The sequence below is a fragment of the Polypterus senegalus genome, chromosome 11 (genome assembly GCF_016835505.1).
Source record: "Polypterus senegalus isolate Bchr_013 chromosome 11, ASM1683550v1, whole genome shotgun sequence".
Lineage (NCBI taxonomy): Eukaryota > Metazoa > Chordata > Cladistia > Polypteriformes > Polypteridae > Polypterus > Polypterus senegalus.
The window spans coordinates 22,544,276-22,616,364 of record NC_053164.1 but is presented as its reverse complement, the minus strand read 5'-3'; the positions used below and the strand labels follow the sequence as shown (position 1 = coordinate 22,616,364).

Below are 72,089 nucleotides of genomic sequence, written 5' to 3'. Positions count from 1 at the left end.
GCTTCCCACCATTACCTAATGTCCATCACCTGAGCGAAACTGACCATCATTACTTCATACCCTGTGCAGGTGTCTGAAACTTATTTTCTGATCAGTTCTCAACATTAGGGTCAAGATCAGGAGGACCCACACATAAGATGAAGTTTTCTTAAGTGTTCTACTATTACACGCTGTCCTTGACTTCTCATCACCTTATGCTAGTGCCCGAAGCAGCAGGTGAACAAGCCTTTAATAATTAAACCTTATATAACCTAAAATTAGCTAATACAACACATGTTCCTAAAAACTTGATTGAGATTGCATTGATACACAAGTTGAAATTCTCTGTTCAAGAAGCTTATCCAATATGAATATATTCTAGTGAATATAATCGATTAGGCTAATTCTACAGGAGGTCATTTGTGTCCAGTGAACTCATTATCATGTTCAAGAAACCAGTCTGAGATTATTTGAGCTTTGTGACGTGGCGTGTTATCCTGCTGGAAGTAGCCATCAGAAGATGGGTGCACTGTGGTCATAAAGGGATGGACATGGTCAACAACAATACTCAGGCTGTGACATTTAAACAATGCTCATTTGGTACTAAGGGGCCTAAAGTGTGCCAAGAAAATATCCCACACACCATTACACCACCAGCAGCCTGAACCATTGATACAAGGCAGGATGGATCCATTCTTTGATGTTGTTGACGGCAAATTCTTACCTTACCATCCGAATGTCGCAGGAGAAACCGATACTCATCAGACCAGACGTTTTTCCAGTCTTCCAGTCTTCATTGGTCCAATTTTGGTGAGCCCGCGTGAATTGTAGCTTCAGTTGCTTTTTCTTAGCTGACAGGAGTGGCACCCGGTGTGGTCTTCTGCTGCTGTTGCCCATTTACTTCAAGGTTCGACGGGTTGTGTGTTCAGAGATGCTCTACTGAATACCTCGGTTGTGACTAGTGGTTATTTGAGTTACTGTTCCTTTTCTATCATCTCAGACCAGTCTGGCTATTCTCCTCCAACATCAGCAAGGCATTTTCCCCCAGAGAACTGCCACTCACTGGATACTTTCCCTTTTTCAGACCATAATCTGTAGACCCTAGAGAGGGTTGTGTGTGGAAATCCCAGTGGATCAGCAATCTGAAATACTCAGACCAACCCGTCTGGCACCAACAACCATAACATATTCAAAGTCACTTCAGTCACATTTCTTCTCCATTCTGATACTTGGTTTGAACTTCAGCAGGTCATCTTGACAATGTCTACAGGCCGAAATGCATTGAGGCGCTGCCCTGTGATTAGCTAGTTAGATATTTGTTTTAAGAAGCAGATGAACAGGTGTACCTAATAAAGTGGCCAATGAGTGCATATATAAATCAGTTACCTAACACTCATATAAACAACATAGTTAAGAGTAACTACTGTATATCATAGGTAACCCAAAATATTGAACATAGGAATCTGTATGATGACATATTCATGGTAAAGTGATAAGAGCACCTGGTGTGGGTGATTGCCATATTCTCACAGGAGTTAGCAGCTTAGGGGGGACACCTCCAAATATAAACGCAGTGTGGTGAGCAGACACCTGCTTTGGTGATCGGCACAGGCAGGGCCGGATTAAGGTGGGTGCTATTGATGCTGCAGCATTAGGCCCATTCCTGAAGTAGGCCCAGATGAAAGCAGATGAGAAATTTCCAGAAGCTGAACAGTTTTCCTTTGCTATATTAACCTCAAAGTAATTCTTAGAATGAAATTTGGAGTCCGACTTTCGGACGCCTAGACACAGCGTTACTTATTATACAGTTACTAGTGTTCTTTGCGCTGTGACGTAACTATAACGTCGTTGTGTTTATTGTTAACCGAAGATTTCATGTTAATGCTATCAATTTTACATTAAACAGTTTACTTAGTAGTTTAGCTGCGTTTTTTGCGATATCTTGGGGATTCTTGCCTCTTTATTATTGTTCGGTAAGTGCCACATAGTAAATTTTTCACCTTGAAAGTTAGTTGTACAGTAAAAATTGATGGCTATTTAAATGGTTATCTGTAAAGGTAAAAATAAAATGGATGTTTAGAATTTTAAAAATCCTCGCCAGGATTCTGGTCTATTATGAAATTTAAATCGTGGACAAATTTTTACCCTCAAGAGCCTGAACCGAGTCACTTTCACCCAATGTCTCTGCAAATTCATTTTTTCTTACTCTTGTTTCGTAAGAGAATTGCAAAATTTTGCGTATTTCATTGATAGGTTTTCTGAATTAAGTGCACTTTTCAGACAATTGCTATTGAATGTCGATGTTACATAGTTTGACGTTAATCTCGAGTTGTTACGATACTACGTTGTTATTATTATTCATGTTCAATAAAGGCTGGCTGGTTGTGTCGCAAGCAGTTAAGGCTCCTTGGTCGGTCTGAGTGCGCATGTACGGTGAGTGTCGAATGCACATGCACCAATGCCGAGAAATAATAGGTCTTTTTTGCGCTGCAGCATCAGGCCCAATTTCATCTTAATCTGGCCCTGGGCACAGGTGTGGTTTAACCATTTGATTTGCTTATGCTGAGCTAGTAAGTCTCTTTGCAAAATCAAGTAGCTGGCCATAGACTTGATGAAGCAAACCATACTGCTGTTGACACCAGTGGAATATTATGAAGAGGGTCAGCAGCTTAAAATTTCACCATTTGCACCAGTCACCATGAATTCACCATCACAGCTTTTCTAAAGTGGACAAAACCCATCTTGGCTATTGTCAAAAAGTCTCACCAGTGCTGGCATTTCCAGAGGAAAGCCTGGATGTGTCTATTTGTGTTCATGAACTTCTATAGGTGCACATAAGAGTCTGTCCTCGTTGGCTGTATAAGGTACTGGCAGCAGCACCTACTCAATTCAGGACCAGAAAGCACTACAGAGAGTGAAAAAGTCATCTGTGACTCTTAACTGGCGCGCAGGCACCCTCAATCTAGGACGTATATACTGTAATGCATGCTGCCTTAGAAAGGAAAACAGTATTACTAAAGATGCCAGCCATCCTGTATAGTCGCCTTTCTCCTTCCAATGTTGCGGCAAACTGCATAGAACCATTGAAACTTGCATCCCTAGATTCAATATCATTTCATACATCAGTGCTTCTTGCATGTAGCATATTGCTGAATTCCGCATTGAATGAATGTTGTTTGTATTCTCTGTTTGCATTAACTGCTGTCATTAGTCTGTGGGAGTCATGCAAGTGTTGTATACACATGACAATAAATATGAACTTCAATTTGCAATCCAGGGAATGAATGATTTTTTTTTTTAGCACACTCAAGACAAAATTCCATAAGAAGGGGGTTACAGAATATGTGAAGATGAACAGTTATATTGCGTGTAATTCAAGTGTGCTGTACATAGAGCAGAGCAGAGGTAGCAGAAGCAGCATGGTGCAAGATTGTAACATCAGCAGCTTTGAGGTACATTCACTATGTGTTGTGGAGTGGACAGTCATCATTTCTGGACTGCAGACACTATATTAAAAGCAAACTGCTTTGTTCATAATATTGTGCTCAAGCGGGTTGCAATAACCTGGAAATTAATTCTCTGGACAAAAAGCAGTGCTAAAAAATTCTGAAGAGCAATGCTGTGAGTGGCACTGTAAGGTTACAGGTAGGCCCTTTAAGATTAACACACACACACACGTAGATAGATGTAAACGCATACACACAGACCCTAACCACAACAGTGTCCTATGAGTCGCGAGTACACAGCTGGTTCATCTCTAGCACTTCAAACCACACAAGTGCCTTATGAATAACACATGCACAAACTGTCACTCACTTAGCACTTCAAGAGACTTACTTATTATCGGCATGAACAACATCCATCCATCCATTTTCCAACCCGCTGAATCCGAATACAGGGTCACGGGGGTCTGCTGGAGCCAATCCCAGCCAACACAGGGCACAAGGCAGGAACCAATCCTGAGCAGGGTGCCAACCCACCGCAGGACACACAAAAACACACCAAGCACACACTAGGGCCAATTTAGAATCGCCAATCCACCTAACCTGCATGTCTTTGGATTGTGGGAGGAAACCCACGTAGACACGGGGAGAACATGCAAACTCCACGCAGAGAGGACCCGGGAAGCGAACCCGGGTCTCCTAACTGCGAGGCAGCAGCGCTACCACTGCGCCACCGTGCCGCCATGAACAACATACAACGTTTAAAATATATCTCAGACCTAAATATTACTTTGGTCTCTGGGAATATATCTACTCTCTATATAAAAAATCCTAAGCCTAAAAGTGCAACAATTTTGTGCATTGATTTTATGTGACCTTTTATGTCACGTTTTTTGTCACACTTTAAATCGGGCTTATTTTAAAACCTACATATATATGTTCGGTATCATTTTTTTCAGAATTTATCGAACTTTAATCTGATGTTGTTAGATTTTCAGATTCTTATTCCGTTTTTAAAGTATAAACTAAAAAATATCAAGAACTCATGTCCTGTGAGATGAGACTTAACCAAGAGTGCCAAGAGATTTAACCAAGCCCGGGGCCAAAAATAAAAGACAAAGAGCAGGATAGCTGCTGTATAGGCTTTTAAATGTTTGAAGTGCCATGCAAGATGCAGATCATGCTGCACGGCACCAGCAGCAATCCAGCAGCTGATTGAGCAAAGAGAAGGTAATAAAAAATGGGCATTTGTTTCCCATTGTATCACCATTTAATAGGGGGCTTCGGAGGAGCAACACATCTCTTTGGGTTGTGTTTAGCCCCCCTCTTCACAATGCAAGTGGCAGATTGGCCGCAACTGGAGGTTGGGTGCCAAAGGAGCCAGGGGGGCTAGACCCCCTAGTTCAAACAAAAAAAGGCTCAACATCCTCAGCTATAGTCCATTTATCACCCAAGAGTGCCTTACTTTACATACTGTTCCTTACTATTAGGTGGAGCGCTCACCTTCAGCCTTAATTAACCTGGCAGATCAGAGCGTACGGCAAATTTCCAACTGCTCCAGGTGCTTTTCATAAAAATTACCTTATTACCTCAATCACTCTAAACATGAAGACAAAGTATAGGAAGTTAAAAAGCAGTGTGGTATTTATTGTATTGCATGAATGATAACAGAACAAGGAATAATAGAAAATAAGATTGATAGTAAAGTCTTGATATAGTCTTTAGGAAAAGCTTACAAAACAGTAAAGATGTCGAAGATGAATGCCCCAGGTGGCTTGTGATCTAGCATTTGAAGTTGTTCATCAGATGCTTTGCTGACGATCAGATGAAAATGGCCACATGTTGCTGGCACCCTCTGCTGATGTCGCTCTTTGGTCGTCGTTGTTTCCTCTTCTTCTTCTTCTGATGTTGCTTTTTAAATGAGGCATGTCTTATATACTGTATAAATGTGTATGCTTGGAAGTGTGTGTATTTGTCTGTCCGGCCCAGAAGTGCGAGGCTACAGCAAGAAGCTCAAAGAAATCGACTCTGTCGCCAAAGTGAAACCGCAGAGAAAAGAGAAACTCACTTAGCCGCTGATAAACAAGAGAGGTGAGCACGTCGGCAAAAAGAAACCTCCAAGGAGAGAGAGAAACTCGTTTAGCTGCTGATAGAAAACGGAGGCAAGCATGTCGGCAAAAAGAAACTTCTAAGGAGAGAGGAACTCACTTTGGTACTGATAGACAATGGAGGTGAGCACGTTGGACAAATGAATCTGCTGAGGAAAGAGAACCTCGCTTAGCCGCTAATGCACAACCAATGCGATTGATTGATTGAGGTGCCAGAATCCATGGTTTCTAGTAGCCTGGGCTTTTTACAGCACAGGCTTACACAGCTAATTTATTATAAAATTTTACGTGGGGGTTTTGCAGCACGTGATTCTTAGATATTTGGATTGGCTGGCTATCAATAGGAGGAATTCATTCATTCAGACTCTTTTATCTATTTGAATACATCCATTTTTCCCAAGGAATACAGTTTTTTATGTTTTAACTAGGGGGCTTTGCCCCGTGCTCGCTTTGCTCACCAAACAAACCCACCTCCCCAAAGGCAAGTGCTACACGTCGTTGTGAAGTAGGGGGCTGAAAGCACCCCAAGGAGATGCGGTCGTTCCTCTGAAACCCACTCTTAAACAGTGATACAATGGGAAAAAAATACAGTTTTTTTTTTTTACTTCCTCTTTGCTCGATCAGCTGCTGGCTTGCTGCTGCTGCCATGCTGAGTGATCTGCATCTCGCACGGCACTTAAAATATTTAAAAGCCTGAACAGCAGCTGTCCTTTTGTCTCACTGCCTTGTCTCTCTTCTCCCCCAGACATCCTCTGCTCCTGAGGCCCGTCCCTATGAAGAGGAAGATTTTCTATTCTTTTAATTGAGAGACGGAGCTGTCCCCTCCAACTACACACGGAGCTCGATTCACTCCTGAAAGAGACTTATGTTTGTTTGAAGCTTTTGAATAATGTTTCTGTCTCTAAAATCTCCTGTGTATCTGTGGAACTCTGTGACTTAAGTGTGACAGCGTATGTGGATTTCACTTTTACCAAACAACAAATCTTTTAATTCTCACGGATATGCCTCTTCATTGGGAAGAAAGACTATTCAATCTCTTTTCGCTGTTCAGTTAGTTCACCGAGGAATAATTTCTGTTTGTTTACTGCTAACGCGATCTTTACTATCATTTTTTTGAGACTTTCAAATTTTCCTACTTCCATTATCTCTGGATACACTAGCTCTGCATGTGTATCGCGCCAACGTTTTTGAATTCTTTACAACATTCTACATTGTCATCTATTCTTTGTCTTTTTCCGGCCCCGGGTGTGGTTAAATCTCTTAGCACAAAGTCTCCTCTCGCAGGACGTGAAAATATCTCTCTGATAAAGTCACATCTCATCTCTCTGAACAGGTCTCGTCTCATCCCAAGATTTTTTTTATATAATAGTGAGACGATTTCCTGTCTCAAGCTGTAAACCAACTTAGTCCTGGTGCCCTTCCCTTCACAAGTGATAAAATCATCAATTCACCTTGAGGCATCTCTTGAATTCCTGCTCAGTTCAAACAGAGCCAACTCCTGCTGAAGCTTAACCATCACTTCACTGAGTGAAGAACAAGCATGTTTTAACCAAACATGCACAGACACAGACTGTCAAGGTAAAGTGAGACTTCTTGTACGTGCACAAGCTGTCTTGTTCTAATGTTATTGGGGAGGCAAGTGAATATGAAGTATTAGAGTGTCAGTGTATAACTTGTCACTGTAAGCAGTTTGCACTGTTCAAACATACATGTACATGTTACCTACTTTAGGTATTGGCTTCAAAAGCTTGGTTGTGAAAAACTGAGATTTGGAACTTTGTGTTATTTGTGCATCTTTATTTTGTAAACATGATATTTATTTTTACTCATTTTTTAATTTTATTATTTGGAAATAGCAGAATTTGCACATTATTTTATATTTTTGTCTGTCTTATTACATTTCTAAAAAATATATCATTTATTATGTTCAAACAGCTACTCAATACTTGAGTAGTCTTTTCACCAAATATTTTTTTACTTTTACTTGAATAATTTTTTGTATGACTACTTTTTACTTCTGCTTGAGTAATATTATTATATATATATATACTAGCAAAATACCCGCGCTTCGCAGCGGCAAAGTGCTGCCTTAAAAGTTTTATTAAGAAGAAATTTACATTTTTTAAAACTGAGGGAAAATATACCAATAATTATTTGTTAAGGATCTCTTTGTATACCACATTGTGAGTTCGGCCCTCTGGTTGTAATATGACCAAGCTGTGCGCTGAGCTTACTCTTGAGCATGCAACGTACAGTTGGCCATGTGAACAGTAATCTTGTTTCAAATCTCACAGCTTGGATTGCTGCTGTCATAATCGGTTTGTGTTTCATGGTTTGTTTCAATTACAACAGTATTTGTAGGACTTGTGTTGAAGAGACATTCGGCATCTGTCAAGCGTTGTAAGCACACAACCGGTTTCATCGATAAAATCACATCCAGCTTTTGAGAGTTTAAACATTCATAAACATCAAAGTGTCCACTACTGAAATTGTCACCTGTGAATCTAAGATGTTTAAGAGCCATTGGCGGTTGTCCAAAGGTGTAAAATATTTGGCCATTTCGGTACACTTGAAAGTGACAACCGAACAATTCACCGGCAGCCATCAACTCACATGCAGATCCATAGGTGAAGGGCTTAAGCATTTCACTGTTCTAGTGCTCCTGTGTAGTATAATTATCTCCTGTACCGTCATCAGTCCACACCTTGAACCTGTCCCAGTCATTCAATACATAAGACACAATGTTCCTCCAGATATCAAGAGTGAGCCTGATATGGCCGTGCAATATGTAACAAAGAGAATGGAAAAGGTAGGTGCCATCTCTGGGCATGGAAACCACTCGGTAAGTGACAGTTCTTTGATCAATGGTGATTACCTCGATAGACATGTTAATGCGGGTACAGTTGGAATCATAAAGGAAATGGGTACCTGAACAATGTAAAGTAAGTCTAAAATACCTAGACAATAACTATAATCGTAATAAATGAACAATAAAACAGCAGAGAAGCCGTGGATTAAATAAAAAGGCTGTAGTTATCAGCAGGGAGACATGAATCCCGTGGCGAAGCAAGAAAGGGAATGTAGAGACTGGAGCGACGGACGGCCTTATATAGGCAGGCAGCCAACAATGTGGGAGGCGTTTGGATGAGGGACCCAACGTCGCCTCACACGGTGACAGAGCTGCAGGCTATGGACGTATATATGTATGTAAGTAGGATTCAGTTAGCGTTGGGAACCCGCATATCAAATTTCTTGAAGATGGGCCCATAAGTAACAAAGACTGTTGAAAAGTTCAATATGACGGCCGACAGTGGCATCATACCACCGAAATAAGTACCAAATTTCAGCCTTCTACCTACAAGGGAAGTTAGAGAATTAGTGACATTGGAAACTTCAATATGGCGGCCGACAGTGGCATCATACCACTGAAATAAGTATGTACATCGGTTCTGGTTAGCGCAGGGAAGCCACCTACCAAATTTCGTGAAGATGGGGCCATGAATAAGAGAGTTCAACATGGCGGACGTTGTTGACTTTTATGACCGTTACACGTAGAATTTCGAAATGAAACCTCCTTAACTTTTGTAAGTAAGCTGTAAGGAATGAGCCTGCCATATTTGAGCCTTCTACCTACACGGGAAGTTGGAGAATTAGTGACTTTGGAAAATTTAATATGGCGGCCGACAGTGGCGTCATACCACCTAAATAAATACGTACATCGGTTTTGGTTAGTGCAGGGAAGCCACCTACCAAATTTCGTGAAGATCGGGTCAGCCTTCTACCTACACGGGAATTTGGAGAATTAGTGACGTTGGAAAGTTCAATATGGCGGCCGACAGTGGTGTCATACCATCGAAATAAGTACGTACATCGGCTTCAGTTAGCGCGAGGAAGCCGCCTACCAAATTTCATGAAGATGGGGCCATAAATAAGAAAGTTCAACATGGCGGACGTTGTGCCAAATTTCAGCCTTTCAACCACACGGGAAGTTGGAGAATTAGTGATGAGTCAGTCAGTGAGTCAGTTAGTCAGTGAGTCAGTGAGGGCTTTGCCTTTTATTAGTATAGATAAGCAGAATTTTAAAGTCAATCCTGAATGACACAGGTAACCAGTGTAGTGACATCAAAACTGGAGAAATGTGTTCGGATTTTCTTTTCCTAGTTGGGATTCTAGCAGCTGCATTCTGCACTCGTTGCAAACGATTTGTCTTTTTTGGGTAGTCCTGAGAGGAGTGCGTTACAGTAATCTAGTCGACTGAAAACAAACGCGTGAACTAATTTCTCAGCATCTTTCAGTGATGTAAGAGGTCTAACTTTTGCTATGTTTCTTAGGTGAAAAAATATTGTCCTAGTGTTCTGATTAATATGCGATTTAAAATTCAGATTACAGTCAACAATTACCCCTAAGCTTTTTACCTCCGTCTTGACTTTTAATCCTAATGTATCCAGTTTATTTCTAATAGTCTCATTGTATCCATTATTGCCAAATGATGAGCCCCTGTGTGCTAAATCCTTGTGTTAGCTGTACACGTGAGAAGAAGCAGATTTATAAAATATTTTTTGTATAGAGCACAGTGACATATTAAACATATAAACTTATTACAACATCTTCATGGCCGAAATCGGAAGTGATGACATCGGTCTCAGGCAGAATTTCCCATGTTTGATCTGCAGGAATATCAGGAGAAAGATTAGCACACCCTGCCGCCCCCTGGCCAGGCATGGAATTACTTTTGATTGGTCCCTCTAGCTATCTCCCATGCGCACGTGTGCGATAAGGTACACTGCCTTCAGAAAGTATTCAGACCTTTCATTTATTTACATTTTACTTTGTTTCAGTCTTATGCTAAAATCATTTAAATTAATTTTCTTACTCATCAAACTACAGTCAATAACCCAGAATGACAGTGTGAAGACGGGATTTTAGAAAGTTTTGCAGATTTATTAAAAATAAAAAAACTGAAATCTCATATTGACATAAGTATTCAGACCCTTTGCTATGACACCTGAAATGACCCAGGAGTATCCCATTCTATTGATCATCATTGAGATGTTTCTGCATCTTGTTTGGAGACCACCTGAGGTCAGTTTAATCAATTGTACATCACTTGTCAAGGTACGCATCTACTGTATCTATAGAAGGTCCTACTATCGAGCAAAAACTTAGAGACAGGATTGTGTCAGGGTATATTTCTGGGGAAGGCTACAAAAATTCTGCAGCACTTAAGGTGTCCAAGAGCACAATGGCCTTCATAATTCTTAAATGGAATAAATCAGGTATAAACATGATTCTTCCAAGAGATGACCGCTCAGCCTAACTGAGCAATTAGGAGACAAAGTCCTTGGTAAAAGGGGTGACTAAGAATCTGATGGTCACTCTGGCTGAGTTCAAAAGAATCTGTATGGAGATGGAAGAAACTTCCAAAAAGACAATCTCTACTGCAACACTCCACTAATCTGGGCTTAAGAGTGGCCAGACAACACTTGAATCCCATTAAAAGTTTGCAAAAAGGCACCTAAGAAGCTCTCAGACTATGAAAAACAAGATTTTCTGCCCCCATGAAACCGAGATCGAATTGTTTGGTCTGAAGTCTAAGTGTTATGTCTTGAGGAAACCAGACAGCGGTCATCACCTGTGCAGTACCTCTCCAATGGTGAAACATTGTGGTGGAAGCATCATGTTGTGGGGTTGAGGTCTAGGTGACTAGTCATGATTGAGCAAAAGCTGAGCAGAGCAAAGTACAGAGATGTCATCAAAGATAACCAAGCTCTAGAGTGTTCTGGACATCAGACTGGGCTGAAAGTTTACATTCCAACTGGATAATCACCTTAGGCACAAAGCAAAGACAACACAAGAGTGGCTTAGTGACAGCACTGGGAATGTCCTTGAATGGCCCAACCACTGTCCAGACCTGAAGCTAACTGAACAACTCTGAAAAGATCTGAAAATAGCTGACCACCCACAGTCTTCATCCAACCTAACAGAGCTTCAGAGGGTCTACAGAGACGAATGTCAGTAAAATCCCCAAACCCAAGTGTGTGAAGCTTGTTGCATCACACTCAAGGAAATTCCAGCATGTAATCACTGCCAAAGGTGCTTCAAGAAACTAATTATTATAGGGTTTGAATACCTGTATTAGTGTGATAGTTCAGCTTTTTTTAAATTGATTTGCAAAAATTTGTAAGAACCTGTTTTCACTTTGTTGTTCTGTGGAATAAGTGTTGATTAATGAGGGAAAAAAAAATAATTTCAATGATTTTAGCATAAAGCTGTAACATAAAAAAAATGTGTAAAACCTGAAGGGGTCTGAATACTTTCTTTAGGCACAATACACAGTGAAAGGTATTAGCATAACAAAAAAAAAACTCAGTTATCCTCTCTTTGTAGAAAATGGTATTTGTTGTTGGCCCATTGCAAAGATCAATTATGTGATTGTTCGACATCCTTAGCATTGTAATAAAATTGGTAGGACATCTGAGTTCTGAATCTAAAGAGATTCTTTCAGAAGGCTTCTTGCCCGCTCACCTATCACCTGCTCTAAATGTCTGAGACATTGGGATGGTGTCTCTGGCCACTGGGCTGCCACAAAATCTTCAGTGGGACAAAATCATCACATGCATTATCAAGACAGCCTGTGTCATAAACGTGCGCATGGGTGACAGCTAGCGGGACCAATCAAAGGTAATTCTATGCCAGGCCAGGGGCCGGCAGGGTACACTAATCTTGCCTCTGATATTCCTGCAGATCAAATATGGGAATTTCTCAGTCACTTTCGGCTCTGGCTCAACAGCCTCACTTCTGGTTCAGGCTATAAGAACATCACTTCTGGTTCCGGCCACAAGAACTAATTTCTGGTTCTGGCCCCCAGATGACGTCACTTTCTCCGACCTACTATAAAAGCAAGACGACCTCCACATTTATTCAGTTCTGTTTTGGAGTCAAACCTGTTCACAACTTTGCTTGTATTTGTCCTTTTGCAGCCAGGGATTAAGTATATGGGTGGCAGCCCCAAACCTTTTTCTGTGTGTCAAGGCTGATTATTTTCACACCTGCCACAGAATGTTTGTTTTGAAACAGTTGAGGAAATTCAACCTCTCTCAATAAAGATTGGTCCAGTTCTTCACAGCCACCATCAAATCTATTCTGGCCTCATCTGTAACTGTCTGGTTTGGTGCTGCCTCACCTCAGGCTCAGTCCAATCTGCAGTGCATCATCAGACCCTGGCTGTAACGTACCACCCATTCAACATTAACGAGTCCAGAGTAAGGAATTGTGCTGCAAAAATCATTGCAAAGATCAGGGCAGATAGGCCTAATGAATTAGCAAGCTGATTAAAAAGGAAGACTCAGTTATGGACCCATAGGAGGTAGTAAAGAAGGAGACAATTAAAATAAAACTGAGAGCCATTATGAACAATGTTGCACATCTTCTCTCTGACAGGACTTTCAGTCAATGAATTATTCAGCAGACGTGTGTCAAGAAACACGACTGGGGCTCCTTTATACCAACGGCAACATGCCCACAAAATGCCACATTGCGCCTGTAACTTCCAAAATGTGCCACAAAGATCAATGCCAACCCGGCTCACCAAGTGCACCACACATGCTAAAAAATTACCTCCAGAAAATTTCTTTGTCTGCGGTGGGCTGGCACCCTGCCCAGGGTTTGTTTCCTGCCTTAAACCCTGTGTTGGCTGGGACTGGCTCCAGCAGACCCCCCGTGACCCTGTAGGATATAGCGGGTTGGATAATGGATGGATGGATGAAATTTCTTTGTATGGGGAAAGCTAAAACAACACGTCACTTGAATGTTTTTTTCCACATGCAGTTATTCTGATTATTGAGGTCTGAGTTTCTACTCCGTTTCTTTGTATACCTGAACATCTTAAAAATTTTTTCCTTTATTTTTTTTCCCTTTGATATTATATATCAAACAAATCGCCAGGCCCAGATTATATTTATCCTCGTGTTCTTAAGGAGGCTAGTGAGTACATATATAAACCCTTGACACATATTTTTAGGAAGTCACTGACCACTGGAGAGATTCCAAAGGACTGAAAATGGCAAATATCATCCCATTATATAAAAAGGGTGACAGGGCAGATCCAAGCAACTATAGGCCAGTAAGCTTAACATGCATCACAGGAAAATTAATGGAAGGAATTATTAAGGATAAGATTGAGCAACACATGGCAAGGACAGGAGTTATTAGGAACAGTCAGCATGGGGTCAGAAGAGGGAGGTCGTGTTTTACTAACATGTTGGAATTCTATGAGGTTGCAAAAAAAGCATACGATCAAAGTGCAGCTTATGATATTATTTATCTGGACTTTCAGAAAACATTTGATAAGGTGCCACATGAGAGGTTGGGCATCAATTTAAAAGAAGTGGGAGTTCAGGGTGATGTTTTTAGATGGGTGCAGAATTGGCTCAGACACCGGAAGCAGAGGGTGATGGTGTGAGGAAACTCATCAGAACTGGCCGATGTTAAGAGTGGTGTCCACAGGGGTGAGTGCTGGGGCCGCTGCTATTTTTAATATATATAAATGATTTGGATAGGAATATAAGTAACAAGCTGGTTAAGTTTGCAGATGATACCAAGATAGGTGGGTTAGCAGATAATTTGGAATCTGTTATATCATTACAGAAGGACTTGGATAGCGTACAGGCTTGGGCAGATTTGTGGCAAATGAAATTTAATGTCAGTAAATGTAAAGCATTACACATAGGAAATAAAAATATTAGGTTTGAATACACAATGGGCGGTTGTAAAATCGACAGTACACCTTATGAGAAGGATTTAGGAGTCATAGTGGACTCTAAGCTATCAATTTCCCAACAGTGTTCAGTAGCCATTAAGAAGGCTAACAGAATGTCAGGTTATATAGCACCTTGATGTGTGGAGTACAAGTCACAGGAGGTTCTGCTCTACTTTATAACACACTGGTGAGGCCTCATCTGGAGTCCTGTGTGCAGTTTTGGTCTCCAGGCTACAAAAAGGACATAGCAGCACTAGAAAAGGTCCAGAGAAGAGCGACTAGGCTGATTCCAGGACTACAGGGGTTGAATTATGAGGAAAGATTAAAAGAGATGAGCCTTTACAGTTTAAGCAAAACAAGATTAAGAGGTGACATGATTGAAGTGTTTAAAATTATGAAGGGAATTAGTCCAGTGGATCGAGACTTGTATTTTAAAATGAGTTCCTCAAGCACATGGGGACACAGTTGGAAACTTGTTAAGGTTAAATTTCGCACAAACTTTAGGAAGTTTTTCTTTACACAAAAAACGATGGACACTTGGAATAAGCTACCAAGTAGTGTGGTAGACAGTAAGACGTTAGGGACTTTCAAAACTCGACTTGATGTTTTCTTGGAGGAAACAAGTGGATAGGACTGGCGAGCTTTGTTGGGCTGAATGGCCTGTTCTCGTCTAGAGTGTTCTAATGATGATTTCTAATGATGATTTGATCCTATCTTATCATTTAATATTTTGTGTTTGCCTTGCATATTGCATCTATTGTGCCAAGTCAAATTCCTAGTGCACTTTAGAGTACCTGGCCAATAAATAAAGCCAATTCCTAAAGAACTGTCTGCTACTCAACATCAGCAAAACCATGGTACTGGTGACTGACTCTCACCCCAACAAACAACCTCTACCCCTGGTCACTATACAGGGAGTGCATGTAGAGGTGGTACATTGCCACAAGTACTTGGTGGTCCACATCAGTGACAGGCTGGACTGATCTCACAACACAGAGGAAATATAGAAGATAGGACAGAGCAGACTCTTCTTTTTTTTGGAAACACTCTTTTAATCCTTTTAGGGCGGATGTTGACTTTTGTTGACACAAGGGGTTAAGGATGGATATCAGGGGCAGAGGGCGAAAGAAAGCTGTAAATGTTGATAAAACTCACCGTTACATTATAGGTAGTCCCTCTTTGCTCAGAGGGCTGTTAGACTCGTTGACTTGACAATGAAACCCTGAGTAGTGTAGGGTAAGCAACATCTAGAATGGAATCGACATCAGGCGAGAGAGCGAAGAAAATGCATAAAGCAAAATACTCTGTGCATATAATTTCTTTCTTTCTTTATTTTTTGCATATTATTGCTGAATCGGACTCTAACTTATCAAATTCCAATTTTCATACAAGTGATCTGGATATCGAAAATGAAAATCAGGTGCCTGCATCAGGTGATTGTAGTGCTGGACACGCTCATACAGCTGACACGCCAATTAAAGTGTTCGCTCTATGAGGACTACACAGACATCAAGACAAGCTAGCAACTGGAGTACACCAAATGACGCTGCCTGCTGGTGGACAACATAAATAAGCAGCAACTCTTTTTCTAGGTTTCCTGCAAACCTTTCCTGGGAAATCCTGCCAGTAGACGGTGCCTCACCTCAGAACACGTCACTTCTGGCCCCAGCCCCGAGGACAACATCACTTCCGGCCCCAGCCCTGAGGACAAAATCACTTCCCCCAGGCTCCCTATAAAGCCTCTCTCCCCTCCTCTGGATTTCAGTTCTGTTTTGGACTCAGTCTTGTAAACTACTCTGGTCTTATAATTCTTTACTTTTGCATCCAGGACCATATCATATGGGTGGCTGCCCCAAACATTTATCATGTCTGGAGTCTCGTTTTGTCACAATGCATGCTGTAGTGACAACATAAGTATTTTATGTTGCTTTATCAGTGAAACCATTACTTTGTGTGTTTTTTAGAAAACTGAGTTTTTTGTAAAAATATTCAGTCCTAAGACAAAAGGAAGAAAAAATAATTAGCCCTAAAAGAGGTAATGTGGGTAGTGACATCTTCTTCAACTCTATGATGGCCAGTGTGATTTTCTACTCTGCGGCATGCAGGACTGGTAACGTAAATTCAAGCGAGGCCCACCGAATCAACAAGCTAATTAAGAAGACAGGCTCAGTAATGGGACACACTCTTGACCCCCTGGAGGTAGTGGTGGAGGAGCGAATGAGGACAAAAAATGACAGCCATTATGAACAATGCTGCACATCCTTTCTATGATACACTAACACTAAGGACTTTCAGCCAACGAGTTATTCAGCATAAATGTTGTGTGAAGAGATGCTAATGGGGCTCCTGGGACTCCAATATTCCTGAACTGTGCTTCACTGTGACTGTAACTGCCAAGCCACAAGTTTTCTTTCATTTCAGTTTTCTTTCTTTTAAGTCATTCTGGTGTATCACTGAGGCAAGTTTATTGTTTGTCATAATATAATAAGAACGTCCTAAATGTGACAAATGAGAGGAGACCATTCAGTACATCAAGCTTGTTTCTTTATCTAATAGCTAAGCTGTCCCAATATCTCATCCAGATACATCTTAAAGGCTGTCAAAGCTTCTGCTTCAACTCCATGACTCAGTACTTTGTTCCAGACTTCCACAACTCTTTGCATGAAGAAATGTTTTCTGGCTTCAGTCCTAAATGCACTTCCCCTTAATTTCTGCTGTTGTCCTCAAGTACGTAATTCTCCCTTGAAAGAATTCTGCTGGACCTACTTTATCAATGCTTTTGAGAATTTTGAAAACCTCCTCTGCTTGAGACTAAACAGGTTTAATTCTCTTGAGTGTGTCTGGGTACAACATGTCCTTAAATCCTGGGATACTGTACATCTGGTAGCTCTCCTCTGCACAGCGTTAAGTGCTCAATATAATTATTTATTTATGTATTTAATTATTAAGCTTCTGTTAAAAGACACATTTCCCCCCAGGGGACAAATAAACTATCTATCTATCTATCTATCTATCTATCTATCTATCTATCTATCTATCTATCTATCTATCTATCATATAGTGTCTTTCATATTTATCTATTGTAAGTGCCACAAGGGATGAATGGACATCCCAACCAGGGGCCTCATGCATAATGCCGTGCGAAGAATTCGCACTATAACATGACATAACACAAAAGCAGAAATGTGCTTATGCAGAGAAAAATCCAGATGCAGGAATCTGTGCGTACTCCAACTTTCACGTTCTACCACTACATAAATCCCAGTCAGCGTGAAAAGTAACACACGTGCACGCGCCTGCTGTCTCACCCCAATTCCTCCCAGAATTACGCCTCTTTGAATATGCAAGTCAATATAAATCGCCCTTAAGCTCAGCGTTCTGTGAAAAGACAATGGGAAAAGCACGGAGGAAAATATAAGAATTTCAGTGAATACCAAGTGGAGGCAAAGGAAAAACATACTATTTGTTGATTTAAACAGTAGTATAATCAACAAAAGGAAGTTGATCGAGTGACATAGCGTGTTGGAGAAACTTGAAAGCTCACGTTCACAAAGTCACACAGTGCCGGAAATAAAAAAGAAGTCACATATCAAAGTCACCATGAAAAGGCGAGTTGTATCCCACCGACTGAGTGTCATATGAAAGTTTATTAAGGTACAGACAAAAAAAAATAGGCACACAGTGGGGAAAAAAGCGCGAAATGTCAACTTTAATCTCGAAATTTCCACTTTAATTATTTTGTCATTAAAGTAGAACATCATAAACTTAATCTTAAAATCGTTTAATTAACCAGTTTCTCAAATCCCATCGTAACTAAAGTAGCATGTTAAATGCTTTGTTTTGTATTTGATCTTCTATGTGCTCTATGTGTGTGAATAACTACGTACTTCCGTTCTTTCTCTTTCTCCGACAGGACACAGAATCCATTACATTCGTGATATTACAGCTCTCTGAATAATTAAAATACTGAGATGTATAGGTGATATCATTTTCGTGATGATTGGAATGAAAGCATGTTATTAAACATGGGAACACGGTGGCGCAGTGATTGTTCATGCCTCACATAAGATGTTGCTGTGCCATGCACGACCTTCGATGAAATAATTTATTGTAGCAGTACTGTCTCTTTCAAATGTATTAACCTCCAATTCCTGTCCTTACTTTTCTTTCTCCAAATACCCAATCGCCACACAATCAGCTCTGTAATAGACATTTAGCCATCTGTAAGCTTACAACGATGATTCTTCAAAACTTTTAAGGAACATTGAAATATCTTCATAGTATGTGTTTAATTATTCTATCCATCTATCCTTCCAGTGTTGCGCCAGCCTCAGCAAATATACAGAGCGTGGCAGGAACAATACGTGAACTTCCTAGCGCTGCGGCACCGTGTCCTCACATGTTTAATTATTAACAATACAGATTATTTAAATGAAGTTAAAGTTTTATTTGTATAATATAATCAACATATTTTGCTGCATTTCATCTTAAAAATTATATCGTCATCATATGTAAATATGCGCTTTATAAAGTGGCTCAGGTTGTGCAATTTTAGAACTGTAGTGCAAGTTTACAGTGAGGTGATTGTACTTATACGTACAAACCGTTCTACAAGGAGCAATTGATTGAGTGCGTTTATAGTTATTGGGATGAAACTGTTTCTGAACTGCGAGATCCATACAGGAAAGGCTTTGAAACGTTTTACCGTGGTTGAGGCAGCGTGTGCTTGATGCTGTATACCGATAATTCTCTTTCCGATCAGCTGCTGCTGTGATTCCCCACTCAGATACAGTGATATAAATACTACAAGTGGTGCAGTGAGAGTAATATGTAAAAAGATGATCCGCTGTGGCAGCCCTAAAGGGAGCAGCTGAAAGAAGAAAAAGAAGGTGCAGTGAGAGTGACAACGCTAAAGCAGTTATGGTATTTAGAATACTATGGCTATTCCCTGGACCATTATATTGTTACAGGTTAATTACAATCAGATGCATTACACTAATAAACAATATGCGGTTAGTTTCAGTGTATTTATAAAGCCGCGTCAGGAATGTGGATCTAAGAAAGAAAGGGTAACCTCACAGGAACAGTAACACTGCTTTGACGCTGGGTGCCGCCAGTCTGAAAAACCGAGCAGAGAACTTGCGTACGACAGGGTATGAGATACCGTGGAAACGTGCGTGGCTTTACGCCAAGTTTAGGTTTTAAACATCGCGATTTGAAAGTGGAAACGTTTGTATGCAACATTTCTGTGTGTATGCAACATGAGGCCCCAGGAGAGGTGATGGTATCTTACCCAGATGAGAGGCTCCTAGAGCAGGGGTCGCCAAGTCCGGTCCTGGAGGACCACCATGACTGCAGGTTTTCATTCTAATGAAATGAGTGCCTTGTTTGTGCTGCTAATTAACTTATTGTGAATTCATTTCAATTGAATTGCTTTTTTAAGATTTGTTCCCCTGAATTTCTTCATCGTTCCTCTGATTTGCTTCATTTCTTTCCTTAAATGGCACCCAAACAGAAATGAAATGTGAAGTGAGGGAGCCAATAGAAGACCAACTAAGTCAGGGGCTCAAACTCCAACCAGCTGCTTAATGAGGTGTCGATTCTTGTTGTTAATTAAACCCGTTCTTTAATTCCATGGCTTGTTGCTGCTCTCGTGGTGCATTAGCAGACATTTCCGAAATTGGTGATTTTCTCTTTCTAATTGCACTGTTAAAATGTTTTGGGGTGCTGAGTAGATTGACATTCCTGAGACCTTCATCTTTCTTTATTTTCAGATATTGTATGATGGACACCAGTTGTTTTTGCTCATATTGTATCTCAGTATTGTTTGGCTGCTAATTAAGGAAAAAAAACAATTAAGTGGTCTGAGTCTTCAAGAGCAAATCAATTAAAATTAGTTCAAAAGAAGTTAATTAGCAGCAAAAACAGGTCATTCATTAAGAAAGGGTTAGAATGAAAACCTGCAGCCATGGTGGTCCTCTAGGACCGGAGCTGGCGACCCGTGTCCTAGAGGACAGACCGACATCCCGGCCAAGAAAGAGAAAGGTGTCAGACCCAAAAAGATCTTCTTGGGAGGATGGGCGAACATCCCTACCATGAAAAAAAAAAATTCCTTACCCAGGAGGGATGCCCCAGGCAGATGCATAGGCATATGAACGGATAGATTTCTAGGACCTGACCTGGCCAGGACAAAAGGGGAGAACAGAGAAGAACTGTCTCTGGGGGGGTGTTTATTCCACCCAGTTGCTAGATGACAACGGCTCTCGATACCGGCACCTATTTGGGAACCATCGGGGAATGCTGGGAATTGTCCAGGCGAGACAGAGCTGGGAGGTAGGAAGGTAGGAATGAAGAAAGGCAGGCAGGCAATAAGGCAACACACAACTGGAGGAGAACAGTATGGTTGAGAGAGCAGAGGTGAATTGAAGGAAAGACAACTGTGTTTTAATGCTTTATATTGAGGTATTGTGTAATAAAACACATCTTTATTTGAACCCGGGACTGTCTTTGTGTGTTCGTGTTTGGGGCTCACTGGCGCCACCTAGCCTTCACAATCTATCTATCTATTTAGATACAATATAATATAAATATAACCGTTCAAAAATGTACATTAAAAATGTAGTCAAAGGAAATAATCTGGACCTTGAACGCTATATCCGCAACTTTTATTGCTGCTACTTTGAACGTTTCTTTTTGATCATCTAGGAAACAAATATAATGCCTAAAGTGCCTTGGGATGTTCTAAAATCACACTGGGATTCAGTAGGGGTTTTTGACAAAAGGGAACAAGCGACTTAGCAGCTTTCGGGGGTGAGAGCTGATGCCACTCGCAAATGGTAACTCGTGCTTCCACCATCGCAAGATCTGTAGCTGCAGGTCGTTCAAATAACCTTGACAGGCGTCATTCTCGTTGTCGGTAATATCATTTGATGGATTATAAATACAACAGCCTGATTTTGAACCACTGCTAGTCTGTTAATATTCTTTTATTATATAAGTCAATAGCTAAAAAACAAAAATCTACATAAACATCTTTTTCAAGTTAAAAAGTTTGACGTTGCAGCTGCTTAGCTTCCTGTCTACATACTTTTTATATACTCCTAATTTTAAAAGCACCCACGCACCACCGTCACAATAACCCCACCTTCAATGGGCTTTCGACTCTGTTCATGGCCTTGTTTGGACTTCTGGGTGGAGAGAGAAGTGGGCGGTGGATCCTCGTCTATTTAGTGAACATGACCGGGGTTATTTGTTCTCCCTACAGTCATTTGCGTCCCTTGTACTGTATGCGAATGTCCAATGAGAACGGAAAACCACAGACACCAGCTATTCTATTGGTTGAACTTTCAATGTCATAAAAAATATTCGTCCGTCAGTCGCTATATGATCGTTAACTGACATCTATTTTGACCAATAGTAATAGCGAATTACAAAAACTCGCGATATCGCGACCAATAGAAGTTGACTCTGATGCAACCGCCCCATTTGGAGGCAGGGCGTAGCTTGTTTGCTGAAGTCGCAATCACAAAGCTGAGCTGAATGGCAAACAACACGGGATAGAGTAAGATGTTGAAGGTCCGGAAGATGGACACGAAAGTGGCTTCAAGATTGGCAGTGTTTAAAAACACAGTCTTCGCGCGGTAGCCCTTGAATGCAACTAAAGTGCAGATGTGAAAATTTCCAGACCGTCCAAGTAAGTACGAATAGGTTTCTTTAGAATTTTACAAATGCTGTACTTTTAACAGTGTTGTTCCCTGCAAGGGAGCTTAGAAGCAATACGATTATGTAATGCACTTTAGCCTCACACTGCGGAGTTTATATTCTATAACTTAAATACGAAGACACTGGTGAGTGCAAACTTATAGTGGCTATTGGAAAAAGTCGCGATCCGACCTTCCTTATGATTTGACACGTAGCTGTTAAAAAACCTAACAAAATCCCTCCCCCACATCCAGTACAGCAGGTGCTGTTCCACGGGCGCTGAACAGCGCGTCTCGTTTTCAGGGTTTATTAAGAGTTCAGCAGTGTGTTCTTCTTTTGCATTTGCACATTAAGGTTGACGGTTTTTTTTTTGACGTTTTCAAAACTCGCTGGTGTAAAGCGGTCATAAACTACTTTAGCGATGTCTGCTGTTCGAAGTGGAACGCATCATTTGTTGATTTTCATTTTTATTTTTTAATATCCGAGGCGTCCGTTTTGAATAATGGCTTGGTTTCGAGTCAGATTTATTATTCCAGTTAAAATTCTTCTTTTTGGAATCATCTGTCTGTCCGTTCTTTGTCACTGAAGGTATTTTTCGATTAAAGAAGCGGTATTATTCATGAAACATGTCGACGTTTGTAGTGTTAACCAACGTTAGTATTTAAAGCTGGCGAAATTGGACATATCTGAACACACTTCTGTATATCGCATACACAACATTGATTGCTTTTTCATGTCTGTGATTTTCTTCTGCGGACACGGGGGCAAAACAAAATGCATTCTGGAATCGCGTCTGTCCAAAGCGACATACAAATTACAGCTTTATCTACATTTCTGCAGTATGTATGCTGTCAAGTTTTGTGACTCACGCAGTCACACTGTGACCCTGTGGACTTGTACTTCACTGTATAATAAAGGGGTGACAATTGTAGATCTTGTAGGCCTGCAGTGACCGCAGGTTTTCTTCCCATCTAACGTCTTAATTAGTAACTTATTACTCCTGCTAATAGAACTATTTTCCCTTAATTGCAATTACTGTGCACTTTAAGACCCCAAACCCTTAATATTTAAATATTGCTTTTAGAAAAAAAAATGTTTTAAACATTCCTGTTGTGGCAGAATCGCAGCTTAAACAAGCACTTAAATTAAGTATTGCATTTCACTGATGGGAAGAATTGGCAACTAATTGTAGTGTGAAAATGGTGTCTCTCCACAGTTTCAGGCTTCTTTAGTCAGTTGGTCATCAGGTAGCTGGCCATGCACCTGATTATTGTTTGGCTGCTGCTTAAGATGAAAAAATGATTCTGAATCTTAAAAATAAAGGTGTAACTCATTATTTGAAAGACCCTTTTATTCATGGTGCTGTACAACATTTGAGATACAATTTGTCTTCTTTCTATTGGAGTAAGGCAGGTGAAGTGACTTGCTTGTGGCCTCACAGTGTCTGTAGCAAGATTTGATGTGAACCCACAACATCAGGGTTTGAACCCCAAAGCCTTAACTAGTATGTCACCCATTAGCAGAAATAGTACTTGTGTACTAAACGGACGGATGGCATGACAAAAGAAAACAGAAGTGTTTTGACGAATTAATAATATATATTTATTGGGATAAAAAAATATTGAAATATACAGAAATTGGAATATTATACAAAGGTTTTCCCCTACCCATTTATAGTGTTGGGCTCCGGTTTCGCTGCCATCCGTTTAGTACAAGTACCACAGAAATAATTGATTACTAAGTATGAAAGTGGCTAGGTGAAAAATGTGTATTTACAGTGGCCCTCCAGGATATGCATCTAACCCTAACACCTGCCATAATACTACCCCTACTGTTAAGCACAAGAAGGTGGTTGGCTTAAAGGTGTTTATAGCCCCTGGCTGCAGTAACCCGTTCAAATAATCTCATGTATGGTTAAGTGACATACGCTTGCAGTGAATGTGTATTACAGTATAGATTAAATTCATAGCCTGGTATTTGTAAAGCATGTGCAGTCAGGAATTTATTTAAACTGTCACCACGGGCAATTCTATGCAGTCTGTAAATCCTTAATTCCTTTTAAATGTTACATTCAGTATTTTTCCAGACACAGTTATTTCAATCATTGTATATGTTAATTTGCCGCATGAAACAGTTTTCTATAGTGAAACATATTTTATAAATTAAAAAAAAAAACAAACTCTAGCCTACTCATGCATGTTATATATTTCCGGCGCCACATCTGAGTGGCAGCCTTTCCAGCAGCTCCGTATATGACTTTATCTTTTTACCTTTTTATCTCTATTTTTCTCTATTTCACTGATCACTTCTACCACTTTCTTTTATGTGGAATTGCTCCCTGGATTTAATATTGTTTCTTTGTATCAGTATACTGCTGCTGGATTATGTGAATTTCCCCTTGGGATTAATAAAGTATCTATCTATCTATAATGGAGATAATGGAATCCAGGGTTCAAATTAAACCTTAAATGTTATTGATGTATATTTTGAGATTGCACACATACTGCAAAACAGCCTATCCAGGTTGTTTTGCTTTTTTCCCCTTTTTAAACATTTTTGTGAGATTTAACCAAATTAAAAGGAGACTGGCTGCGCGCTTCATTGTGCTGCTTGACTACCTCTGCTGCACACTTTCAGGGCCTGGGGTGGGGATTCACTCTGGAAAGTTGTTGCCAAATGTAATTCTTGACGTTATTATGAGGGAGAATCTAAAAGTAAACGTAACTTACCCCTTAATACCATTAACTGTGAGTAGATGAATATAACAGTTCTGTCACTTCTCCACATAGTCTCCATTTTACACTTCTTGTATCATTCCACTTACTTTTTTTATTCCTTGGGAGAAGAACCTTTTTGGCTGCTTACAAATTCACGGTCCGTACCACTTCCATAACCGCATCATCAGACTGCATAGAACCTCTAAGTGGACAAAGATGTCATAGTTGCATGGTGTTAAATCATTGCTGCAAAGGAGATGTGGAAGACGTTCAGACTGTGACTGTTGAATCGCTTCCACCGCAGACAAAGTCAGAGAGGCGAGATTGCATTGGTTTGGACATGTGCAGAGGAGAGATGCTGAGTATATTGGGAAAAGGATGCTAAGGATAGAGCTGGCAGGGAAGAGGAAAAGAGGAAGGCCTAAGAGAAGGTTTATGGATGTGATGAGAGAGGACATGAAGGTGATGGGTGCGATAGAGCAAGATGAAGAGTGCAGGAAGAGGTGGAAAAAGATGATCCGCTATAGCAACCCCTAATGGTAGCAGCCTAAAGAAGAAGATGCCACTGCATAGTGATGACACATTTTACCTAGACTTTCAAAAAGCATTTGATACAGTTCCACACCAAAGATAAATTCTGAAACTAGAAGCTGTAGGCATCAGAGGTGACCTACAAAACTGGACCTCTAGTTTAACCAGCCGGGGGGGAAAAAAAAAAAAAAGTACTGATAAGAGGAGAATGCTATACACAGAGCAGGGTGATCAGTGGAGTACCTCAGAGGTCCATCCTTGGACCATTACTTTTTCTGATTTATATTAATGATATAGATTCTGGTATAGTGACTAAACTTGTGAAACTCACAAATGGCAGACACTGAGGAGAAGCAAAAAGAATTCAAAAAGACCTGGACAAGCTTCAGAACTGGGTAAACGCCTGCAAAAGTGAAGTTTAATATAGAAAAGTGCAATGTGCAACATGTGGGCAAAAGGAACATCAATTATACATACAATATGGGAGACACTGAGCTGCAGGAAGCACCCTCTGAAAAGAATTTAGGGGAGTATCTTGACACAACATTTTCATCGCCTAAGCAAGACACTCGAGCATTTAAAAAGGCAAATAAAATGTTAGCGATGGCTCTGAGGCTAGAGATCTGCACTGGTAATCGGTCGATTGCTGATTCAAATCCCATAAATGCCAGAAGTGACTCCACTCCGTTGGGCCCTTGAGCAAGACCCTTAACAAGCAATTGCTCTGTCCTGGGTATGATGTTAACTTGCGAGTAGGCCCTCCAACCTGCAGGGAAAACTTGGGGGTTGGTGGCACGAATGACACTCTAGCTACCATAAAAAAAACCTCCCAGTGTTCCATTCCACCTGAACTAGTGTGGTGTTGAGGTGTCACCTGTCGCATGGCTGCACTCGTGTCCTAATCTGGGATCCTGAGGTGGTTTGTCACGTGGTGGGTGCGTCAATGTGCTGTATCAGTGTGTGCTTCTAACCTCTGTATCATAAAAACTGTCGAGGGTCAAGTGATGTTATACTCAAACTGTATAGTGAAGCAGAAACCTTGACAACCTTTAATTGGATGAGATATTGGGACAGCTTAGCTGTTAGATAAACTGCCTTGTTGGACCAAATGGTCTCCTCTCGTTCGTTAAATTTCATATGTGCATTGTTATGGAGCAACAAGACTGTTTTTGACAGCATTCTTCTTCTTTTACTGCAAATTTCAGGTTTCAGTCCCTCTGCCGTTATTAAAGGAATCTCATTTTGGCGCTGGGGCAATCATGCAGTGGAGTGTACGTTTTAATTTGACCATGGCTTCAACTAGACTAACGGCAGAGCACAGTGCTGTATGGGTTTGAACTTCTCATAAGCCGTCGTGAATGTGTGGCATTGTGTCAGTTCTACCTGTTGGCAGTTACTGTGTCATTTTCAGATTGTCTGAACTTTTTGTTTTACCCTCAGTACATGTTGATTCCCAGATGTGAATTGCAGTCTCTGTTCCGTAGACAACTAGACGGTAATAACTTAAAAAAAAAAAAAAGTCGCACTTTAAATTACTCGTATTCTTTTATGATACAGAAGCTTATTTAGGTTTTTCACAGAGAAATTGTCTACTGTTTCTGGTATGGTAATGCATGTGTGTTCCTCTGTGGTTTAGAGAGTGAAAGACCAAGTATGCAATCAAGTGACCAAAACTGAACAGATGTTTTAGGGATACATTAGTTTTACATGCAGATGTTTTAGAATAGGCAGAATGGTAGCAACTGTGCTGTGCTCCACAGCACCAGGGTCTGCATGGAGTTTGCACTTTCTTCCCATGTGCATTTACAAATGTATTGGTGTCAGTGAGTTTACTCACTCTAGAATGGTGTCCTCCATTCTTATTATTATATCTTCAGCAAGAGCAACTTGGCATGCTCTATAAAATTTATTAATTTATGGCATTTCACTCTTTTACTCCATCCATTTTCCAACCCGCTGAATCTGAACACAGAATCACGGGGGGTCTGCTGGAGCCAATCCCAGCCAACACAGGGCACAAAGCAGGAACCAATCCTGGGCAGGGTGCCAACCCACTGCAGGACACACACAAACACACCCACACACCCACACACCAAGCACACACTAGGGCCAGTTTAGAATCGCCAGTCCACCTAACCAGCATGTCTTTGGACTGTGGGAGCAAACCCACGCAGACACGGGGAGAACATGCAAACTCCACGCAGGGAGGACCCGGGAAGCGAACCCGGGTCTCCTAACTGTGAGGCAGCAGCGCTACCACTGTGCCACCGTGCCGCCCGTCACTCTTTTACTGTTGTGTTATATTGTACACTCTGCCTTGTTTTCATTTTCTACATTTTTTTTTTTTTTAATCCCGCATGCACACGACACACCATGGAAAGTGTGGGACGAGCACATCGGCAAAACGGTATCCCTTTTACTTTTCCTCCTGCCACTAATACACAAGCGAGGTGAGCACGTCGGCAAAAGGAAACCTCCAAAGAAAGACGGTTGCTTAGCCACTAATACACAAGCGAGGCGAACATGCCAGCAAAACGAAACCTCCAAAGAAAGACAGCTGCTTAGCTGCTAATACACAAGCGATGCAAGCACATCGGCAAAACGAAACCTCCAAAGAAAGACAGTCGCTTAGCCGCTAATACACAAGCGAGGTGAGCACGTCGGCAATACAAAACCTCCTAGGATAGAGATGCCCAGAGTAGTTCCTTTCAATTACCTGACTTTAATTGGCTTCTCTACATTTCAGTTTTTTTTCTGATGATTTCAATGAGTTTCTAGGACTTACACAGCTAGTGTATTATGAATCCAATCCAGAGAAAGAGGCATCAGTCTGTTAAGCAGACCCAGCCTTAAACTGAGAGAAGCCAAAGAGTACAGCCTGGAGAAAAAAAGCACCTTACACGCCATGTGGCATTTCTGGAACCAATTATTATTCATCATGTTATAGTAAATGGGATTTATTTTTGACGATTAAAAGTCATATTATGATTGCACTATACCACATTTCATAAGGCACACCATCATTATCTGTACAGAGAAGAATAATTCAATTCAGACAGTAAGAAGGTACAATGCAAGATACTTTATGTACATGGTAAAGTATGTCGGAGGATGTATAAAAAAAACTTACAAATGTTTAAAAAAAAAAAAAAGGAAAATTAAACTTTTTTGAGGACATGTAGCTTAAGAACGTTTTATTAAATTATTTCACAGCTCTAGTTGCTGATCTGCTGTTTCATTCCTTTCTTTAGCACCTCAGTATTTAGTGTGAACTCCACAACACTTTTTTTTTTTTTTTTACTGAAATGTGAAAAGTTGTCTTTGACGGTGGTTTCACTGGATTGTCATGGTTTATTTTATACAGCTGATTAACAGTATACGAGGCTTCTTTTATTCTTTAAAATGTGTTTGGATAAATGAAGTTGAAGCTTCTTTTTTAAATTGCATCACCTGTGGAATGTGGCTGAATAGCTTTTTTAAAGGGAATTGTCATATATTGCATCAGCATTGTCATCATTGGCGACCCTTTACAGGCAAAGCGGGAATGCTTTCCATGTAGCCTGTTGGCAATCTAAAGATGGCTATAAAAACCAGTCCAAGATCCAGACTGTATTTTTATTTAGACAGAGGTTACTGTTCAGAGCTATGAGAGTAGCAGAATTATTTAAACATATAGTGGCCCGAATCAAAAAGGCCTTGTTTCCAATACTCTTGCTTTGCTGATTTATCCAAATGAACTTTGAAATTTGAGCCCCGCGATGAGTTGGACCCTGTCCAGTGCTCTTTCCTGGTTTGCCACTAAACTTGCTAGAATATGTGCTATATCCCTCTGACCTTGGATTGGATTAATTCAGTTTGAGAATGGCATAGTGTATTTTATGGTTAATAAATCAAATGACAACTTTTCGTTTGCCTAAAATGTGAGCACTGGAAGGATAGTAGATTTGCTGGGATGTTACAAAACAGTTATATTTACATTACAAATTTTGATCAATATCAAATGAATTTGTGCCACCAGCACTTGCAGTGCACAGTTGTGAAATTTTGATTTAATTTTTAAGTTCATTTATTAAGAAGTTATAGTGATTTATTTATTTACCAGTAATGGCGTACTGCACGATAACATGCAGTGAATACACTTGACTTGGGCATTCATAGTTTTCAGACTCTTACTCTGTCTCTGTTTAGCATTTGTTTGCTCAGGGGATGATGCGCTTGTTACTTCCAGAGCAGCTCTTCTTTTCTCCACCCTAACAGCCTGCATCTTATGTTCTTTCGTTGGCATCTTTTTACATTAAAACTGATTGTTAGTTTTTGTGTTGCAGTTACTTAGTATGTTTTCTTTAATTTTTCACTTAAGCTGGCACTTATGTCTTCAATCTGCCTCAAGAATGATTAGCGAAGGTGGTAGGGAATGAGAGCGACGCCTGTACGCATGCGCCGCACGGCCGCCCTGGTGCGCGCTACCGAGAGTTGATTCTACAATAAAATAATAAAATAAAAGAGTAATAAAAATTTATCACCTCGAAAGCAGATAGTAGATGTCACGTAGTATACCTGTACCAAATTTCAAGTTAATAGGTGAAACGGTTTGCGAGCTACAGGTGATTTAAAATTGTGGACAGACAAACGAACAGCCATGGTAGCGTATTATATAAGAGGATTAATTAACTAGCCGTCCCCCATGGCTTTGCCTGCGTATTAGTGAAACAGGACAGTGTGGAGGGCCCCGCCCAGCTCTCTACTCCTGACGTCACTCTTCCCCCTTCCCTCGGCCCGCAGCCTCTGTCTCGGATTAGCGCGAGTATATCACTGCAACCGAACTATGATTCTTCGCGCAATGAGAGAAGTTGCAAAATCACCCGGAATGTTCAAGGAAATTAAAGAGAAAAAAAAAGATCTAAATCCTTTAAGTAGTTGTCTCGCTCGCCTAAGTGCAGTTAAGGTTACGCCCTGAAACATACACGTGAGATAGGAGGGCCTTGCAGCCTGATGAGTCTATCTTGGATTCGCACTAATAAATCGGTACCGCAAGCGAACTACGATACTTAGCGTGATGAGAAAGTTGCAAAATCAACGGAATGTTCAAGCAAATAATAGAAAGATAAAGATCTAAATCTGTTAAGTAGTTCTCTCATGAAAAGTGGACAGACATACAAACGGGTCTAAAAAACTATAAGAAATTTCGGGCTTGGACCACAAAATTTTTTAGAAGTGTTTCTTAGTGAGCACCTATAGGCCAAGGGTAGCCTACATTCTAAATTTCAAGTCTCAGGTCCTCATAGTTCGGGAGATTTTGTGATGAGTGAGTCAGTGGTATTTGGCTTTTATAATTTATATAGATTATTATTTATTCTTAGTCAATAGCATATTAACACTACCCACACTTAAATTAGAACATTAGAGCAATCCGTGCAAGAACAAGCCACTCAGTCCAACAAAGCTCACCAGTCCTATCCACTTAATTCTTCCAAAACAACATCAAGTGGAATTTTAAAAGTTCTTAAAATTCTACTCTCTACGACACTACACTGCTTGGTAACATATTCCAGGTTGTCTATGGTTCTCTGTGTAAAGAAAAACTTCCCAAGTTTCCAACTGTCCCCCAAGTTTCCAACTGTGTCCCCGTGTTCTTGTTGAACTCATGTTAAACTAACAGTTGCGATCAACTGGACTAATTTCCTTTATAATTTTGAACACTTCACTCATCTAAGTCCCTCTGCTGTCCTAGTCCTTCTGTAATGATTTACCGGATTATAGATTACAGTGGCATGTAAAAATGTGGTCCCTGTTGCTTAAAATGTCTGTTACTGTGAATAGTTAAGTGAGCAGATCACCAAAAGGCATACAGTTCAAGATGACTCATTTCTTTTCAACATTTAATGCAAGATGAGTGTATTGTTTTGTACATTTGTACAGTGAAAATAGGAAAGGAGCACCATGCAAAGGTTTGGGCACCCGAAGATATTTGAGGTCTCAGATAAGGTTTTCCCAAGGTGGTCTCTGACCTTCATTAGCTTGTTAGGCTGTGACTTGTTCACAGTCATCCTTAGGAAAGCCCAGGTGATGCAAAGCTGTAGAAATTCTCGGACTCCTCAAACTTTGTCCCAACACTCAGCAGCCATGGGCTCCTCTAAGCAACTGCCTGGCACTCTGAAAAATAAAAGCAGGAGGAGGCTACAAGAAGACAGCAAAGTGATTTCAGGTCGCTGTTTCCTCAGTTCGTAATGTTAGCAAGTAATGGCAGTTAACAGGAATGTTGGAGGTCAAGTTGAGGTCCAAAGACCAAGAAAACTTTCTGAAAGAACTGCTCCTTGGTTTGCTAGAAAGGCAAGTAAAGACCCTCGTTTGACTGCAAAAGACATTCAGAAAGATTTAGAAGACGCTGGTAGCAGAATAAAACCTTTCCTGTGTCCTCGCCACAAAATTCATTGCCTGAAGTGTGCAAATAAACATCTAAACAAGCCTGATGCATTTTGGGAACTAGTCCTGTGGACTGGTGATGTCAAAATGGAACCTTCTGGCCACAGTGTGCAATGGTGTGCACGGGGGTATGTGCTTTGGGAGAAGGGGGTCGGATACCAGGAAAAGAACATGTCTCTGACTATTAAGGGTAGCAGTGGATCAATCCGGCTTTGGGCTTGTGTTGCAGCCAGTGGCACAGGGAACACATCATTGGTAGAGGGAAGAACGGATTCAAGTAAGGAAGCAAACGTCACACCATCTGTATATAAAAAAAAAAAAAGAAAGGAAAAAAAAATTGATGTTAAAAAGAGGAAGGGTCCTACAACAAGATAATGGTCTGAAACACCCCTTCAAATCTACAATGGAACACCCCAAGAGGCACAAACTGATGGTTGTGCCACGGCCCTCACAGTCCCCCAACCTAAACGTCACTGAAGATCTGTGGATACTGTAGATCTCAAATAAGCAGTGCATCATGCAAGACGGCCCAGAAATCTTAGAGAATTAGAAGCCTTTTATAAGGACAAATGGGTGGAAATACCCATTATGATTAATATAAGTAAGAACTGAAAGACTACAGAAAGCGTTTACAAGCTGCCAAAACTTCAGTTTCAGACCCTTTTCATTTGTTTGGTATTTTGTACCAGTGAATGATGGAAATAAAAATGTAAACTTGCTTAGAATATTAAAGAAATGTGTCATCTTTAACTGTATGCCTTTTTGGTGATCAGTTCGTGTTCTGCTCACTTAACTATTCACAGTAACAGACATTTTAAGCAAGGGGCCCCACACTTTTACATGCTACTGTGTCTGACAATCCACCTAGCTTGGTATTGTCTACAAACTTAATCAGCTTGTTACTTATATTCCTATTAAAATAATTTATATATGTATTAAAAATAGCCGGCACCATAAACCTCTGCTTCCTGTGTCTAAGCCAATTTTGCATGCATTTACAAACAACACCTTGCATTCCCACTTCTTTCTCCCACAAATTCTATAGGCACTGCTAATGTTTCATCTGGCCAGGATCGTATAATGAAATCTCTTGTTTTGGATTAAATATTGTACTTGCAGTGTTTGTGATGCCATTCAGTTTGATGTAGCATTTGATCAGACCTCAATAGTAGTGTAAAGGCTCAGATGAATCCTGTTCCAGCATAACCAGTCCCCCCCACCCCAAACACACCAACAAATGGAAAGTATATTTAGCAATCAATTGTATAGGTAATATAAAACTCTTGCCTTTTTTGCTCTGCTCCTATATTGTCATGAAGCAAGCTGTGGATCATCAGGCATGCTGACCTGTGCAGTCATTTTGCTAGATTAGTTTAAGTGCAGATGATGTTATGGTATAAAATTATCTTTTCCTGCTTGAGTAATATTTTATCCAAATCTATATATGTACATTTGCTTATTATCACGTATTAAGCTAGAGCTGAGAGTTTATTGCCTCTGGGATGTAAAGGCCAGTGCCTTAGTTGCTGCAGTACACTACTTAATCATCAGGTAAACTTGTGTTGGAAGTTGGTGATGCCAGTTTGTTGAAAACCTTTTCATTTACAGCTCAATATTTTAGTCTCTAGGGGCCTCGTGCATAACACCATGCGTAGAATTCGCACTATAACATGACGTATGCACAAAAGCCGAAATGTGCTTACGCACAGAAAAATCTAGATGCAGGAATCTGTGTGTACTCCAACTTGCACGTTCTTCGCTACATAAATCCCGGTCAGTGTGAAAAGTAACGCTCGTGCACGCGCCTACTGTCCCTTCCCAACTCCTCCCAGAATTACGCCTGTATGATTATGCAAATCAATATAATTAGCCCTTAAGCTCAGCCTTTTGTGAAAAGACAATGGGAAAAGCACGGGGGAAAATATAAGAATTTCAGCGAATACCAAGTGGAGGCAAAGGAAAGACATACTATTTGTTGATTTAAACAGTAGTATAATCAGCAAAAGGAAGTTGATTGAGTGACATAGCGTGTTGGAGAAACTTGAAAGCTCAAGCTCACAAAGTCACACAGTGCCCAAAATAAAAAAGTCACATATCAAAGTCGCCGTGAAAAGGCGAGTTGTAGCCCAACGTCTGAGTGTCGTATGAAAGCTTATTAGGGTACAGAGATAAAAAAAAAAAAATAGGCACACAGTGGGGGAAAAAAGCAGGAAATGTCAACTTTAATCTTGAAATCTCCACTTTAATCCCGTCGTTTATTTTGTCATTAAAGTAGAACATCATAAAATTGATTAATTTACTAGTTTCTCAAATCCCATCGTAACTAAAGTAACACGTTAAATGCTTTGTTTTGTATTTGATCTTCTATGTGCTCTATGTGTGTGAATCATTATGTGCTTCTTAAATCGGCTTTCTCTTCCTCCGACAGGACACAGAATCCATTACATTCGTGATATTACAGGTGTCTGAATACTGTAATTAAAATAGTGAGATGTATACGTGATATCTTTTTCATGATGATAGGAATAAAAGCATGTTATTAAACATGGGAACACAGTGGCGACACTGTCTCTTCCAAATGTACTAACCTCTAATTCCTGTTCTTACTTTTCTGTCTTCAAATACCCAATCGCCACACAATCAGCTGTGTAATAGACGTTAAGCCATCTGTAAGCTTACAACAATGATTCTTCAAAACTTTTAAGGAACATTGAAATATCTTCATATTACGTCTTTCCATCTATCCTTCCAGCATAAAGCATTTAATCAGGATCAATCTGTGAACTAGCTAGTGCTGCCGCAGTGTGTCCTCACATGTTTAATTATTAACAATACAGATTATTTAAATGAAGTTAGTTTTATCTGTATAATATAATCAATATATTTTGCTGCATTTCATCTTAAAAATGATATTGTCATCATATATGAATACGCACTTTATAAAGTGGTGCAGGTTATGCAATATTATAACTGAAGTGCAAGTTTACAGTGAGGTAATTGTACTTATAAGTACAAACAGTTCTACAAGGAGCACTTGATGGACTGATTGACTGTTTAAAGTTCTTGGGATGAAACTGTTTCTGAACCGCGAGGTCCATACAGGAAAGACTCTGAAGCATTTTGCCGTGGCTGAGGCAGCGTGTGCTTGATGCTGTATCCCGATAATTCTCTTTCCGATCCTCTGCTGCTGTGATTCACACTCAGATACAGTGATATAAATACTCCGAGTGGTGCAGTGAGAGTAATATGGAAAAAGATGATCCACTGTAACAACCCCTAACGGGAGCAGCTGAAAGCAGAAAAAGAAGGTGCAGTGAGAGTAACAACGCTAAAGCAGTTATGGTATTTGGAATACTATGGCTATTCTCTGGACCATTCTATTGTTACAGGTTAATTACAATTAGATGCATTACACTAATAAACAATATGCGGTTAGTTTCAGTGTTTTTATAAAGCTGCGTCAGGAATTTGCATCTAACCACACAGGAACAGTAGCACTGCTTTGACGCTGGGTGCCGCCAGTCTGCAAAACCGAGCGGAGAACTTGCGTACGATGGTATGAGGTACCATGGAAATGTGCGTGGCTTTACGGCAAGTTTAGGTTTTATAGATCGCGATTTGAACGTGGAAACGTTCTTACGCAACATTTCTGTGCGTACGCACTGTTTATACATGAGGCCCCAGGTTGTGTTACTATTACTAAAGGTCTTCCCATTTTCTTGTGGGGTCGCTATACAGTGGCATTCAAAAATATTTAATCCCGTTGAAAGTCATAATTTTCTGCATGACAAAAGATTTGCACACATTTTCCCATTCAGTATTTTTAATGTGAACTCCTTAGGCCAGGTTTATACTTCACGCAACGCATGCTCCAGCGGACGCTCCTGCTACGCAAGCGTTGTACTGTTTATACAGTACTTTCGTGCACACTTTACGTAAATCTGGAAGGATCCACCAGGTGGCAGTGCGAGATATTATCACGGTGAGAACAGGTTCGGCTTCACTGTGTTGTGAATTGCCTGGAACACCCATTAAATTCTGAGGACACCTTTAATGGTTAAATCCATCAATCCAGGGATGTGTCCATTCCAGCAAGTATTGGGCACGAAATAGAAACAATCCCTGGACAAGGCCTCAGCTCATCGCAAGGTGAATACAAGCACACACATACTGTACACTGGTGTCATTTTAGTGTCTCCAAATCTGCGTATCTTTTGGAAAGAGACTGCAGCACAGTGGAAACCCAGCAGGAAAGCAGGGAATTCCAGTGATGTGACTCCCTGTGAGACAGCAGCTCTACCGCTCCGCCACCGTGTCACCCCAATCTGTGTAATTATTAGCAGTATTCATTATTTAAACGAAATTACTGATTTATCTGTAAAATGTAACATACATACATTAATGCATTTCATCATGAAAGTGATATCTCTCTATTATAAAAAGAAATCCTGTCCTGGAAAGCAAAAGCAAGGCTACGATACGTGATCTTCTTGGGAGACATTTAAAAGACCCACGAGATGAAAGAGACTTGCCACGGTGTGTCTCACGGGAACATAAAACGAGATTCTTGCAATACACACCCTACTTACAAGCAATATCAACAAATAAGACCAAATAAGTCGTCGAAGCAGCACACACAGATACAGGTGTCTCAGTGCACATCATTCAATGCACAAAACGTAGATTTACACAATAATGGAACATACACTATGTGAATCTGTGGACCCGTAATAGTTAAAGAAACGACAAGTTTATTAAACACAATTCGGTCGGGTGTATGTTTATGATGATGGAGAAGCGATCACAACGCAAGCAGCAGAGACACGAAGTAGGAAAAAGGACAGCAGCTGTAAAGTCTTTAAAAAGATCGAAGGGCAGCACGACGGCAGATCCCCCCACCCCCACGAGCAGCGTTATACGTCCTGCAAGAAAAAATTTAACCACGCCCACGGCCGTAAATAAAGGGACATGTATTGTTTTTACAACATCACGCGAGACCAGCTAGTGAGCCATCATTTAAAACAAGTCCACAGACATTTAACTCAAGCAGTTGTTGGATTGCATCTGTCAGACAAGCATCATGTGCTCCCAGCTCTTAAAACAACGACAAGAGAAAAGCAAAATGTGCAGCTCGCCAGCAGTAGGAAGACAGCAGATGATGCAATGGCATATCCTTAACGTACGTTCAGCCGCACCTCGCCTTCACAATGCGAGCAGCGTTGCATGTCTAGCGAGGAAGAGATGTAACCACGCACGGGGACGAAAATAAAGGACAAGTGTTGTTTTTACAAAAATTAAGGTAAAAGTCAAAACAATGCATATGTAACAATTCCAAAGAAAATAAATCTCTTTAAATTGTATATTGCCTGCCTAAGGTAAAGTCATCCCTCATAGGGGATCGCAGGAATTGTGGGAAAGAGGTGTCCTTTCATCGGATTAGCGCTATTTCAGCTGTGGAATGGCCAAATGGGGTAGGCAGCTTGATGAATGAGGTATCCAGGACCCTAAACAAATCCAAATCCATATTATGTGATATCATCTAATGTGAAATTCTACTCCGTACTTCTAGAATTTTTATTTTTATACTGTATTGAGGATTTATTCTGTTCTTTGTATTGTACTGTATTGTATTGTCCCCCTTCTTTTTGACACCCACTGCACGCCCAACCTACCTGGAAAGGGGTCTCTCTTTGAACTGCCTTTCCCAAGATTTTTGATTTATTTTCTCTACAAGGGGTTTTTTTTTTTTTTCTGGTCTTCTTAGAGGGTCAAGGCTGGGGGTCTGTCAGGAGGCAGGGCCTGTTAAAGCCCATTGTGGCACTTCTTGTGTGATTTTGGGCTATACAAAAAATAAATTGTATATCCGGTAAACCAAACACGGGGGTGGGCGAGCAGGGGGCGGAGCCCCAATCAATTATAAATCTAAGGATTCTAAATGTGCAGAGGGTTGGAATATCATACATGTGTTCTGTGTTCTCCATTTCTTCTTCTGGCTTTGTTGATTTAGCCGCTCCTGCGCACGGTTCCCTCACCAGATTTGAACCTATTTCGCTCCCCCATCTGGAAAAAATCGTTGCCTCAATGAAGCCTTCGGCTCTCCGGACGATGTGGTGCCGTCCAGACTGCTGAAAGATGTGTTTCCTGTGATTCGATATGATGTCCTAAAGATCATAACTAGTAGTCTATCCTCGGCTATAGTTCCTCATGCTTTCAAACACGCAGTTGTACATCCAATTGTGAAAAAACCTGATCTTGACCCTGCCATTCTTTCCAATCTTCGTCCAATCTCCAAGCTACCTTTCTTGTCAAAATACTAGAAAAAGTAGTTTATGAGCAATTAACTCATCACCTACAGGACCATCAGGTAATGGATCTTTTTCAGTCAGGCTTTAGGCCCCAACACAGCACAGAAACCGCGCATTTACGTGTCCTAAATGACGTCCTTTTGGCATTGGACTCAGGATTCCACGTGGTTATGGTTCTTCTCGACTTATCTGCTGCTTTCGACACAATCGACCACGACATCATGATCTCCGACTCGAATCCTGGGCTGGTGTATCTGGCTTAGCCCTCGACTGGTTCAGGTCATATTTCTGCAACAGGACTCTCAGAGTCATGCTAGACGATTTTTCATCTGAATCAGTCCCACTCCCATGTGGGGTTCCCCAGGGTTCCATTTTAGGGCCACTACTTTTTCAATCTACATCCTGCCTTTAGGTGCAATTTTAGAAAGCATGCAATTTCATATCACCTATATGCTGACGACTGCCAAATTTATTTCTCCCTCAAGCCAACTGACTCCACCAAACCTCTCCTCGACTGCCTATCTGACATTAAGGACTGGCTGGCTGTAAACTTCCTTCACCTGAACGATTGAAAAACCAAGGTCATTGTTTTAGTCCCGACTGCAAACAGGCTCCACCCCTTGGCCTCGTTTCTCTTCCCATTCCAGTAACTTCGTCTGTCTCCAATCTTGGAATCAAAATGGATACGTTCCTGAAAATGGATGCTCAAGTCAACAGCACAGTAAAATCCTGCTTTTTCCATCTAAGGCGAATCGCCAAACTCAAGCCTATTCTTTCTAACCACCTCCTGGAATCAGTAATTCATGCATTCATTACGTCCCGGCTTGACTACTCTAATTCCTGCCTTTTGGTATCAGTAAAGCCACACTTTCTAGACTCCAACTGGCTCAAAATGCGGCTGCAAGGCTTCTAACTGGAAGTAGCAGAATCCAACACATTTCACCAATTTTGAGAACCCTTCACTGGCTGCCGGTTAGATTCAGAATCGATTTTAAGATTCTCCTCCTAACCTATAAGGCATTAAACGGTCTAGCCCCCGCCTATTTGAGTGTCTTGCTCCATTGTCACAATCCCCCTCGTGTTCTTAGATCCACAGATCAGCTGCTCCTAACCGTTCCCAAGGCACGTTTTAAAGCTCGTGGTGAAAGGGCTTTCTCCGTCTGTGCACCCAGGCTCTGGAACTCCCTGCCCTTAGTGGTTAGGCAAGCCGCTTCAGTCGCCACATTCAAATCTCTAAAACGCACTTCTTCACATTGGCTTTTAATTCTTAACCTGTTTCATTTTCCACTTGTCTTTTGCTATTTTCTCTATTTTATTTGGTCCCTTGACCTGTTTTTAGTATCTCTGTTTTAATTCTCTCTTAATGTTTATTTTTTAATATTTTGCTTTTAGTCCTGCTTGTTGTAACTGCACAGCGCTTTGGTCAGTTGTAATGCTGTGTTTTTAAGCGCTCAACAAATAAATATGGTATGGTATGGTATGGTATGGTATCATACATGTGTTCTGTGTGGTGATCTATTGCTGTTTGCCGCTGCTGGTCAGGAGGAAGCCCCAGGATAAAAAAGACTTTTAAAATGTATCGTGTCATTACGATTGGGAATATGCGATGCTTGAATATAAAAGCACCACGAATGCATTTGTATGTCGGCATTTTGCTTCACCACATTGAACCATTCATCAAACATAGAAGCGCACACATTGATCCCGTAGGATCCGCATAGAGGCCTTCTGTCACATTTAGATAGTAAACAGAGACTCCGACATTACATTCCAACTTTTAGCACACTGTGCCCCCAAACTTTTTGCTGGTACAGTAGCTCGCACATGCGTCGTGTTAATTTCTGTGAACCTGCTAAGAGGACGCATCAAAGGAACGCGGGGAACGCATGGCAGCCATGATGCATACGCGTTCTGAGCGTGAAGTATAAATGAGCCCTTATGCTGTAACAATACAATTCCAAAGTCAATATAAACCATTTTCTGTAGATATTTAACTGAAGAATAACTAAAAAGTTGAGTTTTTGCATAAACATTTAACCCTCTGTACTTTAGATGCTCCAGGTTTCACAAATGACAAATTAGTGACAAACAGCAAAAAGGTGACAGTCATTGGACCATAATCAGACAGAATTGGTACTACTTGTGAGTCCTTTCTATCTCTCTGGATGTGAAAAGCACGCTTTGTAAGGACCGTAGTTTTTGTTAGACAATCACTGCAAAAATGAAGACAAAGGAGCATTCTGCTGATGTGAGAAACAAAGTCATTTAAATGCACAAGGCAGGAAGTGGCAACAAAAAATAGTTGCCCATTAGGCTATGCTGGATCCATCATTAGAAAGTGGAAGGTTCAACACAGCACCCAGACTCTTTCCCATTTCCCACATTCACAACACAAGCACAATACTTTTCCTTTTCCCCTTCAATTCTCCTTTTCACTACTCCGGTCAAGCGTCATTGTCCTCCCCAACTAGTGGCTGTTGGCTCCTTTTATAAGGCACCCGGAAGTGCTCCAGGTGCTTGATTACTCATTCCCTGCAGCACTTCCAGGTGTGGTGGAAGGACTGCCCATAAGGGCTTAGCAGGTCCTGCTTCAGCACCCCCTGGTGGCGCCTGCGGATCCCAACAGGATTGCACCAAACTCCAACTCCCATGAAGCCCTGCAGGAGTCCGAGGCACCACTGCAACCCAGGGGGTTGCCATCTAGTGTCCCGGAGGAGTTAATGTTCTGCCCACGCTTACTCCCTCAGTCCTCCCAGTGTGGCACATGCTACACAGGGCACAAGGCATCATTAAATATTTAATACATTGAGCATTGTTGAATACAGTAATTGATTCCTTTTATATAAAGCTCTTCAGTGAACACTGGTTCAGAGCCCTTGCACAATTTTGCATCCATAAACTAATTACAAAAATAATTTAACCATATGTCATTTACATACTTGGTCACACAGTAAATTCAACATACACCTTAAACAAAACAGAAGCTAATCTCTTTCCCCGGACAAAGCAAATGACACAAATGAGCTACAACAGGTACCATCCACTCGCATGTGCAGATGACCAAACGCGCAATGCATTGCAGTAGCTGTAGTTCTTCAAGCCATTACTACAAACAAAGGTCTTGGCAAAAGCAAGCTGTACTTCAAACAGCATGAGAGAGAGAGCTTTTATTTCTTTCATATGAAATTATAATAAATACTCCCGATGAAACTTATCTCCTCTCTCATTGTCCGACTGAAATGACTGACAAGCAAAGATACAGAGGGACTTGGAAAGCATGAAAAGTTGGGCAAACTTTTCGCAGATGACTAAGTAAGTAAACATAAAGTATGATATGTAGGAGGTAAAAATGTTAGGTTAGAATACACAATGGGAGGTCTGAAAATTGAAAGTACGCCCTTTGAGAAGGATTTAGGAGTCACAGTGGGCTTGACACTTATCAGCTTCCAGACAGTGTTCAGAAGCCATTAAGAAGGCTAGCAGAATGTTATGTTATATAGTGCCTTGATGTGTGTAGTACAAGTCCAAGGAGGTTCTGCTCAACCTTTACAACACACTGGTGAGGCCTCATCTGGAGTACTGGGTGCAGTTTTGGCCTCCAGGCTACAAAAAGGACATAGCAGCACTAGAAAAAGTCCAAACAAGAGTGACTAGGCTGATTCAGGGCTACAGGGGATGAGTTATGAGGAAAAATTAAAAGAGCTGAGCCTTTACAGCTTAAGAAAAAAGAGGAGACATGATTGAAGTGTTTAAAATGTATGAAGGGAATAAGACCAGTGCATCAAGGATATTATTTTAAAATAAGCTCATAAAGATAATGGTAGCACAGCTGGAAACTTAAGGGTAAACTTCGCACAAACATTACAAATTTTTTCTTTACATAGAGAACAATAGACACGCAATAGTAGTGTGGTAGACATTAGGACTGTAGGGAGTTTCAAAACTCAATTTGATGTTTTTTTTGGAAGCGTTAAGTGGACAGGACTGGTGTGCCTTGTTTGGCTGAATGACTTGTTCTCGTCTGGATTGTTCTGATAAAACGCATGTATTAAAAAGGGTGGGTGGGCAGATGGCACACGCGAGCTTGTATGGCAAGTTAACTTCAGCACTGAAATGAAAATGACAGATGTGGCACATGAATGTGATGATTTTCAGGGTGTTATGAAGAGTGACTGAATAGGGTGGACATTTTATATAGTACAGTGACCGTGGAGTATGTTAAAATTTAAAAGCAGTTTTAGCGGTTGGTTCGGACAACTGGTTGGTCCATATTTGGCATAGTTTGAATCTGTAACGGAGGTGCAAAGAAGTTAATTTCATGTGCTTTGGGGAGGAAGAATTCCTTCTAACACTATTTTAAAATGGGTCTATATATATATATATATATATATATATATATATATATATATATATATATATATATATATATATATATATATATATATATATATATATATATATATATATATATATATATATATATATATATATATATATATATATATATATATAAATTCACTAAGGCAAGACAACCATGGAAAGCACGCCGGAAGGGTTGTGGATTCACTTAGCCGCAGACAAGCAAGACACCTATGGCGCACGCAGGAAGGAGCCACGCCCACCAACTCCTGGCACCTCCGAGCCACGTTGACTGTTCATAGAGGCATGTTTCTCACGGAGGTGAATTGCCATATGCAGCGTGTAAAACAGTTTGCGAGGGGTATCCAATGGGATCCTTAAAACAATCCTTTCCAACTGAGGTTAAAACACAATAAAGTAAGCAGTCTTTAAAAACCGAGTTTTCGGCCACGACGCACGACCGCGTGCATCATAGCATACTGTTTTACACGCTACATACAGCAATTCGCATCTGCGACAAACATGCGTCTTCTTCACTCACGGACAATTATATGTTGCTCTCTCCAGAGTTCCATCTTTTCATTCACTTTCTGTTGTATCCTCAAACCCTCCCTTTTTAGACAACTGTGTCTTTCCAGAAGTGTTCAACTAGCAATAAATAATTATGTGGCGTTTGTTATGCTGCGGCTTAACTATTGTGTTGTATTTTGCTCTCTCTAGAGTTCCATCTTTTCATTCACTTACTGTTGTATTCTCACACCAACCCGTTTTAGACAACCGTGTCTTTCCAGAAGTGTTTAGCATTCAATAAATAATTATGCATGAGATTGAGCGTGTGTCTACCCGGCGCAGAGAGGTGTGAGTAAGCCGTTGAACCCCATTCGAGCTGCAAACCGTGGAATTCCCACTAAGTGCGACTCATACGCTCCCACTGGTTGCGTCCCTACCCTTTGTGCACACCCCCCTCCCACCTCGCTACTACCGTGGTCGGGTGTCTTGGTGGATTATATTTAGAAAAGCAGCCAAAACCGCACAGAGCGATGAAACGTCTACGTGAGTCACATGTGCATCAGGACTGTGTAAAGACGACAACAACTCGAGTGACGAGTTGGAGGTGGGCACGAGCGGGCAGTGCATACTGAACAAGAAATCAGCAGACTAGCATGACGGAGGGAGCCGAATGGACGTCCTTCTTCTCTCCTGCTGTTCCACATGCGCCTGAGCGCAGTGCACTCGTGCACTTGCATCCCTCCGTCTGGCAGGACAAGGCACGATGGCGGTCCGCCAATTTTCAGTCACGGACGATTGTGTGTTGGTCCGTTCCGTGCATTGTTACAATGTTGCTTTTCTTGCTGATTTATTACATTACTGATTTTTCAAATGTTAATTTTCTCCATGTGCTTAAAAATCAATAAAAAATCGGCCTGATTATACGCCGCAGGTTGGCCACTAAACTTTAATCTACTTTGTAATGTGAAGGACATGTTTGGACCATTGAGAACTGTAAGAATATAAAATTTCAAAAGATGGTGACCAGCTGTAGCTTCAGCACAATGCCAGTTGGTAGCATTAAACATTTAAAGTCTGGACTGTTTGCCTAATTGTTCAACTAAAAATGTATCCTGTCATCTATAAATGAATAGTGTGTTAATTTTTTTTTTTTTTTTTTTAAATGAGTAATTTATGCACTTTTTTCTCCATTTATTAAACTGTTAAAAGAAAACTAGGATTATGTTGAAGGATTTGCAAACTCGTTTATAAAAATATATCGTTGTGTTAAGGATGGAGCTCATTTCTGAAATGTTCTTTTCTGAAATCATCATATTGTGTTGCAGCCAAAGAATATATTTCTCTCAGCTTTACTAAAACTTGCTCAGAAGTATTTACATTAGCATTGCTGTACCTCAGGGATCTATTTCCAGTTTTGAATTATAATTATTGTTTTATTAACAGCGTGGGAAAGGCATTATGTAAATGTATTATTAACAATACATTTGCTTTACACTGACTTTATTCATGTAAGGTAAATGCTTGAAATGAAACAAAAGCATTTATGGTTTTATATTATAAGGTCATTGTTATTTGTCTGTTTATAGCTGCACTGTCATAATGATGATAATCGTCTTCTTGAAGAGAATCCGAAACAGAGGTCAGTCAGTCAGTAAATATTCATAATGCGTATCTTGAATATTTGTGTTCACATGATTAACAAACAGATGCAGTAGCACATATAAAAATTTACTTTTATTAAAATAGGAATTATGTTTACGCCGACTTTTTGTTTTAAGTACAGCTTGCTTCTGCCAATACATACAGTACAGTACCTTTATTTTTAGGAATGGCTTGAAGAACTACAGTTACCGTAATGCATTGCGCGTTTGGCCATCTGCGCATGCGAGTGGGTGGTACCTGTTTGTAGCTCAAATTTGCAGGCGGGAAAGAGGCGGCGTCATTTGCTTTGCCCAGGGAAAGGGATTAACTTCAATTTTGCTTAACGCGTATGTTAAATGTTATTTATTTCAATGACGGCAACACGAAGGTGGTGGTTATTTTCTTATTGCGCGGTTTAATAGTATCTAACTAAAGTTTTGCACTCGCTTTGGAACTCTTACATTACTGGATGAACCAACGGTAAGGTGAATTTTTTTTTTTTTATGTACTTGTGCTAAATTCGTCTAGTTACGTTTTCACTTGCATTATATGCCACGACTAGATGTGGTTGTGCGTGTTAAATTAAAGCTGTGATACTGGAGTAGAGCAGTCCTTAAAGTATACTTAGTTTCTACATCAAACTGATTACAGTACTTTCCAATTAAAACCGGCGTATGGGGGCACTAACAACTTAACATTTAATATTAATGTTACGATATGACGTAAACAGTACTTTAAATCCATGTTTTATAAGTTGTGGATGTGGCATTTAATCTTCGCTAGCGTCCCGGGTTTCTGTCTCCGTGTTCTTTTCACTTTTCCGCGGGGGGGAGTAATTGTTATTTGGGCCCCACGTCCATATACTTATCGGGTGCATTTATTTTGTCAGAAAATAATTTCGGCTCATCCGTGATTTTGTGGAGTGGCGACAGCTCGTTTAAAAAATAAAGTTTGCTTCGATCGGCTCGAGAGAGATTTAGGTGCAAGATTTTTTTTTTCCTCCCTAATGCTTTCCTGTTTGGGGGAGGGGAGTGCCTAGCAGTGTATCGAAATTACGCGATGCTAAGAGTTTTCTTCCGGTGTCGTTTGAATCACTCTGGACGATTCTCATTTCAGCGGCTTGCAACCCTCATTTTGCTAATACTGCCTGTAGTCTGCGGGAGTGCGCGTTGAAATGCACGTAGGCACAGCGTATACTTTTAAACTCCACTTGCCTGTATTTTACAAACGATAACTTCGTTTGTAACTTTGGCTGCATTACCCTTGTATATGTTGGTGGTCCATGCATTTTGGTTGCATTGTCGAGATATTAATGAACGAAGGGATTCGCGATTACGATATTTATTAAGACGGTGCCGACCAGTGAAGGACTTGGCTACCAAGGTGTAAAGACTGCAGTCAATGTGAGTAAAGCGGAAAATACTTAGGTTTTCCGCTTCTAGTACCAGGAAACGGTACATTGCTTTAACAGAAATGTACAGAATATAAATCCCAAACGTATTTCAAATTCATTTTAGGTGTGCAGCGGAAACTGAGAGCTGGCCCCCTAGCTTTAGCTTAAAGAGTAAACTTGTCCTCAAATTCTACAAGATGAGTGCCATGTACACATTTTTCTGTTTATAAATATAATTAATGTTTTTGCAATATGTGCAAATAAAACTATATGAACTTTAACTGGAAGCGAATTATTAGTAAATCACTCTGGTGTTCAAAATATATTCTAAGTTTTTAAATGTGTAAAGAAAACAATGCATTTTCATTAATTTACATATAACCTCTTTTTTTTTTAACAGAAACTTAGTTTGATAACCCTCATTTTCTACAATAATTCTGGTATGTTCCTATGAATCATCTAGCAATAGTCCCTCATCATACTGACTTCCCAACATCCCTGGTAATGTAATTCAAAAAAAGATGTCTTGGGAAAGAATGTTTTTGCTAATAATATTTTCAGCTAATGGACGGATATCGGCTGAATATAAAATGCACTTGTACTTATTATCTTTGAAATATGGCCTAAAAGTGTATGGCACACATGGTTTTTCTCTACCCAGACTGAGTTATGGGTCTACTTGTGAGAGATGTTGGCAGGCACTTGCTTTCCTGGTTCACGTTTTAAGTACTGTTTCTTGCTTAAACCTGACTAGCTATTGAGGAATAGGCAAATAATTTACAGTGGTATGTTACTTCTAAATATCAGTCTGGCTACTACGCTTAACATCAGAAGCATTAAACCGGGCTGGCATTTTTGAACATTGTTCTTAAGAGGACATGCTGAACTGCTGCTAACAATTTAAACAATACAATTTTCTCAGATTAAGTATAAATATAAAATCTAGATGGAGCCTTATTAATCTATAATCTATGTACTGTAATGAAAACTTGATTACAGAAAAGTTGGATTGGATATTTTACATTTTTAGACATTATGTGTTAACCTTGTTTGTTTTCAATTCATTTAAATGTTGTTTTTTTTTTTTTTTCTAGGATAAAGAATGATTGGTAAAGGATTAAAGCGGAAGCTCTCGGATGATGACTTACTTGAGGCAGCTGTAATGCAGAAAGGTACAGGCTTGTATTTGGACCAAAGGCAGTCTGTACTGAATATTTCTCTAGACAAGTTTCAACGTGGTCAAATGATGGCAGAGCCCAGCTTAAGGAGGAGTGTACTAATTGCCAATACCTTGCGCCAAATTCAAGATGAAATAAGACAAGAAAACTCTGGTATGCTAGCAGAAAACTGTTCTAATGCCACTACAGGCACTGGTACAATTAATGGTGCCCATTCTGTGCCACCTGTAGTTGAACCCAGTAACAATCGAGAAGTGCCTCCTCAGCGCTTGTCCTTGGAGAACCACCCTTTAAGTTCTAGTGAGGGGGATGATTGGATGATGCTTTCTTCTGAGGAAGACTTTTCATTATCCTCTGCCATCTCATCCATTTTAAAGGAGTTGGATGTGGTCCTTGACGGAAGTTCAGCTCCTGTTCCACCTAGGATACCTCTTAGCTCAATTGAAAATGTGACAACGGAAACCAAAGGCAGCCCTGGTGTGAAGCTAGACACTTTAGTCTGCAAATCGGACAGATCTGGTAATTATGCTGATGGGTATAAACTCTGCGACTCTGTGTTTGGCAACTTTGAGGTCCTGAGCTCTAGTTACCTGAATGATGTTCCTCTGGATGATCTTTTCCTAGATATAGATACCTCAGTGTATGAAAGAGAATCTGGATCTCTTGGATCTGTTCTCAGTGGTCGGACCTTTTCCACTACAGCTGGTGAGGAGCTCTTGAAGTATTTACCCTCCTGCAGTCCATCCTTCACAACAAACCCTAGTTGTAGAGACTTGAATGAGCTTGAACACATCATGGAAATTTTAGTGGGTTCATAAATACAGTATTCCAATATATTTTGATATCTCCACTTTGACTACAGACTGTTATAAATTTCTGAAATTAATTTTGTGTTACAACTTGAACCCTGAGCAGAAAACTAAGGACTTGAATTTTTCAGGGTGGCAGTAAGTTTGATCCTGCAGCTTCACTGTAACGCAGATTGTGGCCTTAGACTAAGTCTAACCGTGAATTTTGGAACAAAATTTTAGAACAAATATGTTTTAGAAGGGTTCTTTACACATTGTCTTCTGTGAAGACCATTTTATTGTAACTGTTGGCAAGTAATGAAATTGTACTATAAACTAAGCACCACAGTGTTTTGTAAATATCGGGCCGATATGAAATCCATTTTCCATCACCACCCACTGTTCACTGTTTAGGTTGTGTGGGGAGCCAAAGCCTATCCTGACAGCTCAAAGTTCTGCTTTCTACATCCAATGGAAATATCAGTGTTCACCTTGATAAAATATTTCATTAGGTCCAATGAACTCTTTTGTCTAAGAGCAGAGGTTATTTTGTCAACCGTGATTTGATCTATGGGAGGAAGATCTCCAAGATGTTTGCTTCAGTCATGTTTAAAGAGAAAGCCATCATAGTTAACTGTTTAAAATACTCTGGTTTTAGATTATGGTCCATCTTGTGTCTTGTTCAAGACCATTTCTGTAAGACTATAATGTTTGCCTTTTTAGAAAGCATTGCAGCATTGTAAGTGGACCTTCTAAACATCACAGACCTCAGATTACCACTGCCATTTTGCTTTTTTGCAAACAAACCAGTGGGGCAATATTTTTAAATATCAGCGTATTTTGATTCCTGAATTCATCTTGCAAAACTTTACATTGCAGCTGCCTTCTTGTGTGGCACTGAGCCTACCTTTTAATTTTATTAAGAGCACCTTTCTTCATATGATTCGAGGAAACCACAAATGACAACAGATTAATTGGCATCTGTCACTTTTCCCCATGCATTTTCATATTTCAGGTTCTGGTAGTTTAGACCTACAACATACGCTAATAATGTGCATGCTACCTCATAGTTAATAAGTCTCTTTTTAATATATATATAATGAAAGAGTAATCAATTTTTTTCAGCTGATAAAATATTCCGATCCAAAGAATCCACTAAGCTGCAATGTTTTTAATAGTTATGTATGTGGAAGGTAAGCATCTACAGAAAAATGTAGCATAGGGCTAAGCCCACTAAAAGTTTCTGTTTCTGCATTTAACTTTCTAATGTCTTTTAGCCTGTATTTTTTATATTAAAAAATAGTACATATTGTATGTAAAAAGATAAGGGGTGTAGAATCCCAAAGATTTTAATATTTATATAGAAGTTCCTAATAGATTAAAACAACAATATTTATTAAGTAATTCTTAGAATTGTAGAAGGTTTCAGAATTAAAATGGCAGTTCAGTAAGAGGTAATGGTGTGGCATGAGGGTCCAACATTCTTATTCCGCTTTGGTCTGGTTACATTAATGATCACGACTTTTTGAATGACAGTGGTTTTTAAACATCAATGTTTCTGCCTGTATTCTTTCCTATTATGTCTGTCTTCTTACTCTTGCTCCTTTGGCTGATAAAAGAATGTCCATAGTACTAAAGGCACAGTTCTGATGTAAAAGGGCACTGCCCAGGTCAAATGCCTATGCATTTTTGTAGTAGAGAGTCTAATGTTTACTGTAAGATCTACTGAAGGGTTCTTTTGAAAACAAACTGCAACCAGACATTTGAGCTGCCATTGCTGCTACACTTTTTTATACAAATGGACTAGAGTAAGGATACTACACTTTACCATGTTCATTTAAATTTAACCCTGTACATCAAAATGCCAATGCTATATAGTAACTCTTTAAAGGCCACTGGGTGTGGCTAACTTTCAGGTAACTAGTAACCCAATGTTGACATTTAATAGTTAATTTTCTTTCTTTTAAATTATTTTTTGAGATCTTCTCATGGATGAATTTAAAGCTCAGTTCTATCTGCATTTCAGATTCTTACAATTAATTTGAGAAAATTCTATAAATTATTTTTTATTTCTGTTTGTTGTTGGCTTTTTTTCCCCCATTATTGTGGAAAGTCTTTCATGTGGACAGCTGCCTCAAGTTTGCTTTGCCTAATACTACAACTGTTTTTAATTTATCCAATACAACGATGTGGCTAATGTTGCGCACGGTTATACTGTAGGAGCTAGAAAGCTGTGATCTCTGAGACACCTGTTCTAGAAAAAAATGTCCTGTGGATTTGATGTGCTAAAGTCTTGCTGCCTATGTAGTTTGCAATGGAAGAAATCCAATGAAAATAAAATGCAGAATTAATTTTGGCTTGCACCTTAAAGTTGCTGATCAGTATTTTAGAGGCTTTGGTATAAAAAGTGCTGCAAGCAAAGTGGCAACTTGTTTAGTTTACGGTTAGCCATGTTGTACATACAGGACATACAGTCCAGCTAACAGAAGGAGGGGGGGTTGGGGTGGGGTTGTCCTGATCAATGTATCTGGAGAAGGGCTTCGACTTTTGGCAGAAAACTGTTGGCTTTTACATTTTTATATTTAAATAGTGTAATTTAAGGGAAGTATTTCAGATTTATTTTTACTTTTCAAATAGTTATATTTAATGTTTATTTATAATACATGCAAAGAGGAACAATGGCTTCACATGTTTCTAACAATAGACTATGATATGCAAATAAAGCCTGGATACATTTTACTGGTGTAAGCCAGAGAACAAAATGTTACAGCTTTTAAATAAGGACAATTCGAGCACTACTGGTGGAAGTGCCCAAACTATGCAAATAATGTAAAATGGATTTGATGCCATGTATCTCTTCTGCAAATAAATTGTCAAATTACTGATTTGGGATGTTGGTTTATTTTTGTTGCCCCTTAAGGAAAATAAGCATTACAGTACACCCTTGAAATTCGTGAGGGTTAATTTCCTATAGCCCCTGCGAATTGTGAAAAACTGCGAATTATGGATTTGGTTAAAAAAATGTCTATTATAGTTTAAATTCTAAATATGCCCCCAAAACAATTTTATTTCATTTCAACCTCATCTTAATACATTACCTAGAAAAAAAAAAAAAAGAATGTAAAGGTAAACCCGTATACTGCATAGTACTTTACTGATATGTCACCTGCAGTGCTAGAATGTAAAATACCGATGTTACCGCTATATGTACTGTAATTCATGCAAGCATGTTTTCATTGCCAGAAGCCTTAGAAGGTGCAGGGCGTTTCAACGGCATCGTAGAGCTTTAACCCTTAAACTGCCACATACTTGGTGGTTAACGCCAAATACTTTTTTGCTGCACTTTAAGTAAACGTCACAATTCACAAAGAAAAAGTGAAATTTTAATGCAACACTTTTTTTTTTCCATGCAAACCACATCACAATTACTGCAACACTGATAATTTTACATACTGCCAATGAACTGTAAAAACTATTTAAAAAAAAAAAAAACTTACTGGAACAATATGTACAAGGTACAACGGACGCCATGGATGAAATTCAGTAAATCACTGAGCCAACTGCCCCTTGAACTGGCTGCACGCAAGAACACAGAGGTAAGCGCTGATGCTTGCAGGGTAGTCTAGTGCAGCAGCTGAATCCCAGGGACAGTGAGACTGCAGTGGTCATGAGCTGGCTGCTCAATGAATGTGCAGCACTGACTGATCAGCTCCGGCGTGCTGGTAAATTGCACTAGGAACTGACAATGAATGTACGTCGGCGAATATACTCGGCTGTTACGTGCTGGCAAATGGCACTGGGAAACGACTACAGCTGGTTGTGGCAGTTTAAGGATTAAGAAGAACAAAACGGAAAACACGAGAACACTCGGCTGGAGATGCGTCACAGGGCAGCAGTCAATCGGCAGCATGGAGAAATGAATAATGCTGTAGCGGTCCGGTGCCGCTAGGATTTATTTATTTTTATGGTGGAGATTCCAGGGGCGCACCCAGCCTTGATCTGACCCGCACACACTCACAGAGACAAAAACAAAGCAAACCTGTAATCAAATAGCAAATAAACAATGTGATGAAAACAACAATACCATCCCTGTTCCCCTTATGGCGATTATACATTAAATACAACAAAGCACCAACAAAACACACAGTAAAGTCCATGAAAAAAGGCAACGGATGAAATGTAATGATGATGATAGGCCAGAGATCTGCATGTTGAAAGGGAATGTAAAGATAGTCCAACTGGTAATTCCTGAAATGGTGAAGACGGGTGGGTGGGTTCAGGAGTGCTCCTTTCTTCGCAGGATAGCAAAGAATCCACTTACAGTCTTCATGTACTCATGTACACAGGCAGACGGCAGACAATCCAGATCCCAAGCACGAAATGATCCAAGACAAAACGAATAAGTACAGTTAACCCAACAGAATGTAGGCAGAGAGACAGGAACTTGAAACACAAATTACAAAAACTTTTTTTTCTTTTGGTCACTGGCCCCCTTTTTAAAAGCCACATTGACATCCTTTGACCCCAACAGCCCCCCTGCACCTTCAGCAGAAGGCCAATCTGAGCCACTGCTGGGAGTTACAGTTTCAAATTCTAGTAGAATACGCTCTTAAATTGGCTACTTTCACCATCCCAATCCGCGTTTTCCTCTATGGTTGCTTCCTGTTCTCTCTACGGAGCAGTATTGCCACCAAAAAAGCCATAAAAAATTGCAGAGGATAGTTGCGGTTTCCGCTAACAATTATTAGTTAGGTTCTAAAGAAAAATCCACTCATGACTGAGGAAGCGAACCCTGAACCGCGTCTTCGCGGGGGTCTACTGTATTTAATTTGATGCCAAATTAATTTTGTTCCTATTATGCTTCAACATCATACTAGTGTTTTGTTTTATATTACAAGAAACACAGGCCACAATTTTTATATTTCCATTTTTTGAAATCACTTGAAAGATGCCTTTACTGGGCATTGAAGATTTGTAAAAGGTCTTGAAATTTAAAAAACTAAGTACGAAATAGCTGTAGTTGTCAAATCTGCTGCAGCATATCCTTATATGACTGGCATACTATGCTGTATTGACAATTTGTTAAATACAGTTTTGATATCACGGTGGCGCAGTGGGTAGCGCTGCTGCCTCACAGTTAGGAGACCTGGGTTCACTTCCCGGGTCCTCCCTGCATGGAGTTTGCATGTTCTCCCCGTGTCTGCGTGGGTTTCCTCCCACAGTCCAAAGACATGCAGGTTAGGTGGATTGGCAATTCTAAATTGTCCCGGGTGTGTGCCCTGCGGTGGGATTGGCTCCAGCAGACCCCCGTGACCCTGTAGTTAGGATATAGCGGGTTGGATAATGGATGGATGTTATAATTGGGTGCCCAGTATTTTAAACCCTTTTAGATAGTTAGTTTGTTTACATACATAGAACTACAAAGCCATTTCTAAAGTTCTGGGACTCCACTGCCCCACAGTGGGGACAATCATCTCCAAGTACAGAACACAACATTTTGGCAAAGTGGGGAATCTTCCCAGAAAATAGGCTGTCACGTCAAAGGCACAGTGATAACTCATTCAAGAAGTTACAGATGATCCCAAAAGAACATCCAACGTTCTACAGATCTCGCTAACCTTAGTGAAGTTCAGTTGCGGTATTCCATTTTCCTCTGATGTCGGAGTTGGGAATGATGTCACACCCGAGTTGACCTCCAGTGCCTCCAAAATAACCTTTGTTGTGCTTTGGAGTATTACTGAACAATGCATTGCATGTTTTTTTTGTGTGCATCCAAGCACTGTAGCAACATATCCATAGATAAGAGGCTGTAAGGTCTCATGTGTACAACTGTTTTATTGAGACATAAATGGAAGTCCTAATAAACAGTATATTAACTACAGATTTCACTAAAGTTTATGGTGTACGTTGCCATTTTGGATTGATGTCATAATCTGAAGTTGGACAAACTCAGACTTAACAGACCAGCCCCAAGTTTCCGAGTAGGAAATCTGACTTGTGAGAATGTTCCAATTGAAATATACAAGTTGCTAGTTTTCTCCATTCAAATGAAATGCTGCATTAGTTTAAGATTCCATGATAAAGAGACTGTGAGAAAGAAAAAAAGGATTTATGGGAGAGTAGAGAGATGGAAACCTCTAATATCATAGAGTGGCATCAGGGCATATGTCACATTTGCAAAGAAACCCCTGCATGATCACAAGCCTTCTGGAATAATCGGGTCAGGTTGAGAATGCACTGGTAACAGCTTGTTGCCACAACCACCACACAACTGAATAGCTCGGGATCCTCATTGGCAACCCCCCCAGGCAAACATAAGATCCAGTCCCACACCCCCAGAAATCATCTATCTGCCATAGCCAGATGTTACGGGGGCATCCTCTTGGCAAGTTCCAGCCACTCGGGCACCCAACAAAGATGATCCTGTGAGCCAGAAAACCCTCTGGGAATCGCGCCACATGGCTAAACATCTAAGTGCCATAACTGATACTCCCTTACAATGCAGGTAATGTGCATCATTCAGGACTCCATGAGCAACTGCTCATTTCATACAAAGGATACTCTGAAGAGAAACAGTAATGAAGGAGTCCAGCCTTCATCTCAGGTCACTGGATAGCAGCGTCCATGTCTCGCAACCATATAGCAAAACAGGAAGCAACAGGACCCTAAAGACTTGGACCTTCATCCGTTTGAAAAGATATCGGGAGTGCCACACACCCCTTTCCAGTAACCTCATGAACCCCCCCACCCCATGCTCTCCTAATCAGTCTACTGACTTCACAAGAAGAGTCACCAGAGAAATAAATGTCTCTGCTGAGGTAAGTAGATGTTTCAATGCAGTCGACACTCTCCCCATAGACAGACACACTGCTGATGGCCGTGCCCAAGAGGTCATTAAAGGCCTGGATCTTGGTTTCTAATCAGGACACTTGCAAGCCCAGATACTCTGACTCCTCGCTCAGTCTCTTGAGAGCCCCGGTCAGAGCCTCCATTGACTTTTGGAATAATGTTCTTGTCAAAAGTAGAACTGTTTGGACAACACAAATCCTACAGTGTCAGGCCGTCAATAAAACATGGGAGTGGTAATGCAAAGATGCTGGGATACTTATTGAATGAAGCAGTTATCTGTGACCTGAAGCTGATGTGTCATTGTGTTTTTCAGTAGGACCATGAACCCAAACCACCAAAGCAAATTTGGAACTGAATGGTCTGAACGTTAGAACAATCTAGATGAGAATGGGCCATTCAGTCTGATAAAGCTTCCCAATCATATCCACTTAATTCTTCTAAAAAAGTCTAGTTTTGAAAGCCACTAAGGTCTTACTGTCTTCCACACTACTTGGCCACTTATTCCATGTGTCTGTGGTTTTCTGTGTAAAGAAAAACTTGGTAATGTTTGTGAGAAATTTACCCTTAACAAGTTTCCAACTGTGTCCCCATGTTCTTGATGAACTGATTTTAAAGTCACAGTCTCGATCCACTGGACTAATTCCATAATTTTAAACACTTCACTCAGGTCTCCTCTTAATCTTCTTTTGTTTAAACTTTAAAGGCTCAGCTCTTTTAATCTTTCCTCATAACTCAACCCCTGTAGCCCGGAATCAGCCTAGTCGCTCGTCTCTGGACCTTTTCTAGCGCTGCTATGTCCTTTTTGTAGCCTGGAGACCCAAACTGCACACAGGACACCAGATGAGGCCTTGTCAGTTTGTTATAAGACTTCAGCAGAACCTCCTGGGACTTGTACTCCACATATAACCTGACATTCTGTTAGTCTTCTTAATGGCTTCTGAACATAAACGAGAAGAAACAAAATTGATGTTCTGGAGTGGCCTAGTCAGAGTCCTGATCCAACAGAGATTCGGTGGCAGGACATGACAGGAGCAGTTCACTCTCACAAACCCACCAATGTGTCCAAATTGTCAAAGAACAGTGGACAAAAATTCCTCCACAGTGATGTGAAAGACTGACATCAAACTATTGGAAGTGTGATGATTGCAGCTGAAGGAGATGCAACCACAAATTGGAAACCATGAGGGCACTTAACTTTTGCATATGGATGATGGGCTGATGGATTCCTTCAATAAAGAATATTTTAAAATGGAGAGAAAGTAAACTTGGCTTTCTTCTCTCTCAAACTGTGTTTTTGACTAATGGTCTGAGGCCGTTCATTGTGTAAATTATGCAAAATTAGGATGGCAGGAGAAAAATCTTTTTCTATATCACTGTAAAAGAAAATATTTTTGGGATGTACTATTTATTTGGCAGACACTTCTCAGCAAGAAGGACAACATCAAAGCTACACATTTTTGTAGAATTTCACCACTGCTGGGTTACATCAAATCACAGTGTTGTGAAAAAGTATTTGCCCCCGTACTGCTTTCCTCTATTTTTGTTTTTTTGTTTTTTATTTTTAACACTTAACTGTTTCTGATCTCCAAACAAATTTAGTAGAGTAAAACAAAACAGCCTGAGTAAACACAGCACAGACTCTTTAAATGATTGTTCAACTAAGGTGCAATGCCGCAATGGGGCATCCATGTTCATTTGACCTTGGCTTCAAATAGACTTAACATCAGAGCGCTGTGGTGTGTGTCTGTGTTTGAACTACCCATAAGCCATTGTGAACGTCTTGATTTGTGAGGAGTCTGTATGGTGGCCTAACTTCAACCATGTTTCACAGTTGATGTTGTATGCTTCAGATTGTGAGCCGGTCCTTTCCTTCTCCATACACTTCTCTTTTCATCATTTTGGTACGTGTTCATCTTTGTTTCATCCCTCCAAAGAATAATGTCCCAGAACTGAAAAGAGATGTTTTTAGAAGTTTTCTGGCAAACTCTAACACGGCCTTTCTGTTCCTGAGGCTTGCTAATGTTTTGCACCTTGCGGTAAACCTTTTGTATTTACTTTTATGAAGTCTTCTCTTGATTGAAGACTTTGACAGTGATACACCTGCTCCCTGAAGAGAGTTTTTGTTTGACCTGGCTACGTGTTGTGAGGGTGTTTCTCTTCACCAAGAAAACACTTTCTACAATCATCCAGGCCTTTTTGGTGTTGTTCCTTCTGTACCAAATTGTTGATCTAGCCCAGCATTTCTCAACCTTTATGTATTTGTGACCCGAGTTTTCATAACAGTTTTAATCGCTCCCCCATAATGTTTTTTTGAAAGGAGCCCACAAATACCAATTTGTTCTTTTTTAATTAATGATATACAGTGATCCCTCGCTATATCGCGCTTCAACTTTCGCGGCTTCACTCCATCGCAGATTTTAAATGTCAGCATATCTAAATATATATCACGGATTTTTCGCTGGTTCGTGGCTTTCTGTGGACAATGGGTCTTTTAATTTATGGTACATGCTTCCTCAGTTTGTTTGCCCAGTGGATTTCATACAAGGGAAGCTATTGGCGGATGGCCGAGAAACTACCCAATCAGAGCACATATTACATATTAAATAAAACTCCTCAATGACAGAGATTTCTCTGTCTCTCTCACTCTCTCCGACATTCTCTGCTCCTAATGGAGGGGGTGTGAGCAGAGGGGCTGTTTGCCTAGAGGATACGGATGCTGAAAGACTACCTTCACATTGCTCCCTTTTTCTTGCGGCCGCTTTATCGCGGTGCTTTGTATACTTAAAAGCCCAACAACACGTATTGATTTTTTGATTGTTTGCTTTTCTCGCTCTCTCTCTGACATTCTCTGCTCCTGACGACGGCGCTCCTTTGAAGAGAAGATATGTTTGCATTCTTTTAATTGTGAGAAAGAACTGTCATCTCTGTCTTGTCATGGAGCACAGTTTAAACTTTTGACTAAAGGGTGTTCTTTCATGTCTAGAGGGCTCTAATAATGTTAAAAAACGTATTTAGAAGGTAAACAGGTTTACTATGCTCTAACTGCGAAAATATTAGATTTATAAATAAAGAATCCTACTTCGTGGGATTTCATTTATCAGGGTAGAATCTGGAACGTATTAACCGTGTTAAACGAGGGTTTACTGTATATCATAGATGCATATTTTATTATACCTACTTAACTTTTATCGACATTTATCTAACTCTATATTTATTCTTCTAGTATCAGAATGTAGTTTATGTTAATTTGTTTTGGTTTCAATAGATGTATTTTTCATATTTTCGATTCTTGTTTTCTTTTTTTCACATCTTCGCGCCACCCCTGGGGGGGCCTGCCCCACAGTTTGAGAACCACTGATCTAGCCAATAGTTTTTGGTATGTCTATGATGGGGTTGCTTTGCTTTCACAACCTAACTATTGCCTTACTTATATACCTACACTGACATCTCTTCTGACCTCATATTGAAAGTTCACAGCAGCAGCTTCCAAATGCAAATTCCACATTTGGAATAATCTCCAAACCTTTCACTTGCTTAATTGTTAATAAAATAATGAGGGACCTGCTCACACTTGGCCACAGAACAGCTGCTCAGTCAATTATTCAGTTAGTTTTGGTCACTTGAGAAGCAAAGCACGACACATTAAAAGTTCTAGAATTTCTAAACCATTCAGCCAACATGGGTGTCAACCGCCTCGTTCTATGCTTTCAAACCCACAGTCACTGCACAGCTTCAAGGCCAATGCTTTTTGGGAAAAAGCTAAAATAACAAAAACTTAACAAAGGGATAAACACTCACGGACCTGTGCTTTGCCAGGCCTTTAACTACAGCTGCCTTCAGTTTGTGCTTAGTTGTTGGCCTTTCTGTGCATTTTTTTGAACTATTGGTAAACACTCACTGGCCATTTTATTAGGTACACCTGTTTAAATCCATATTAACACAAATATCTAATCGGCCAATCACATGGCAGCAACTCAAGATGACCTGCTGAAGTTCAATCCGAGCATCAGAATGGAGAAGAAGGGTGGTTGAAGTGACTTTTAATACTTTATGGTTGTTGGTGTCAAGCTGGTCTAAGTATTTCAGAAACTGCTGATCTCCTGGGATTTCTATGCACAACCATCTTGAGAGTTTACAGAGAATGGTCCAAAAAATGGGGAAAATATCCAGTGAGCAGCAGTTCTCTGCTCAAAAATGCCTTGTTGATGCCAGAGGATACAGGAGAATGGCCAGACTGGTTTGAGCTGATAGAAAGGCAACAGTAACTCAAATAAGCACTCGTTACAACCGAGGTGTGCAGAAGAGCATCTCTGAACACACAAAACGTCAAACCTTGAAGCAGATGGGCAACAGCAGCAGAAGACCACAGCGGGTGCCACTCCTATCAGCTAAGAACAGGCAACTGAGGCTACAATTCGCATGGGCTCACGAAACTTGGACAACTGCAAACTGGAAAAACATTGCAATTTCTGCTGTGCCCTTTGGATGGTAGGAGCAGAATTTGGCATCAACAACATGAAAGCATGGATCCATCCTGCCTTGTGTCAATGTTTCGGGCTGGTGGTGGTGTAGGGGATATTTTCTTGGCACACTTTGGGCCCCTTAGTACCAATTGGCTACTTCCAGCAGGATAATGTGCCCTTTCACAAAACTGAAATCATCTCAGACTGGTTTCTTGAGGATGACAATGAGTTCAATGTATTCAAATGGCCTCCACAGTCACCATATCTCAGTCCAATAGAGCACCTTTGGGAAGTGGTGGAATGGGAGATTTGCACAATACATCTGAGAAATCTGCAGCAACTGCATGATGCTATTATGTCAGTGTGGACCAAAAGCCATGAGGAATGTTTCAGCACCTCGTTGAATCGATGCCATGAAGGATTACAGCAATTCTGAAAGCAAAAGGGGCTCCAACCTGGTACTGGTGAGGTCTACCTAATAAAGTGATTGGCGAATGTATATTTATCTGAATGAATTTCACAATTATTTTTGGTAAATAATGCCAAAGACAACAATATGTAAACATAAATATAACAATGTAACATAATAGTAATAGGCTAATTGCTTGATGGTAGACCCATTTTTGAAACAGAAACCCAGTTTTATAATAAAGTAGTAAAGTTTAATTACACTGGCGCACGGGTGGATCTACTGTCTCGCACCAGGAGACGCGGTGGAGTGTTGGTTCACATTCTGGATGCTCACTGCAAGGAGTTTGCATGTTCAGCGTGGGTTTCCTCAGGCATTCACCCACAGTCAAAAGACATGCAGGTTACGTGGACTGGAGTTGTTAAATTGACACTTGCTGTGTGTGTTAGCAATGGACTGACACCTTCTCTGGATGTTTTTCTAACTGCCTTGTGCACTATGATTGCTAGGGATAGGCCTCAACTCCTCTGTGACCCTGCCATGGATAACAATCGACTTTAACCTGATCTCATGTCCTACTTGGCTACTTGGCACACCTTTCCCTATCACAGTGGTGGATCAGAAAGCACAGCGCACATCCTCTTCAAATCAGGCATCAAAATAGCCTATAAACCTGCAAACATTCTACAGACTGTTTTTTTTTAATGCCAAAAGCAAGACATCTGCATCAGGTGGTAGCGGAGGATGCCATCATCTATATGCTACACCGATCCCTCTCCCACTTGGACAGAAGCAGTGGTGCTGTAAGAATTATGTTTCTGGACTTCTCTAGCACCTTCAACACCAGCCAACCTCTGCTCCTTAGGGACAAGCTGACAGAGATGGGAGTAGACTCACACCTGGTGGCACGGATCATGGACTAACTTAAAGACAGACCTCAGTATGTGCGTCTCGGGAACTGCAGGTCTGACCTTGTGGTCAGCAGCACAGGAGCGCCGCAGGGGACTGTACTTTCTCCGGTCCTGTTCAGCCAACATACATCAGACTTCCAATACAACTCGGAGTCCTGCCATGTGCAAAAGTTCACTGATGACACTGCTATTGTGGGCTGCAACAGAAGTGGGCAGGAGGAGGAGTATAGGAACCTAATCAAGGACTTTGTTAAATGGTGCGACTCAAACCACCTACACCTGAACACCAGCAAAACCAAGGAGCTGGTGGTGGATTTTAGGAGGCCCAGGCCCCTCATGGACCCCGTGATCATCAGAGGTGACTGTGTGCAGAGGGTCCAAACCTATAAATACCTAAGAGTGTAGCTGGATGATAAATTGGACTGGACTGCCAATACTGATGCTCTGTGATCCAAAATCCAAACCTACATGGCCCTGTGTGAAAAAGTAATTGCCCCCTTGTTAAAAAATAACCTAACTGTGGTGTATTTTTTGTGGTTTCAATCAAGAAATCACTTAAATGGGAGCTGCCTGACACAGAGAAGTAGACCAAAAGCACCTCAAAAGCTAGACATCATGCCAAGATTCAAAGAAATTCAGGAACAAATGAGAACAGAAGTAATTGAGATCTATCAGTCTGGTAAAGGTTATAAAGCCATTTCTAAAGCTTTGGGACTCCAGCGAACCACAGTGAGAGCCATTATCCACAAATGGTAAAACATGGAACAGTGGTGAACCTTCCCAGGAGTGGCCGGCCAACCAAAATTACCCCAAGAGCACAGAGACGACTCATCCGAGAGGTCACAAAAGACCCCAGGACAACGTCTAAAGAACTGCAGGCCTCACTTGCCTCAATTAAGGTCAATGTTCACGACTCCACCATAAGAAAGAGACTGGGCAAAAACGGCCTGCATGGCAGATTTCCAAGACGCAAACCACTGTTAAGCAAAAGAACATTAGGGCTCGTCTCAATTTTGCTAAGAAACATCTCAATGATTGCCAAGACTTTTGGGAAAATACCTTGTGGACTGATGAGACAAAAGTTGAACTTTTTGGAAGGCAAATGTCCCGTTACATCTGGCGTAAAAGGAACACAGCATTTCGAAAAAGAACATCATACCAACAGTAAAATATGGTGGTGGTAGTGTGATGGTCTGGGGTTGTTTTGCTGCTTCAGAACCTGGAAGGCTTGCTGTGATAGATGGAACCATGAATTCTACTGTCTACCAAAAAATCTTGAAGGAGAATGTCCGGCCATCTGTTCATCAACTCAAGCTGAAGCGATCTTGGGTGCTGCAACAGGACAATGACCCAAAACACACCAGCAAATCCACCTCTGAATGGCTGAAGAAAAACAAAATGAAGACTTTGGAGTGGCCTAGTCAAAATCCTGACCTGAATCCAATTGAGATGATATGGCATGACCTTAAAAAGGCGGTTCATGCTAGAAAACCCTCAAATAAAGCTGAATTACAGCAATTCTGCAAAGATGAGTGGGCCAAAATTCCTCCAGAGCGCTGTAAAAGACTCATTGCAAGTTATCACAAACGCTGATTGCAGTTATTGCTGCTAAGGGTGGCCCAACCAGTTATTAGGTTCAGGGGGCAATTACTTTTTCACACAGGGCCATGTAGGTTTAGATTTTTTTTTCTCCCTAAATAATAAAAACCATCATTTAAAAACTGCATTTTGTGTTTACTTGTGTTATATTTGACTAATGGTTAAATGTGTTTGATGATCAGAAACATTTTGTGTGACAAACATGCAAAAGAATAAGAAATCATGAAGGGGGCAAATAGTTTTTCACACCACTGTATATAAAATGCTAGGGGTCGATGTTGCCCCATTACCTCCAAAAGACACGCTCTGGACATCAAGTAAAAGTCCCAAGAAGTATTTTAATTTTTTTCCTTCTTAGCAACAGCCACAATAATCAAGCAATTAAATTACTAATAACAATAATAATGAATTCAATTCTCTCCTCCACACCTCTCAGCAAGCTTTGCCCACCTGCACCCGACTCTGGCTCGCCTGCTGGGTTCCCAGCAGTCCTTTAAATTGTCCTTGACCCAGAAGTGCTCCTGTCCTTCCAACCACGTGACAAACTAGCACTTCTGGGTCTTTCTTCAGCCCAAAAGTACTTCGTGGCTTCCATTCTCATGACTACCTCATACTTCTGGGCTACAGGGAAGGATGAGTCCCCAGGTCCTTTGACAGCTCCCCCTGGTGGCAACAATGGCACCCAACAGGGCTGAGAAACCAAACTCCAAGTCTCAGGATGCCCTGTGGAATTCCGGGGCACTACTACACTCCAGGGGAGCTGCCATCTAGCTGCCAAAATCCATTTACATTTTATTTTAATGAGTTTCAAATTAACCTACGATTTGATGAGACGTGAAATACATTTTATTTTAATTAATAATAATCAAAATACTGATCTGTATTGTTCATTTTGCTTTATTTAGTTTGGTGCGTAGAAGCCAAAGAAAGCAGTGAGTGCAGCATCAGTCCTTGAATGTATTTATTGATGCATTTTAATTTTAACAGGTGTTAAATAAAACTCAAGTGGTGTGGTTCATTACACAATTTTTATGTTATTTTTGTACAGGAATACTACCTATACAGCAGTGCCTCATAATTCAGATTTGATTCATTTCAGGAGACCATTCGAACTCTGAATTGTTCCAAGTCCAAATAAAATTTTCACCATTAGAAATAATGGAATTAATCTGTTCCTGTTTTAAGCTTAGTTCACTCCGGTAATCAAATATCCCTCCTAAACAAGGAGTCTCAGAAACGCAGGTTTTCTTGTGCGAGTGAAGTAAAGAATTAAGCACATCTCGATGATGTCACACACTCAAATTACAATTCAACCATATATGGTCTGTCACATCCTGCTGACCATGTATAACATATTGTAACAGTTCGCAAACCCAAATTATACCCATTTCTATAAACGTAAACAGAAAATACACATAATTTAAGGTTAAAATAACAATTAAATGCCCTAAATAATAAAGCAAAGCACAAAGCAAGTGGAGAGGATGCTGGCGTTTAATGTTCACCGCTTCTCCCTCTAAGTTTTATATTACTTATTTATTATTTTACTTTTAGTTTAGTTAGAAAATTTCGTACTTTTTTGTACTGTTTCATCGTCTGCTGTGGGTTTTTACGGATTTTACCAAGTTTTATTAAGTTTTAGCTGACTACTCACTTGTTGCCCGGATATACTGTTTTACCGTCTGCCGTGGATTTTACGGATTTTATCACGTTTTTGCTGTCTATTCACCTGATGCCCAGATTTTCTGTTTTACCGTCTGCTTTGGATTTTACGGCGCTGTCTGGATAGCATCTCTCCCTTCTTCTTTGGTCAGAATGGCGTTCAGTTATTCCAGCTCACAACTCCGCCGACTTAATCCCGCGACCACTCTTGAAATTAACATCCCCATCATTAAAGAACTTGGACTCCTTCGCCGTCCTCAATACACTCATAGAGGCTCCGGTCGAAAGTTCATCTTTCATAACCAGCCAAAGTGCTCTGCTCCCAATATTCCATCTTTCTGGTCACCTGTCGCACGTTTGACGCGTCATCAGAGCACCGTCCTTCCAACTACTATCAGCTCTGAAAGTATCGTGAGATCTCTGCACTCCAGCATGGGAAACACCTCGAGATTCTCACATCCCTGCCTGGATTTTTGTGGAGTCGATTCTAAGCTGCGTGGAGTGGATTTTAATGTTTTGCGACCAGTACAGAGATTTACCTCACAGTCATTAGTCAAATTTGAACTGTTCAACTCTCAATCCATCTGCAATAAAGCCACACTGATTGAAGAACGCATCAGGGAGAAAGGATTTGACTTCATGTGTCTGACAGAAACATGGCACCAGTCAGAGGTTTACTCTGCCCTAAATGAAGCCTGTCCTCCTGGCTACAGTTACTTGGAAGCAGCTCACAGCACTGGGCGTGGAGGTGGCTTAGCTATCATCCACCATCAGGATTTGGTGTTGTCCCTATCTCGATACCTGCAACATCTTCCTGCAAGTGCCTTGCATTTAAATGTAAGCCTCCTTTTCCCATGACTGTCCTCCTTATCTACCGTCCTCCAAAACCCAACTCTGCCTTCATCCCGGAAATGACTGATCTTCTCACAACACTCTGTGCTACCTCTGCCAACATCATAATTCTAGGAGATATAAATATTCATGTTGACAATCCCACAGGTTATCTCACTGCTGATTTCCTTGAGCTACTGGATTTTCTCAATCTACAACAACATGTTGATGTCCCCACACATTCCAGGGGTCACACACTTGACCTGGTCATTTCAAATTCTGCCTTAATCAGTAACCTACAGGTATATGATCTTGGTATTTCAGACCACAAAGTAGTGTCAATGGAGCTGCCCTTTCTTTCCCCTCATACCAAACTAAAACGACAGATCCATTTCAGAAATCTGAAGAACATCAATGTGAATGCCTTGGCCCTGGACCTTAAACTTCTCTCCTCTGACCCTACCAGCTCCCTCTCTGTTGTTGACCTTGTGGACTTTTACAATCAGTCCCTGAGCAGTCTCCTGGACTTCCATGCCCCCTTAACATCCAGGTCCGTCTCATTCTCGTGCTCAGCACCTTGGTACACCTGCGAACTGCAAAAAATGAAGACGTCTGGCCGTATCCTTGAGCAGCGGATTTAAGGCCTCTGGGCTGACTGTCCACAAACAGGCTTACAGGGAACACAAAGAGGGCGTATGCAGAAGCTCTGAAGGTTGCACGGTCCAGGTTCTATTCCACCATCATCAGCAACAGTTCCAGGAACCCCAAAAAATTTTTTTCAACTATAACTCACCTTCTCAAACCTCCTTCACCTGCCCACTCTGAGGCCACCGATGAGAGGTGCAATATGCACATCAATTTCTTCAAACAAAAAGTTGATAACATCCGCTTACACCTCTCCACCATGGATATCCTGCCCCGCCCAACTGTCGACCTACTGTTTGAGACTGTCCAGCCCCTTTGTTCCTTCTTTGTTGCCACACAGGAAGAGGTGGAGGATGTCATCAGGAAAATTAAACTGTCTACCAGTTCATTGGACCTTTCCCCTCAGCTTTACTGAGGGCCAACGTCTCTGCCGTCTCTCCACTTATCACCAGGATCATAGACCAGTCCCTCTTGGCTGGCCATATTCCTTCTTCACTAAAAACTGCTGTCATCAGACCCCTACTGAAAAACCCACCCTGGATTCTGAAGTTCTTCCAATTATAGGCCCATCTCGAATCTTCCATTTCTCTCTAAAGTTCTGGAAAAAATAGTTGCAACACAACTTCATGATCACCGCAAACTGAATAATCTGTTTGAAAAGTTTCAGTCTGGTTTCTGCCCTGGCCATAGCACCAAAACAGCCCTGGTCAGGGTCACCAATGATCTTCTGATAACAGCAGATACTGGATCCCCTTCTTTACTCATCTTCCTTGACCTGACAGCTGCTTTTGACACAATACACCACAACATTCTCCTTCACCGCCTGAAATACACCATTGGACTCTCTGGAAATGTTCACAATTGGTTCACATCTTACCTGACCGGCAGAACTGAGCATGTCGCCCTGGGCAGCACAAAATCTCATACCCACAACGTCACCTGTGGTGTCCCACAGGGCTCTGTGCTAGGCCCCATCCTTTTTACCATCTACATGCTCCCTCTTGGAAATGTCATTAGCAGACATGGTTTATCTTTTCACTGCTATGCTGATGACACTCAGCTTTACCTCAGGACTACCCCCACCTCCTCTACTGCTCCTCTGCCAATCTCTACATTGACTACCTGCCTGGAGGAGATAGAGGTGTGGATGAGGCTCAATTTTCTTCAGCTAAACAGATCCAAAACAGAAGCCATCTTAGTTGGCACATCACACCATCTCCGCTCTTCTACCATCACCAGTATTACTTTCGCTGGCCAAAACATTCCCCTTTCCACATCTGTCACCAATTTGGGTGTTAAAATGGACCCTCAACTCACCTTTGATGCCCACATCAAACACCTCTGTAAGTCTTCCTTCTACCACCTCAAGAATATTGTTAAACTCTGACCAACTCTCACCCTGGAAAATGCAGAGAAGCTCGTCCATGCCTTTGTCTCCTCCAGGCTGGATTACTGTAATGCGCTCCTCATCGGGATTCCTGGCCGGAGTATTCAGAGACTCCAGTACATTCAGAATTGTGGTGCCAGGATCCTGATGAGGGTGCGAAAGCATGACCATATCACCCCAATCCTGAAAACCCATCACTGGCCCCCTGTTCCACTCAGAATTGAGTTCAAGGTCGTTCTCCTCACCCATCAGTGCATCTATGGACATGCCCCTCTTTACTTACAGGAACTCCTTACCCCTCATACCTCCTGACGCACTCTCCGCTCTGTACACACTAACACTCTCCAAGTCCCTAAAACCAAGCTCTGCAGTATGGGTGACAAAGCTTTTTCATCTGTGGCGCCAAGACTGTGGAACGCCCTCCCCGACTACCTGAGAGCCTCACAGGCGACTGACGTTTTTAAACGGAATCTAAAAACTCATCTTTTTAGAAAGATATTTTGTTAAACTATACATAGATTTTCTTGTTTTATTATTTTTGTTTTTACTCTGTAGCACTTTGAGATTTCTAAAATATGAATTGCAATATAAATTTATTATTATTATTAAAATCAAAAAATAAAATACATGAATGCTGTATAATAAAATGAAGACTGCATTTACTGTACCTTATTGAGGACTGGTGATATCCTGTGTGGCTGGTGGAGAGGAAGAGAAAGGTTACTGTTTGGAAGGGAAGTCACCTTCAGATGTCATGGTTAATTGACAGCTGTTATATATGTAACCAAGCACACCAAAAATAAAGCAAAAAAAGCACTGAAAACACACAAGTGTAACGCAAGAGATGCTTTCACAGCAAGAGAGAGACACGACTTGGGCACACATAAACACCATCTGTTGCTGCATCTTTTCACTGTGTGTGCATTTTGAATGAAGAGACATTGTTAGAATTCCAGATCAAATTTAGCATATATATATATATATATATATATATATATATATATATATATATATATATATATATATATATATATATACACACACACATAGACACACACACACACACGATACAAAAGTTACAAGGGGTATACTGAATATATAATTCAATTCCACCCGGGGGTGGGGGTAAACGTTAATATTATACAAAATTATTGTTTTTCTGTTATACCTTCATTGTTATCACTCTTTAATATTGTTCTTCATCAGTATACTGCTGCTGGAGTATGTGAATTTCGCCTTGGGATTAATAAAGTATCTATCTATCTATCTATCTATAAAACAGGAAAGAAATAAAAAAACACCCTGCCCTGGATTGGATTCCTGCCTTGTGCCCTGTGTTGGCTGGGATTGGCTCCAGCAGACCCCCGTGACCCTGTATTCGGATTCAGCGGGTTAGCAAATGGTTGGTTGGTTGGAAATAAAAAAAGCTAATTAAGTGGGGATACAGTTGAGTATTTTGTTTAAGGTTTTACATAATTTTGGTACTTTCTGAGACTTGGGATTTACAATATATAGCATATTCTCAAATAATTAAATTATTTATTATTAGCTGAAATATTCTGAACTACGTTTGTTAATAAAATATTTGCCAAATGATAATAAAAGTTAATATGAAACAATACAGAATTGCCAATGTCCGCATGTTCATAAATGATTGAACATAATTTTATAATAAGAACATTTGCCAAGCAGACACCTAGTTAAACAGACTGGTCATTAGATTCTCGAAACACAAGGGGAGGCAACAATTAAAGAAAAGATGTTGCAATGTTTCAGTGTCTGCCTTACAAAATGAACAGCTAACTTTCAGATTTTAATACAATTTTGACCAGAAAGCGTTAACAGGACACATCTTACATAATAATTCATAACAGATCTCTCGGGCTTTGGAAAGCCATGGAGAATATTATCAATTTTGATATCTGTAATATTCACACAGCCAATGAGAAATCCAAGAGGATTCCGAGTAAGATTGGATTGTTGCAGACACAAATTTAAAAGACAGCAGGGCAGGGGTCTCTCTCTCTCTCTCTCAAAAGGATCAAGCTCGAGCCCTTAATGGAACACCAACATTTAATATAAACTGAGAATGGTCTAACTGATAACCTTCATTATCCAATAGCTCGTTAATAAACATAATACTGCTGTTTAGGCAGTCACCTAGGTCAGAAAACGCAAGAATACGCCACCTCGAACGAATTGTGCTTATTCGAAAAGCACTCGTTCACCATCGAATTTAAATAGCTTGGAGGAAGAAAGAAAATTCGTAGGCTTTTTAACTCCACGTACAACCTACACAACCCAGAAACATCTAAAAGCAAACCGGCGTCAAAGCGCTGCAGCTCTGCAAAACTAGCATAAAACATCAATACCGGCCAATAGCATATAGCGACAGACTTTCAATGCTCCAATCCGTGGAGTAGCCAATCAAATCGAACACATTCGGGATCATTTACATTATACGTCAAGGATGTTACGCGATTCGCTCAGGAAATTGAGTCTTTCTTTTTGACACGCCCATTTCAAAGCGCTTCGTTCTCAAAAAACATTCTCAACACTGTGGACAAAATGCAGACTAAAATTACAAACCAAATGCTATACACATAAAACGCAGCAATCTTTAATCTCAAATGACTCAGTAGTGATGACATTATGAAATGAATACGTGAAACTGAGGCAAACAGAAAAAACAATCAAACGCGTAAACTGGACCGAGAAAATGCAGCAAATGTATGTTTAGTTTCTGTCGTGTTTCCGCTGCATTTGTTATTCCGTCACGATAAGAAGTCAATACATCGGGAATTAAGAAATGCACCTAAGTGACATAAAAGGCAAAAGGACAAAGACGTAAATTATATCTGTAAAACAAACCTCTGTGGCAGTTTGGGCTCATCATCAGACGGTCCGGTAAAATATTAGACAGCACTTGTCAGTACTGGAAAATCTTGGAAATTATAGAATTAACCAACGACAACATGAAAGTAGGATAAATAGACTTGATGCAGCCAAAAAAATGAGTAAAGCAAAAGAAAGCGTTGAAAAAACGAAGGGTATCTAAGGTTAGATCAAAATTAAAATGCGCTAAACAAAAACGAACAAAATCCTGTGCATTCCACTATTGGAAAAGTGTGAAATAACAATAAAGCAAAACGATATACAAAATGGTAATCAATCAAACTGGCAACTTATATGAAGAAATTAGTTTTGTAATACAGACAATAAATGAACTCAGTTTAGTTTTGTATAGCGCTGTTCATCGCAGACCGCTAGGACAAGTTTTCAGGTAAAATGCAAGTAAATGATTAATGCAGTATCATTATATTGACTTGTGTAAAGAAACAGAAAACACAAGAAACTGATTGACCTGCATTGAAAACAGACATTTTTTAATTGTTAAATTACGCTTAATTAAAAACGATAATTACGCAATAAAAAAACTTGCTCCAGAATGTTCTTAAATTCCAGTTTCGAGGAATGCTGGTAGAATCAGAAAAAAGTCAAAGGTACACATCGGATTTACGATGGCGCTCCCTGTTCTCCAATCATAGAACGTGGAATTATGTAGGAGGAGGCTTTACATTGGAAAGAACGATTATTTGACAGGTATAAAAAAACTGACAAAATACCCAGTGATAAGGGGCGGTTAAGTGAGTTCGAATATAGATTGTTAAATTATGTTTTAAACTCCTTAAACGGGAAGTTAAAATGTTCAATTTGACACCTAAGTGCTCCGATTTAATGAAAACATTTTACAGATACGATATTAAACATGAAAACAGTAAACACATACACTGATGTGAATTTCCCCTTGGAGAAATAAAGTATCTATCGATCCAATCAGTGTTTTTTGTTTTGGTCGGACTTTAGTTACGGAAAAAAAAAATCTTTCGCCCAACGTGGGGCTCGAACCCACGACCCTGAGATTAAGAGTCTCATGCTCTACCGACTGAGCTAGCCGGGCACTGGTAATTTTCTTATCCATTTACTTAATGGCTACAAGTTACTGAGTTCTTTCGGTTCATTGTTAAGATATAGTATTATGATTCTGCTTTGCAGTTAATCAAGATATCCTGAATCATGCAGCGATTTTGTCTGTCCTCGGTGCTTGCTTTATCAAAGATGCAGCGTACAACTACGACGCGTCAACCCCTGTTCTCTTCTCTCGGCTGACCAAAAATCACCGCCATACAGTACCTCGACTAATACGTGCAATCTCTCCGCCCCCATGCTGCCGTGAGTCGAGGTAATTCTTGGTAGCGAAAACCAATCAGATCGCTTTCTGCTACCAAGATTCTACCAAGAATTGAAAGCTCGGGCCAATCACGGCCCGTATCGGCTACCAAGAATTGACCAATCACAACCCGTATCGGCTACCAAGAATTGGCCAATGACGGCTCACTCGACTACCAAGAATTGGCGAATCACATTTTTTGAATGATTTTTTTTAAACATTCTTGGTTAAGTTTATTGCATTTATTAAATATTTGTGCAACACGTGTAAAGACAGATATAATAATGTATAAATATAATAAACATTGAATTGTATAATCAGTTTAATTTTACAGAGTGAGCTTTAAAAATAATAACATGAAGTGCTCTATAATTATAAAAATAAAATCATAGAAAGTGAAAAGTTTTTTTTCTTGACTTCATCTTTGACAACTTAAAAACTTTTTTTTTAATTCATTGTTTGGGCGAGTTCATTTTTATCTGAAAAAGACAAATCAACTATGTGTGCATATTTCCTACAAAAGACCCTTGGAAAGTCTTTCTGGTATATAAAGACCAATAATTGTTAATGAATTACTGCAGTAAAAATTATATATATACTGTATATATATGTACATGTAAAAACAAGAGACTGGTATGCTTTTTTTAATAATTAACACTAATTTCACAAATCGTTCACATCAAGGCCAATATAGAATAATAATTATAATTATACTCTATATTAACATTGATGTTATAAATTATGCTTATAAAGCAGACCTACACATTTAATACTCAGACGATTCTAATCATGCTGTAGAATAGTATATATATATATATATATATATATATATATATATATATATATATATATATATATATATATATATGTTTGTTTTTTTCCCCATTCGCAAATGTGCCTTGAGCGGGATTCGAACTCGTGCTTTAATGATATCGCGCATTAGTCGAGTTATAGCTGCAATTCTTGAGAGACGATCTACCAGAAATTATTTCAGGGTTTGTAGTTCGAATCCCGCTCGAGGCACATTGCTAAATGGAAGACTATATCTCTAAAATAAAAAAAATAAATAAATAAATAAAAAACTTTCTCTTCAGCGAACGGAGCTTTGAATACTACATTGCAGATGTATTTTTTTCTTCTTTTTTGATTAAACAAAAACTGTTTAATGAATGATTTGTCAAGGAACACACGGACAACAAGCATAGTTAAAAATCATACTTAAACAAACTGCCTGCCCATTCTATTGAATCATAATTATAACAAATAAT

The 72,089-nt window shown here is 40.3% G+C and overlaps 1 protein-coding gene and 1 non-coding gene across 5 annotated transcripts; one reads left to right on the top strand and one right to left on the bottom strand.

Moving 5' to 3' along the window:
- The first annotated feature begins 21,790 nt into the window (after positions 1-21,790).
- sertad3 (SERTA domain containing 3) lies at positions 21,791-50,720 on the top strand. Of its 4 annotated transcripts, none has more exons than XM_039768157.1 (2): positions 21,791-21,981; positions 46,963-50,720. In XM_039768157.1, exon 2 carries the CDS (start codon positions 46,971-46,973, stop codon positions 47,862-47,864), a length of 894 nt encoding a protein of 297 aa, XP_039624091.1. In that variant the 5' UTR covers positions 21,791-21,981; positions 46,963-46,970; the 3' UTR covers positions 47,865-50,720. The 4 variants fall into 4 exon arrangements, with proteins under 4 accessions (XP_039624091.1, XP_039624094.1, XP_039624092.1 ...); XM_039768160.1 differs by lacking the exon at positions 21,791-21,981 and adding an exon at positions 44,799-44,822; XM_039768158.1 differs by lacking the exon at positions 21,791-21,981 and adding an exon at positions 44,829-44,955.
- Positions 50,721-70,478: 19,758 nt separating this feature from the next.
- Positions 70,479-70,551, bottom strand: trnak-cuu. Its single transcript has one exon. It is a non-coding gene; the product is annotated as a tRNA-Lys (tRNA).
- Positions 70,552-72,089: the final 1,538 nt, after the last annotated feature.

What these genes read in the sequence shown, in the direction of transcription:
- sertad3 (XM_039768157.1), top strand. Translation starts at nt 46,971, where the DNA reads ATGATTGGTAAAGGATTAAAGCGGAAGCTCTCGGATGATGACTTACTT.